Raw genomic sequence first — 72,089 nt, forward strand, 5'->3', positions numbered from 1 at the left:
CTTTTTCCTTTATTTGTTCTCGAAGGTCTTCGTCTCCGCGTAAAAGCAAACTCTCCAAATTTATGACCAACCTTTCCTTCAGTGAAATTACAACGAACAGGAGTTTTTCCATTGTAAATGAGTACGGAGCAATCAACAAATTCTGATGAAATAGAAGATCTACGTGACCAAATTTTCCTGCTAAATAGACTTTCTCCGTTCTTCTTCATTCTATACAGGAAAGCATCAACAAAACTTCCCTTCCATATAGATCATCCTGGCATGAACTAAATTTTGCCTTTCCCTACCCCCACTACTGCCTGAAATCTTGCTTTGGTGGGCTTCCCTCAAGGTGACACCGAAGGTCTACCTCCTTTAGTGCGCCCCTTACCTCCTCTGTGAAGATGATCCACTGGATTCATTGCAACACCACGAAAAATGGGGTGTCTTCCTAACCACCGGCTTTGTCATGCTTTTCTAAGCTTACGTGCACCATGGTTGGGATTGGAAACTATACCAATAGTAGCTCGGCATCGGGAATCTATGAGTTTTTCAAGACCCGAAGGTAGCTGCAAAAGACATTGTTGGGTTGGCTCCTTAATTATTTTTGGATATGTTCCCATACATATATTTTCTAATGGTATGCAATTTCCTACTTGAGAATGTAGATCAGGTATCTCGTATCTATAAGCAGGGGGGCGTGGCCAAGAAGCAGCCAGCTGATTGCCCCCTTCAACCCGACAGCCTTACTTATATGTATTATGTATGAGGTTCAAGACAGAAATAGCTTCTCAGGCTTAGTAGAGTCAGACATTAATGAATCCTAGAGGAAAGGGGACAACATCATGATATACAGGGTATAGTCTCTCGTACCTCGTAATAGAGCTGGTGCTACCTGTGTTGAGATTCCAGAGAATTTTAGAAAGCAACTGTTATATATACAAAGGTATAATTATGCCCCCAAGATTAGCAATGGGCGGAGGGATGAACGGAGCCTAAGGCTAGAGACCTCATTCTGAACTGGAGAGGGTGAGACAGAGATCGGTTGTTGTGCTTTCGCTATAAACAATCTTTTGAACCCGAAAGCAGGTGAAATCTTCGATCCAACGGTGGCTACTTTCAAACTTATTCCTTAGACGAAGGGCACTTTCCGACCTTCTTGCTTTTGGCCATCACGATAAGTCATACGCCTTGGGTAACAGAGGTGTCGAATGTTGAAAAGGGAGATCCTCCTTCGCCCCTTCTTCCATATCATAACCCTAATTTATCTACATGATTACGGTTACGGATAAGCCCCGCGAGTTCTTCATAACCTTCCTCTTAAATAGGATATTCATCTTGCTTGATTGGAGCCCTCACGCCTTTTGTCGCCTTGAGTCTTAGATTGCGTCTCCATGGCATCTTGATCAAGATCCTTTTATGCAATGCCTTGATCTCTCTTTCTCATAACATTGAAACAGAAGGCCATACATTCAAACCACCATTGGTCATATTTCTTTTATCTAGAACCGTATAGGGGTTTTGTCGGGCCTACTCATACGCTATCTAAACTAATAAACTATATTAGGTGATATCCGTGCCGTGGGAATTCGGGTCTCTCGGTTTACTGGTATAAGAATTCATTTATTTCTACATGAATCAAGATTAAGTGAAGGAAGTTTTCGAATCATCGACTCGAGGGCCATAGACTAGATGTCTGGTATAAGACCTCCTTGATAGAGGCTCGAGCCCTAATTAAGATTTTTTTGATCTTGCCTTCGGATGTTCATTCTTTAGGTCTTTCCTTTCCTAAAATGGTTGAAAGGGAACCATATATATACATACTTCCCGCTAGAGGGGGAAATGAGATTCACTCTTTTTTGTAATTAGCCTTTTTATACTAGCTCTTTATCTAGTAAGAGTATGATATCTGAAAGGAGTCGAGTATCGGTAGGCACAGATCATTGGTATTGGATGTATTGTTAGGTTGTGCCGAGTCAAATCTGCTCCGCTTATATTTTTTCGTTGTAGAAAAGAGATCCCTTACCCCCGCTGAAAAAAATGATGAATATGAGGCTGCAGGTACTATGGATGCTCTAACTCCAAATCTTGTTGCCTTCCCAGGTCTCACCGGTCTTGCCTGTAGGTCGTGATGTGCCTCGAGATGGCCATCTCCTGTTACCCTGCTGGTGGGTAATCCGCTCCTGGGTCATCGCTCTGCTGCGTCTGGGCCGTCCTTTAGGAACCTTTGGAAGGCAGGGAGTGTGATAATGTACACGCTTCCCTGATGTTCTCATCAGTTTTAGGGTTTGGTAGCCCAAAATTGACTTCGCTTCGCCAAAAGGCCTCATCTCCAAAGCCCGGCTCGCGAGGTGTCCCTCTCGCTGTAGGGAATCTCCCCCTCGCCTCGGTCTTGTGAATACTATGTTTCCCTTCTCCATTCCCAAGTCAAGGGTGAGTCCCATGCGTCAGTTTGCTGTGGATATTGGTCTCACGCACTAATCCCTAGGCCCCATTGCTGGAAAGGCTCGGCTTAAAAACCGTACGTGGAGCTTCCGCCTCATACGGCTCCTCTAGTGATGGGGGTAGGCCCAGCCTAGGCTTGTGTGCTTAAGGTTGTTGTACACGACCTAAGTTGAGCATTCAGTTAGAGACGGTGATCACAGGTTCGCCAGAGAAGAGGGTCTTGTGAGCAAGATTGCATAAACAAAGCCCTCTTCTATAAATTAGAAATTTCAATTAAATTAAAAAATTAAATTAGGCTAGCCATCTTACTAATAACCGCAGAACTAGCAATGAATCCCCAACGACAAAGGGGTGGGCCATTTTCGGGGAGTAGCTCGCTTCTTCAGAAACTTCCTGACATATAGATTTAGGGAGCCATCAAAAGGTGACTAAAACACCAGAAACGGGGACTACCCGAGCTAATGATAGAGGCAAGAACACTTTCCGGCCAGGTTCCATTAATTGATTATAACGATATCGTGGAAATGCTGTACAGACCCATATATATAGGAATAGAAAAGGAATCACCTTGATACTAAACCTGATCGAGCTCGGGATCTTCTTGGAAATGGCAAGATCTAGGATAAGCGGCCAACCTCCTAGAGAGAGCGATGTGTATGGACCGGGTGAGTAGGGATGCAGCTCTGTGGACCACTCGTCGGGCTTCACAGGTGGTGGTGTCACACCGTTCTCAAAGGAACCGTACGTGAGATTCTCGCGTCATACGACTCTGTCCCGAAATCTGGACCCCCTTTCCTTTGACCAACGGGTCCTCGAACCTAAAAAGAATGAATGAATTCATTGATTCAAGGTAGCCTTAGCCATTAATTGAAGCGGTAGAAGCTAGTCGCCAGAAGCGAAGCGATCTTTCGGGCCAGGAAGAAGGCCTTTTTTCTGGCTTGGAAGCTACCGCAAAATGAATGAAGGAAGAAGGCCTCCGCATTAAAAATACTAAAGAGGCATGGAAGGCCGACTACAAGACTAGGACTACAATACAAGTAATGAGCGATAGCAAAGCCAAGCCTTCAGTTTTTGAAAGCCCTACAACTAGCTATCCTATAGCAAACAACTAACGCAAGCCTACTCAACTAATCTCATATAAATGCCTGTTCGCAACTAAACTAATAGAAAAAGACAACTACTTATTAAATTAAATGTAGTTGAGTGCTCCGTCCTTGTTCGGGTCTTGACCGGGTCAGAGCTTCCCATGCTCTATACTGTTTGGGAACTCCGCAAGGGTCTTACCACCTTCTTGATTTACTATATTTGAATTTGAGTCTTTGGGGTATTTTGGGATTATATTCAACGCCGAAGATTTATGCTTGTGGGATTGGGTGAATATAGCAGACCAGCGAATCTGGTGGTCGATAATCATTCGGACTTGGCAAAGATTGTCGTGGCACCTGTAGTAGGACAGAGGACTTATCGTGATGTCCGCCTCCTTCCCCCGTCACCTTCTGACCCGCGGGATTATACAATGAAACCTTGCTCATGCCTGACCGTGAGATTGCCTGTTGAACGTCCATTGGGACGTTGCTCCGACCTGAGCTATGCAAGAATGAGATCCCCTTTGATTCTTGCCAGATGTGCTTGACGGTCCCCCATAATACTCTAACTTTGGGATTTCTTACTCCAGATGTTCCAAGAGTCTCCGCTAGTTGAACAATGTCCAGTAGACGACCTCTTCCGCTCATCCCCTTTGTCAGCTCTTTTATCGGGATACTATAACCTGCGTCCCTAAACTTGGAATGGATGGCGGAGAGTAGTTGGCAAGCAGTTATATGGATATGGTGCTTTACCCGTAGATGCTTCTCCAGCTCTCGCAAGAATTGTATGGGGGTCGTCCCTAGAGGGGCTTCTCGAATGACCATACTGGGGTATTGTACCGTACTTCGTGCAGCTATGGTTCTTGATTCTACAGAGCCTACCCAAAGGTTCAGGCCGGATTGTTGGAAGTGGGTGATACATTTTTGTATTTCTATGAGAAGCTTTACGGCACACACCCCCACAAGCACCCCTCTCTGCCAAGGGGAAACCGGAAAAAGGCCTTTTGTTTTCCCCCTCAGTGCCCTGCCATTTTTTTCTTAATAAGCCCTCGAGCCTCCTTTCCGCCGCCTTGCTCATAGAAGCCGCCGGGTTGACCCCGAAGGCCGAATTCTATTGTAGAGAAGGCTTTAATAAGAATTTGGCCAGGAGAGACCTTATTAAATATTGTAAAAGAAGGGGCCCGCAGATAGAGCTGGGCGAGGAGGCGATACTAGTTATCAGGTCAGAGAGACGCGATCTAAGACTCAAGCCGGCAAAGGCGTAGAGGGCTCCAATGAAGCAAGATGAATATCTCGTTGAAGAGGAAGGTTATGAAGAACTGCCAGGGCTTATCCAGAACAAAAATCATGTACATGAATTACGTTATGATATGGAAGAAGGGGCAGAAGGAGGATCTCTCTTTCAATATTCAACACCTCTGTGACCCAAGGCGTATGACTTATCGTATACATCTTTATCAAGACCAACGAAGGTGATAGCCCTGTGAATTCGTTCCCATGGTTCAATCCTTCCCTGTAAAACACGGCGTGTTCGAATGATGATCGCTTTTACGTGAGAAAGGGGGACCACCCTCTAAGCCTAAGTATTCCTCAATGACCGATAGCGAAGTAGTATCGTGAGGGAAAGGTGAAAAGAACCCCCATCGGGGAGTAAAATAGAGATCATGAGATCCGATGTGAACAATCAGTCAAAGGAGCAAAGCGCGGGCGCACTCACTCTAATTGTGTACCTTTCGCATGATGGGTCAGCGAGGAAATGGGAACAACAGCTTAAGCCATTAGGTGTAGGCGCTTTCCAGAGGTCGAAGATTCTAGTTCTTCCTATTTGACACAAAACCGATTAATCTAGCCATGAGCAGGTTGAAGAGAGCTCTAACAGGCCTTGGAGGACCGAACCCATGTATGTGGCAAGATACGGGGATGACTTATGGCTCGGGGTGAAAGGGCAACCAAGCTCGGATATAGCTTATTTTCAACGAAATCTATTTCAGTAGAGCGTATGATGTTGATGGCCCGAGGTAGAGCACTCAATGGACTAGGGTGGCCCCTATTTCACTTGACCAACCCCAAGGATACTCCGAATATAGGTCGTCTTTGTTTGTACAGACAGACTGATTGGATGCTAAGATCCAAAGTCAAGAGGGAAACAGCCCAGATCGTACGCTAAGGTCCCTAAGCAAGAACTTAGTAGAAAAGAAAGTGATCGAGCGATGACAACCAGGAGGTGGGCTTGGAAGCAGCAATCCTTTGAAGAAAGCGTAATAGTTCACTGGTCTAGCTCCATGGCACCGAAATTGTCTTAGGGCTCAAGTGATTCACCGAAGCGACGAGACATTGTAAGCTGCTTTTTCAAGTGTCATTAGCGGGACTTTCTGTCAATCGGGGAAGCTTTTTGGCGACAACACCTGGAGATATCAGAAGTGAGAATGTTGCATAGTTGGTTAAACAAAGGATGATACAAATAGGTATCGTCCAGGGATAGGCAAGCTCAACATCCTATATCAATGTGTGTCGATTTCCGATAACGAAAAAAAGTGGCTTAGTTTGGAGCATCCAATGATTAGCTTAGCCCGGTAAGCCCACATATGAAGTAGCGGAATCATAGTACCGAATGACTCGCTCATTCACAATCAAACTTTTTGACACTAGCCGAGGCGTACTACTACAGAGAATGGGAAATTCCTCAAGTAGAAAATAGTATAGAACTGGAAAAGGAAGTTTAATCCTCAAAGAATTATAAAGAAAGAAATCTAAAGCAAAATACTCTACCTCTTTTGGGCTATCATGTTGACGATCGTATAGGTGCCATCTTAGATAGTATAGGTGAATTGTATGTGTAAGGCTTGTGCATCCATGGGGTTTAGTGATTGAGATCTGATGTCACTGGACATCGAATTGACTAAACCATGCTAGTGGGCCTATCATTTTCTTAAAGAAGATTCAGGGGAAAGAACCACATGATAAATGTCTAAAAGTATGTATTTTGCATGTATTTGTTCTGTATTATTCTTTATATTTATTTGTTGAATCGATGCCTTTTTGGTCTAAATTGTAGTATTTTTGCATTTAAGGCCCTTTAGAAGCCCTGGTAGCTCGGCGACACGATTGGGGATGAATTCAGCATCAAAATGGCGTTTCCAGGGGACCGGGATTACTGTAGCTCAGTGATGTAGTGGTGTTACTGTAGCAGTTTCTCTGTAGCAGCCACTGTAGCTCATCGCGGGCTTCTCGGCAGAAAACTGAAATTCCCGAGGGGTCGGTGATAAGTGCTTGAGTGAACATGTTTTTATGCATGTTTTACATACATTGAGCATCATATTTTATACGGTTTATGTCTCATTTCGTGTATTGGGTGTTCTTTTATGCATATAGGTTGTGAAGGCATTGTGAATTCAAAAGGGAGCGAAGATAGGCTATCATGGCATGATATTGGGAATTCTTGTACAAATCAAGTTGGAAGACACAAGAGGAGTTCGTGTATGAGGAGATGTGTGCCAACTTCCATAGTTTTGCAAGCCAAGTTATTAATGGAAGGGCACAAAGGCAGCCATGTCTCCATATTCCTCCTCTTTGTAAAGATTTCAAGACCTTTCAAGATGCATTGATGAAGGAAAAGCCGTATAGCCTACCATATGATCGTGTGCCCGATCGTATGGCCTTAAGAGGAGAATGTTTATCATCGCGTTGTGGAAATTCACGCGCCTGCGTGGAAATTCCTTTAGCCCACGCGGGTGCGTGGAAAATCCACACGGGCGCGTGGGGGCACGTGACAGACGCGATGTGAGGCTATAAATACACCTTTTGGCCGATTCTAAAGGGACTTTTTGCGGAGCTTTGAGCATAGACATTGAGAGAGAGGCGGCTAGGGTTTGAGGAGAAGGTCTTCGCCGATTGAGAGGGAGTTCTTCACTAACTTTGATAGGTTCCTTCTATGTCATAGCATTTTGGGGAGCCATTGGCAACCTAGCTTCGGAGAGGAAACCTTCAAGACGTAGAACTACCAATCAAGGACAATCCGTGCGAATTCGAGGGGGTTTTCTCTATGGGTTTTATTGCTTTTCATTGTATCAATTATTGTTTTGTAACTAGGCCCATGGAGGGCTAAACCCTAGTGGGTATTTGGGCATGTGAACCCTAAGATTTATATTTTGGACTGATTCTCTTAATGCTTCTAGTTAATCCGAGTTGTCTTGAGTTTTAATCTTGTGATTTAATTGCTTGCTAGTGTTGTTAATCCTTGTGGTTAGTTTACATTGCATGATTTAATACTTTGATGTGAGAGGTCTCCATTAGAGTTAGATTTCCAAGATTAAAGAGGGTTGAGAGGGTGAGCCTTGAGATGGAGGAGTGTCACCTTTCCCCTTCGATTGAGTGTTTCCTATCTCCGTATTCCATATTCTCTTTGCAACCATATTTGGTGTGAGGTGTGAGATTGCTCGATTTCTCCACTTTGGACCTTGTAGGGGGTTAGGATCCTTCGCGAGAATTAGGGGTTGGATCTACATTTAGGAATCGGTTTTACTCTTAGGTTTCCTTACAGCATATTGCGGTCATATAGGGTGTGAAGTGTTGAGATTGGCCGATTTCTCCACGGGACCTTGTAGGGGACTAGTGCCTTTTTGCTTGGAGACAAGGATTGGTTATCGTTGGACTACCTCGACTCATTAGACTCGATTCTAGAGCATTTAGTGAATCTTGAGCTTCAAGGAAGATCTTAGGGGGATCATTGCCCGAGTACCTCATCCTTAGTGATTGAGACTCTTCTACTTTATTTCTTGCATACTTGTTTACTTTTGCTTGCAATTAGTTCACTTCATCATATTCATTGATTCCGACTAGATAATTGAGAAGTGGTTATTACTAATACTACATTCCCTGTGGATTCGACTACCCGACTCACCGGGTAATTATTACTCGACACCCGTGCACTTGCGGTTTATACGCATATTCGGACGTGTCGATCGGTATACTGACGGTATATCTGACCCGTTCATCGGTCGGGATCCGGGCACTTATAAGGTCTTGAAGGGCATTTTTTGGGCATCTTCTTCTTGATTTTTCTTCTTCTTTGGGGATAAGGCCAGCTAAGGTTTGGAGAACACTTCTACATCACTTGAACCCAAGCTTTAGGAGGGCAAAAAGGGAGGAAATCCGAGCATTTTTCTCGGGAGGAGAGCAAGAACGAGGAGGATCTACTTTTAGGGCATCATTGCTTGGAGGTTGAAGACAATCGGAAGCCACCCCTTCGAGTGCCGTCTTCGGGAGGGCTTTCTCCCGGGATTCTTGCGTCATTCGACCTTCATCATTTGAGGGAGTGTTCCTCATGTTTAATTTAGTTGTTTGTATGGATTATTTGGTTTTCTTGTTGAACATGAACAACTAATCCCCTAGGTCACCGGATGTAGGTGAACCTAGGGGGCGAACTTGTTATGTTTTGGATTGTTTGAGTAGTTTATGCATGTTTGGCTTGTTGTGATCCTTGTTTGATGTTCTTGCTTGTTTTGGTATATTTGATTGAGTGATGTATCAAATTCTTGGTAGCACTTTGTAGCATGACCATTGCCTTAGTGCTAGACTCCACCAAACTAGGAAGGGTTCATTGTATAAATATGCCGTGGCCATCGGGTATTTGTACCCCTCCAATCCTAGGGTTGAAAACTACTTGTGTTTCCACCCTAACTTGTGAAAACCGACATTCTCCTTGTAACCGTGTGGGAAGTTGGGCGGAAGAGATTCCACGCTCAATACTTTCACCGGGTTAGGGGTCAATTGCCTTGACCATCTGGTTGACCTAGGTCTTGGTTTTCTTGGTCCAACTAGCCACGCGCTTTATTACTCAATTTCCTACTCACTATAGTAGCCCCCTTGGGAATCCACATCCATGACCGTTTTCCAACCTTGGGCATCTCTCGTATTTTACTTTTTTCGTACTTCTTAAGATTTCATTTCGTTTTTCGTTTTATTTTGTTTTCTTCTTTTCTCTTATCTTGGAATCGGTGAGCTAAACAACAGGTAAGAAGTGAGTAGGGTAGCTCCTCAGGCCCCTTGGGAATATGACCCATTCGCGCGTGCACGAGTGGTTTATTACTTGACGACCCCGTGCGCTTGCGGGTGTACACACATCGTGTCAATCAAGTTTTTGGCGCCGTTACCAAGGACCAATCACTGAGGAATATTTGGAAAGCTTTACATTTATTGATTTAGCCTTTTCTTTTTCATTTGTTTTTGCACTTTTGTTTTGTTTGTCTTTTGTGTTTTTGGTTGATGAACTTTTGTAATTACCCATCTTTGTGTTTTTACTATTAACTAACATCTTGACTCCTCAATTCGTGTAGGTGCACATCTTATGACACAAGCGAGTCAAGCAAACTTGACTGAACCCGATAACGAGATAGAAAGAACTTTGCATCAAAGATTGAGAGAAGCAGCAGAAAGTTCTACACAACAAGAGGTTCGGGTTGTGTCAAGTGAACCGTCTGTCATGGAGGAGCCTAGGAAGACCCTATCGGAATATGAAAGGCCACAGTTCACGGGAGAAGAATTTAGTGTCCAAGTACCAACCGTTCTGGCTAATAACTTTGAAATCAAGGTGAGTACCATAGGGATAATTCAGAATTCAATACAGTTTGATGGTCTAGCGGATGAGGATCCCCATCTCCATCTTGCTCGGTTCCTTCAAATCTGCTCCACTTTCAAGATCAATTCAGTGTCAGATGATGCCATCACACTGAGGTTGTTCCCATTCAGCTTGAGAGGTACAGCATACAGATGGCTCACATCCTTAGCTCTGGTGTCCATCACCACTTGGAAGGAAATGGTCGAGAAGTTCCTAGCCTGATATTTTCCTCCAAGCAAGGCTACAAGATTGAGACAGGAGATATCGTCTTTCAGGCAAGGTGATAGTGAGATACTATTTGAAGCCCATGAATGATTTAAGGAGCTTCTTCGTAACTGTCCTCATCACGGCTTCCCTGCATGGATGAGAGTACAGATGTTGTGTAACGGGTTGAACTATGCTACTAGGCAGCTTATTGATGCAGCGGCAGGTGGTTCTTTAAGCAACAAGCTTCCAGAAGAGGCGGAGGAATTAATTGAGAATATGTCCGACAGACGAGTGTCATTGGAGCACTAGGCGAAGCCTCCAAGGGCTGCGGGGGCTATATGAGGTGAGCGAATCCACGAGCATTGGCTCACGAAGATTAATGCCTTGACGAAGCATATCACCCGAGCGGAAATTCAAGTATGATGCCCTAGCATAAATAGTGACCAGCTCGAGGTTGGGGTCGATTCGGGTTCCAAGGCCGTTTTGTCATGTGACACTTGTGGGGCTGGGCATGGAACATCACAATGTCCTATTTTTGTTGCCCTATCACCTCTTGTAGAAACAGTTGATTATGTTGGGGGTGAACCATGAGGACCAGGGAACCAATTTGGTAATACTTACAATTATGGTTGGAGAGGCTCGTCAAATCCCTCTTGGAATCAAGGCCAATCTCAGTACAAGCCTCCACCATTTCAAGGAAACCAATACAATGCCCCTCCTCCACAATAGAAGAAACTCTCCACGGAGGATATATTGGCAAGATTCATGCTTGGCACGGAGGCACGTTTTTTGCAGAATGAAAAGAAACTTGATGAATTCGGTGCTGTACTGAAAAATGTTCAAGCGTCCATCCAATCTCAAGAGAACCAAGTGGGACAGCTTGCTCGTGGACAAGCTGAACAATCCTTGGGGAGTTTGCCGAGCAATACCGAATGCAACCCAAGGGAACAATTACAAGCTGTTACTTTGAGAAGTGGGAGACAGTTGGAAGCAAGGGAAAAAGAGATCCCAAGTGCTCCCAATGATGGGGTAACCGTCCGGGAAGACCCTAATTTGGATGAACATGCGAGCAAGGACAACGGGAGGAAACTTGTTGAAGACTCCCCCAATCCTAACATTTCAAGGGGGTACGAATACAAGCCAGTGATACCGTACTCCTCGAGACTCAAACAAGATAAGGATGAGGCCCAATTCAAGAAATTCCTCAATATCTTCAAACAACTTCACATAAATATTCCAATCATTGAGGCACTAGCTCAAATGCCAAAGTATGACAAGTTTTTGAAGGAGCTGCTCACTAATAAGAGAAAGTTAGAGGATCAGGGCACAGTTTGGAGGGGCACAAGGGCAGTCACACTCAAGCATTCCGACTTATGCACATAGAACAAGATCTCCACCAACTTGTCTGTCATTAAAGAAGCAAAGTGATCAACGACATGAACGTGTGCCTGTTTGTGTCACCGCGATGAAAGTATGGACTCAGGAAGTATTTTAGGGCAGGTACTGTAGCAGAACACTATAGCGAAAGTAGTGTAGCAGTACTGTTCACAGCCGGCCGAGAAAAAAGGAATTCAGAGAATCCACAGGGGCGTGTGGAAATTATACACGGCCATGTGGAAATTTCACATGGGCATGTGTAAAATCCACAGCCCCGTGTGGTTGCCCGATTCCAGCCCTATTTAAAGCCGATTCAACCCCGATTTCAGCATTCTTTTCTCCATCTTTTCCCCAACTTGAGAGAGGGTTTTGGCTAGGATTTTGAGAGGTATTGGCTATGGTTTTGGAGAGGTTCTATGGCTCCAACATCGTCATTCCTTAGGAAGAAGGTTGGTAGGGCAGCTTCCGTCGAGGCTTATCCTATACCGGACAAGGGAATCTTTGGACGAAAAATAGAGGACTTTCCACAAGACCATCAACACGACTATTGAGGGGGTTTCTCTACGGATTCATTGCTTTTACATTCTATTTCTTTGATTGTACTTAGGTCCATGGAGAGCTAAACCCCTAGTGGGTACTTGGGTATTTGTGAACCCTAGGATGTATTTGTTTCATTGAATCTCTTTATTATGCTTTCAATTAATTGATGTTTATTGTGAGTTCCAACCTTGAATGCTTGATTGTATGAACATTTCCCTTAGAGTGACACTAGGGTTGAGAGTTCCTGATGGTAACCTTGTGAGTGAGTGACACACCACGAGCGTTAGAGAAAGCTAGGTTGGAGATTGTTGAGAGGGTGAGTCGAGAGGTACAGGAGCATCCCCTTTTCCATCCGACGTGATAGATTCTACCTCCGTTCCTCGAGTTCTTTGGGGCTATAATAGAGTGAATGGTCTAAGAAATGACCCTCCGCTGGGGCTTAGTTGCGCGTGCAACGGAGTGAAGTGTTGAGATGATCTTAGTATCTAGGGCTTAATTGTGGTTAGGGACCTTCCACCTGGACCAAAGGGTTAGATCTATAATTAGGAGGAGATTTATCACTTGGAATCCCTAGAGCTCATTGCAACTCTATGCGAGTGCGAGATTGAGAGGTTATCTAATCTCTCCTCCTAATTATAGAGTTAGGCATAGTTGACCTTAGATTTGGGACTATGTATTTAAGGATTTCCACGACTCACCATTGCATTGATTAGGAAGCATAATAGAGGGTTCTTGCACTTGAAACAATTGTCCAAGGCGGAGCATTATCCGAGTACCCCATCTTTATCAATTGCCTTACCTCACTCTTTACTCGTACTCTCTTACTTGTTGTTTTTACTTTTGAGAATTGAATCATTGTCACACTTATCACTACTGATCTTTCACATAGCTAAGAAGCGGATTAAGTGTTTTTATTCCCTATTCCCTGTGGATTTGATACCCGCTCATCCGGGATTACTACTTCGACAAACCCGTGCACTTGCGGGATATACGCAAGGGGACCTTGTCAATGTTATTCAATAGACCAATAGAAAATTCCAAACCTCAAAAGGGTTCCATTATTGGCTTCGTAATAGAAAAAAAAAAGACTATGGTGAAGTGTGAATCAATGGGGAAAATAATTCATTATATATTATCTGCAAATAATTATTTTATTATAAATAACTATATAATGTTAAATAATAAAAGCCCTTTAATTTAGGGTTAAAAGTTTTTTGTTTGAATCCTTTTATTTCAATTCAAGTAATTGGTTGGTCATAATATAATATAATAATAAAGTCAAGTAGTTCAGAGTATTAAAAAAAGTAAAAAAATTTGAGTTTTTATATTTTTGAATCGACTTAGGTCTAATTCCTATTACTTTGGTAGGATTATTCAGAATAGCGCATATTTACAATACTGAGCACGGTGATCGAGTTGGACCTTTTATTTTATTGAGTAATCTTTCTTTTTTTTATTGAATTGACCTCGTATCGTAGGTAAAATTTTAATTGTAATTTAACTTTGTTAAGTTAAGTTTTTATTGTGATTCGACATAACATAAACGGAATCACGCTCATGTAGGATTTGAACCTACGACATCGGGGTTTGGAGACCCACATTCTACCGAACTGAACTAAGAGCACTTTCTTACAAGAGGAGATCAAACTGTAAAGAAAAGGATGATTTTAGTACGGCATGCATATTGTTGTATAAGAAAACAAGAAATTTTGTCCAATTTTAATCGATCTTAATTGATCCCTCGTTACTACCCATAGGATAAATAATGGGTAGGGATGACAGGATTTTAACCTTAGTTCTATTTTTGACCCCAATCAAAGGAGCTACCAAGCTGCGCTACATCCCTTTTTAAAAAAAAATTATTGTACAGTGTCATTGTACAAAATCCCTGTCTTGTTTTCCACATCGTTATTTTATCCTCCATCTATATTATTTATAATTTTCTTGCCATTTTTTCTTTATGGTATCAATATATATATTTTTCTTTATATTCGTATTCTATAATCAATGAACACTCATCATCCCGATCCCACCGCTCCTACCAAGGATGATAGAAGTTTCGAGGGTTTCCCGATAGAAAGATTTGCATGCGAGAGAGATCCCAATTCCATGTATCTGGTTAAGCAAGCCCTGCCGCCAGTTTCCACCCATTCAAGAATGTCCTGATCTGAGTGTTTAATAATTACTTCATTCGTTATATATACAGGGAGAGATAGGAGTAATCCGACCCAGCTATGTTTGCTCCCGCTCTGATGATTGGGCTAATCGATTGCTCTCCTATGCCTGCCTGATGTATCGATGGGATACAAAGAAGAACCAGATGTAGGGGATGGAACACTGATCCTGGAAATGACAAGGACTTGGGGAAAGATGCTATGCTTGAGTCACCGGAAATGGTTGGTGACGAAGAAAATCATAGGTAGCTTGCAAGCATAGGAATTGATAACCTAATTCATTTATTCCCCCAAGCTAATGTGCTAGATCATCTCCTGCTGATGTCCCAAACCCAATTCCTTTACGAATATATGGGTTAGGATCAAGGGTTGGTATCTTGGCGATAGTTATCATGGCATTATCTTATTTTGCGGAGCGCTAGGTCGCTGAATTACGTCGATCTTTTTCCCGACCGATGAGTCTTGGATTATTTACATCCTTACCATTCGTTTATTTCTTTTTTGAGCTTCCATTTCCATCTCCTGCACCTTCTATTTCTTATTTTAATGCCTAACCTCCTCTCCTGAGCCTTGCCTTCGAAAGCCAAGCCAACTCAAGAGCTCCTGCTCGCTCCTACAACTATACTAACGAGTGCCGATTGCTTTTGTGCCCCTTCGTGCTTCTTGCAATGGGCTTTTTGGCGGGTATGCCAGTGTAGATTCTGTGCAGTTTGATTAAAGTCGCAGATGAGTCTTTACTGAAACCACCAGTCGTACCCTTGTGTATAGCCGTTCTTGAAAGAAAATAATAATCTTTCGATACGGTGTGTTATGAAAGTTGTATGACTTTGTGCGAATGGTTAAGGGTCCATTGTCTTTCACAGTGGAGAGGACTTGGACTGATTCTCTCTGTGAAACCGGCAACCCTCATGTCATTAGATAGATGGTTGAATGAGAGTTAGGATAGATCTTTCTTTCATTAGACTAGGATCACATCAAAAAAGCAATAATATATGTATATTATTACTTCCATCTTGAGTACCCAAGCCTACGCTTGCTTACCTTATACCAAGGTACTAAGAAAGAAGTTTTAGTGAAAAGTCCGCTCGTTTAACCAAAAACTTGTTATATGTACTACTTGACTTCTGCTGACGAAGGTCCTTCGCTTGTGCTTTTGCAAGATTCATTGATATGGACACTATGCCGATGAAAAAGACTAAAGTGGGACCAGGAAGGAAGGCACCCCACCACTAAGAGCTTGTTTTGCTTTCGCTCCGCTCGCCTCCACGTGCCCTCTCCTACTTTGTTTAAGCATACCTATCATTTCACAAAAGTAGGAACCTCGCTCACCTTCTCAGTGAGTTACTCTAACCATCAGGGTCCCCTCCAGCTGACCTACCCTACCATTGATTTGATACAAAAAGCGTAAAGTCAATGGCTCAATCTTTCCAACAAAGGAACTTCCTTTCTTTTCCAAACAAATTAGTCCAACTTCATATCTTTCTGGCATAAACCGTATATCTCAGAGAGGTTGTCAATGGCCATCTCATAACTAAGCTAAAGACTGACCGTCCAGCTAGGTTAGCAAATGTCGGCCCTGGGTATATAGAGAAAGCTAACGAATGGTTACCAACCGCACAAGGAAGTTGGAAGGCAAGAGAGCGACCGACTTAGAACTCGACATCCCAATGAGCAGTTATTCATCTTATTTCGAAGATTGACTCCCCTTTTACGGAGCGTAGGCTTCTCGAGCTAAGGTGGTGGATGGCCTAAGATAGACCAAGCCAAAGGATTGGGATAGGACCAGACTAGCCCAATAGGACTACATTCATTCAGAGGTTACCAGAAAAGGCCATGTCCAGGAGATGAGCATAGGTGATTTCGGATATGACGATAAACGCTTTTCATTACCTCTGCTCTCATTCACTTAGGCAGTCTTTCTCATAGGCTAAACTCTCTTAGCGTAGAGAAGTGAGCAATCACACTTTGCCTTAACCTTTTGTGCGCCATCCAATACACAATGTCGAGTAAGAAACGAACTACTCAATCCAACCTAGCTAGCCCGCGCTATTTGGATGGATCAGAGTAAGTCCCGGCAATCTCACCTTCCTTTCTTAGTATACAAGAACAAGTCTCCATGAGCGACAGTAGCTCGTAGCGGAACGATCTGAAAGTAAGCTACTAAGCATTCAGGCTACTAGCTAACAAGTCAAGCTTGAAATTCCAGTTGTTGAAGTCCTACACTACACGATCGGCGAGCTAAGCTAATCCAATCGAGCAGTTAGTCTATCCAAGCTAACAAGCCAAATTATCCAAGCGTTGTGTTCAAGCCAGCCAAGCTACTTCAACAGGTGTACCATTAAACCAGGATCAAAAAGTGTAAAGTGGAGCTGTAAGTCAGAGTGACTTTCAATTGACTTACGGCTTTCGATATGAGTATGGTAGAAGAGCCTTATGAACTTGGGAGGACCTCTCTTTCTAAGCTTGCCTCTGTTCTTTGCATCCCCTTTCATGCTTCAGTTGATCAACCTAGCCCTTTCCCTTTGTAGATGATAAAAGAAAATTGTTCAGGAAGCGTTATGTTTCGAAACCACGTCAAGAAAGATTGGATAGTTAGTTTTTTTTTAGAGCCCTCATTCTGTTTTTGTGTTTTTTAGACCTGCACACAAAGGGCCCCTCTCTGATAAGGAAGGAAAAATTAATTTATGAAAAAAAGAAAGACTCCAGAGCAGCTAGACTAGAGTTCTTCTTCTCGAAAATCTGGCAATTCCATTCTTAGCATTCCCCTTCGCACCAACACCAACATTGTTGATGAAACCAAGTCTAAAAGACCAGAAAGAAAACTCCAGTGGCCCCCAGTTGGATGTTGGTCCGATGGCTCTTCTCTTAAAGGGGGAACCCAGGACCTGCGGGGAAGGAGGAAGATTGAGAAATCGCACAGGGGCTTTCCTTAGGTTAGGGGATTGAAAAGGTCCCCTTGCGTATATCCCGCAAGTGCAGGTTTGTCGAGTAATAATCCCGGATGAGCGGGTATCGAATCCACAGGGAGCAGGGAATAAAAACACTTAATCCGCTTCTTAGCTATGTGAAAGATCGGTAGTGATAAGTGTGACTATGATTTAATTCTCAAAAGTAAAAACAACAAGTAAGAAAGCACGAGTAAAGGAGGAGGTAAGGCAATCGATAAAGATGGGGTTCTCGGATAATGCTCTGCCTAGGACAATCGTTTCAAGTGTAAGAACATTCTATTATGCTTCCTAATCAATGCAATGGTGAGTCGTGGAAATCCTTAAATACATAGTCCTAAATCTAAGGTCAACTATGCCTAACTCTATACATGTCCCAGAGGAGATATTAGATAACCTCTCCACCTCGCACTGGAATAGAGTTGCAATGAGCTCTAGGTATTCCAAGTGATAAATCTCTTCCTAATTATAGACCTAACCCTTTGGTCCAGGTGGAAGGTTCCTAACCACGATTAAGCCCTAGATACTAAGACCACCTCATCACTTCACTCCGTTGCACGCGCAACTAAGCCCCAGCGGAGGGTCAACCCTTAGACCATTCACTCTATTATGGCCACAAAGAACTCAAGGAATGGAGGTAGAATCTATCACATCAGAGGGGAAAGGGGACGCTCTTGTACCTCTCGACTCACCCTCTCAACCCTCTCCAACATAGCTTTGTCTAACGGTCGTGGTGCGTCACTCACTCACGAGGTTAACAACAAGAGCTCTCAACCTTAGTGTCACTCTAGGGGAAATGTTCATACAATCAAGCATTCAAGGTTGGAACTCACAACAAACATCAATTAATTAAAAGCATAATAAAGAGATTCAATGAAACAAATACATCCTAGGGTTCAAAAATACACAAGTACCCATTAGGGGTTTAGCTCTCCATGGAGCTAAGTAAAATCAAAGAAATAGAATGTAAGAGCAATGAATCCGTAGAGAAACCCCCCCAATAGTCGTGTTGATGGTCTTGTGGAAAGTCCTCTACTCGTCGTCCAAAGATTACCTTGTCCAGTATAGGATACGCCTCGACGGAAGCTCCCCTACCAACCTTTTTCCTAAGGAATAACGATGTCGGAGCCGCAGAATCTCTCCAAAACCTTAGCCAATACCTCTCAAAACCCTAGCCAAAACCCTTTATCAAGTTGGGGAAAAGATGGAGAAAAGAATGCTGAAATCAGGGCTAAATCGGCATTAAATAGGGCTGGAATCAGGCGACCACACGAGAAAAGTAATGCTCAACATAAGGAAAGAATGTTTCGCATTCATATCACACAAGCACTTATCGAACTCCCCCACACTTAAGCGTTTGCTTGTCCTCAAGCAAAAATTAAACATTCTATGCATAGATGAAAGAAATATTGGAAGTTCTTGGCCTTAGGATCACCAAAGTGTACAGAGAGAGCATTCTACAAGTAAGGGAAATTTCAACATTAAATACAAAAAAAATCAAAGCTCTAGCTAAAAACTTGAACCAAAAAGGACAACAAACCCGAAATCGTGTATGTGTGTGAATTCACTCAAAACAACCCAAGGTATACTCCTCAAAGTTCTAAGTACAAGGGACTTATTTATCTACAATAGTGATAACAATTTCAAAGATGGTAGTAGCTTCACAAATCCTCTAAGGTAGCCCTTTCCAAAGCGGCCGCTAAGATGGCTTTCACACTTTTGAGGTGGTAGCTCTTTCTACCGGAGTGGTAGCTTTCACTCATCCTATGAGATAGCTCTTTCTCTCATTAGGGCATAGCTAGTATCCGACTTATGAGAATAGCTTCATACTACATAGGTGGTAGCTCTTTCCACCCAAAATGCAAAACAAACAAGAAAAACTATTTTTGTTCCTTCTTTCATCATAGAATTTAACACAAGAAACAACTATAACTAGTCACTTTAACATCGAACATGAGTTTCCAATAGAGTTTAAAGAGTGAGCGATTACATCGAGTGTAAAATCGGGTAAAAAATTCCTAGAAATTCAAGCAAGAACTAAAAGCATGAAAACATTCAATGTTAAAAATTCTCCTAAACTCAAGAATACAATCATTGCAACTAAGGTGAACCGCCATTGGCTATGTGAGCATGTATAACAATCAAAAGATATGTGCACTATGAAACTCCCCCCCACACTTAAGTTTTACATTGTCTCTAGTGTAGACATGCAAGCTCACTCATAATGTATATCAATGAAGAATACATGTGGGAGAAGCAATCAAAATAATACTCCCCTGATTCCTAGTGTCGCGTTTGATGGAGCTAAGTCCTTGTGAGTAACGTTCCGATTGGTTGTGAAGCTCAGAGGGGCAAGTGCCGAACCACCTTGGCTGTACCCATGACAGAGTCTCAATTCCCATGATGACAAGACCATATGCACGCATACATAAGGGGGTTCAGTGAAGCTCAATAAAACAAAAATAAGTCAAGTATATATAAAAGAAAGATAATGAATACAATTCGAGATGCAAAATGAAAATAAACTCAGAAGGAGAATCCTTTATGAGTGAACAAGTGTAAAATAAAATGCAAAAGAAAGAAAATGCAGAAAAATAAAGTCAAATGTCAGTGTCACGCTCTATCGGCTCCTCTGCTACTGCTGGTGGTGGGGAAATATAAGGTGGATCTACTGGTGCTGGTATAGGAGATGGGGGTTCAGGAGATGCCGAGGATGCTGAGGAGTCCTTGGTCGCAAGACAAATGAGGAGGCGACGTCTTGCTCTAAGATCTACTGTAATACGTCAAAACATGCCATAAATTCTGAGTACTGAGTAACTTGCGTAGCCCTAATCTCGGCAATCTCTGCTCGAGCCTCAGCCACCTCTGTTCGTATTACTCCCACCGCACTCTCGAGCCTCTCGAAGCCATCATGGGCTCGAGATGATGAAAACATACGTACGGGGGAAGCGTCCTCTGCCGCCGAAGGTCCATCAGTCTCAATCGGTGTTGAATGAGGCTGAGGGGCAGGCTGGGAAGCTTTGGTATGATCACCCTCACTCTCAGCTATCTTTGGAGCTGGTAGCACCAATGCATAAACCCTATCCGAACTCTATAGACCATGCCCATCAATCTCAGTGTCTCTAAACTCAGGAGGGTAGGTATACTCATCTTCTCAGCCCACGAATCGAAACCAAGAGACCCATGCCCAGCACTAATCTCATAATGTAGGGGCCCGAGAAGATCGCTCCCAGTCTAGCATAATGCCCCTGATGTCTGATGTACTCTGCCATGATGTGTCCTAAGTGAATCGGTACGCGGTGCACCATCGAGTACAAGTATAGAAACTCCTGCCGGCTCAGAATGCCAGTGCTATCACCATGACCATTCACCGATCTGCTCATGATGGCATGTAAGTATCGGTAAGCAGGTTGGGAAAGGCACGTGGCCTTGGACACCCCCGGCTCATACTAACCCTGACCACATAGCACCCTGTAAGCTCTCTGCGGGGTCAAAGCTCCGGGATAATCAATTGGTAACTGATTGTACTCCTCAGTGTCTGTGAATGCCTCCTCATAAAAGCCAAGCAGAACTAAAAACTGAGTGATGATCAAGCTATGGTGGTGTCCAAGTGCTCTAAACTGAATGGTGTCCAAACTAGTGAAGCTCGCATACGATCTATCAAACTCGAATGATGATAGCTCCTCCAGTGCAAACACTCGGATGGCTGGCTATCTAATCGTGAATAACTGTAGCTAACCACCTACTGAAACGAGATCCTCGACCTCATCAGCGAACTCATCTTCCTGCTGTAGATCTCTCAGTATACTCGTGTCCAGGAATCGAGTCTGTCTGAACCGGAGTCTCGACAAGCGCTCATAGCGAACTTGATGCTCTGGAATAGCGAAACTCATACCCTCAGGCTCAGGGGATGACTCACGGGATGACTCACGAGGCCTCTTATCAGTTGCTTCTTCGACTGAGGTGCCATAATCTGCAAAATTTGACACGAAATTGATCAAACAAGTTCATAAACTAACGCTATAGAAATCCGCAAGGTCATGTGGAATTTCCGCTCGCCCATGTGGATCCATGGGGTGTGAAAGCCGCATGGCCGTGCCACAAGAATCCATAAATATAACTTAAAAATACTTCTAACTTCATTTTATACATAAATCATCTTTCTAATTGAAGAAACGAAGCATTATTAACCAGATTCATCTATGAAAATCATGAATTGATGAAGGAAATCATAAGTAGGGCTTACCGACGAGTTAAAATAAAAGAACTATGAATCGGCCGGAAAACCTTGAAACAATCCTACCAAATCGGCGCTAGGAGGTCGGGGGTTGATGTAAAAGTGCTCCCAGATGAATGGAGGGTGTGAGGGAGAAGAGAAACAACTATTCTTAAAAAGAATTCGCACCTCTTAGGATTCTGTACATCCACACGGGTGTGCGGAAATTACCCATGCCCGTGGGCCCCACAGGAGAGACCCACAGGGGCAAGTGCACGCCCTTGGGCGCTCTCGGGAAAAATTCTCACTGACTCTGAATGCTCGCGCACGGGCGTACGAAAAATACCCACGCCATGCGCCCGACCCACAGGGGCAGTCGCCCGCCCCTGTGGCTTCTCTGGACATCCGAGAAAAATCGCTAAGTGTTCCACACGCCCGTGCAGAAATTCCACACGGGCATGGACATTCACATGCCCAACTCACAAGGGCACCCACACGCCCCTGTGTCTTCTCGGGATGAAGAGGGCTCCTCTGCATAGTTTCACACGGGTGTGCAGAACTTACCCATGCACGTGCACTTGTCACAAGGTCGCCCACAGGGGCCAGTTCACGCCCCTGTGTGCTCTCGGGATAATTGGCCAAACTCTGCACGAATTCACATGCCCGTATGGAAATTACCCACGGGCGTGCGATATTCAGATGGTCGTTCACAGGGGCAGGTGCACGCCCCTATGCCATTTCTTGATGAGCTCGCAATACAAATACATGGGTGTGTGGAAATTCCACACGCCCGTGCGTTTTCACTAGATGCCTTAGAAAAACCTGCTGGCTCACACACCCTGTGTGCTCTCAGGATAATTGGCCAAACTCTGCATGAATTCACACGCCCGTGCGGAAATTACCCACGGCCGTGCGATATTTGGATGATTGTTCACAGGGGAAGGTGCACGCCCCTATGCCTTCTCTGGATGAGCTCGCAAGACAAATACATGGGTGTGTTGATATTCCACACGCCCGTGCGTTTTCACTGGATGCCTTAGAAAAACCTGCAGGCTCTGCAGGAAGTTTCAGAACATGTTTACACACTCAGAGCCTGCCCTAGTATGCAAGTCTTACCAGCAAAAAACATGGAATAAATTTCAAACGACATAACTTCACCAATTCCACATGAAAACACATGATGAATATTCAAAGCTCACAAGAAAATCTCAGCACAAGCATCTAAAAATCAAGGCACCAACACTTACCAAATTATTCATGCAAACAAATTAAATTAGAAAATAAGAAAACAGTAAACACTTGGTTTGCCTCCCAAGAAGCACTTATTTAACGTCACTAAGATTGAAGTATCTTGTCTTACCTCACGGGGGTTCATGAATGAAAGTTGCCCTCTTACCCATGGCTCGAAAGCATATGATGTGCAAAGTCTCTTGAGTGTATAAGGTGACTTATTGGGCTTCGGACCACCTAACAATTGTTCATCCAACTCCTTCAGTTTACGAACGTCTTCGATAGCCTTGGAGTGTTTCCGGTGGCATCTCCTAGCCTTCTTCATTTTCCAGAGCATCTTCTTCAAGATCCCCGGGGTAGATGGTACTTCCTCCATCGAACCAAGCATCATTACTTCTTCATAATCCTCCTCTTGGTCGAACAAACCCTCGTATGTGTCCAGATTGAACATTTCCTGCATGTATTCATCAACAATCTCATCAGTAGTGTCTAGGAAGTATAAAGTATCATCGAAATCAAGGGAATGCTACATGGCTTCAGCAAGGCGGTATGTGAGCTTGTCATCTCCAACCCTCAAAGTTAGCTCTCCGCCGTACTTGTCAATCAATGCCTTGGAAGTCCACAAGAACGGTCTCCCAAGTATCAAAGGTACATCTGCATCCTCATTGACGTCTAGCACTATAAAGTCAATCAGAAAAATGTACTTGTCAACCTTGACAAGCACGTCTTCAATGATGCCTCTCGGATGTTGCACTGTTCGGTCCGCTAGTTGCAAAGTAATCCGGGTAGGCCTAGGCTCGCCCAAGCCTAGCTTTTAAAAGAAAGTGTATGGCATAACATTGATACTGGCGCCTCAGTCCGCCAATACCATTTCCTCAACTAGATTGCCAATATTACACAGAATGATGAAGCTTCCTGGGTCTTTCTTCTTGTTCAGCATGTTCTTTTGCAATACCGCCGAGCATGAAGCATCTAAAATTACTGAAGCACTTTCCTCCAACTTCATCTTGTTAGTCAACAAGTCTTTCAAGAACTTCGCATACTTAGGCATTTGGGCTAATGCCTCAACAAAAAGAATATTGATGTGGAGTTGTTTGAACAAACTCAGGAACTTCTTGTACTGTTTATCCCCTTGGTCATTTTTCAATCTAGAGGGATAAAGAATTCTTGGCTTGAAAAGTGGGGGTGCCACCTCTTTCTTTTTGCTTGTTCCCTCTTCTACCTCTATAACCTCGGGTGCGTGTTCTTTTGGCTTCTCACTCGAAAGCCTACCTTCAACCTCACAACCACTCCTCAAAGTGATCGCCTTCACGTGCTCTCTAGGGTTGGTCTCTGTATTGCTCGGCAAGCTTCCATGTGGCCTTTCAGAGAGAGACTTCGCAATTTGCCCACCTGATTTTCAAGGTTATACAAAGGGGCGGTGTGGTTGCGAAGTGTATTCTCGACTGATTCAAACCTTGTATTTGCAGATTGCACAAATCTAGTCAAGTGCTTCTCTAAGTCATTCATTCGGGTTTCCAAACCTGAGACTCTGTTGTCCACTTGAGGGGCTTGTTGTTGTTGTTGGAAACCCGGTGGCCCTATGGCCTTTTTGTGGACCCTGATTACTCCATGAGAAATTGGGATGATTCTTCCAACCCTGATTGTAGGTATTACTATATGGGTTTCCTTGAGGTCTCATGCCATTACCTACAAAATCAACGTTCTCCACCGAAGAAACATCACCGATAGAGATCGGGCAATCGGAGGGAGCATGTCCTCCACCACACCCGTGCAATTAGTCATGGTCGCCACTCTATTTGAAGTTAGAAGATCTAACTTCTTACTTAAATTTTTCCACTTGAGCCGCCAATGAAGTTACCGCATCTATTTCATGGAGACCGGCCACTTTTTTCTTCTCCCTAGCGTTCCATTAGTAGCTGTTTAACCCCATTTCTTCAATTAACTATCGGGCCTCATCGGGGGTCTTGCTACCTGAGGTACTTCCTGCTGCAGCATCTAAGAGTTGCCTTTTACTCATGTTCAAACCATTATAAAAGGTCTGAACAATCATCCACTCTGGAAATCCGTGTTTCGGGCGCTTTCTCAGGAGCTCCTTGAACCTTTCCCATGTCTTGAATAGAGACTCCAATTCCAACTGAACAAAGGATGAGATCTCATTCCTAAGCTTTGCAGATTTTCCGGAAGGGAAATAACGGGCAAGAAAAGCTTCTACCATCTCCTCCCATGTGGTAATCGATGCTCTAGGTAATGAGTGTAGCCACTGCTTCGCTCTCCCCTTTACGGAAAATGGGAAGGCTCTCAACTTTATGGCATCATCCATCACTCCGTTTATCTTTAGCATATCACAAACCTCGAGAAAACTCTCTATATGACTGTTTGGATCCTCATCGGTCAAACCGTTGAACTATGTTGATTGTTGCTACATGTGGATGAATGCCGGCTTCAGCTCAGAGTTCTGAACTGTAATCGGGGGACACACAATGCTTGATTGTGTCCCCAACACTGAAGGTCTGGCATAATCAGATAGTGTCCACTGTTGCTCATTCTGTTCTGCCATGTTTTCAAATCCTTCCACTTCCAAATCAGCTAAATTAGACTGTTCTTGCACAGGCTATTTCCCTTTTCTTCTAAGTGTACGTTCAAGCTCAGGATCTCCTTCAATCAATATTGAGGGATTCCCTCAGGTCATAACCTGGAGCTGCACCCAAAAAGAAAGAAAAAGAAATCAGAACGATGATAGAATAAGAAGATATGAAATAGAATGTATGGTGAAATAGCTAAGAAAACAAAGTGCAAAGTATCTCTAAATGCCTACTCCCCGACAATGGTGCCAAAAACTTGACAAGGTCCCCTTGCGTATATCCCGCAAGTGCACGGGTTTGTCGAAGTAATAATCCCGGATGAGTGGGTATCAAATCCACAGGGAGTAGGGAATAGAAACAATTAATCCGCTTCTTAGCTATGTGAAAGATCAGTAGTGATAAGTGTAACAATGATTCAATTCTCAAAAGTAAAAACAACAAGTAAGAAAGCACGAGTAAAGGAGGAGGTAAGGAAATGGATAAAGATGGGGTACTCAGATAATGCTCCGCCTAGGACAATTGTTTCAAGTGCAAGAACCCTCTATTATGCTTCCTAATTAATGCAATGGTGAGTCGTGGAAATCCTTAAATACATAGTTCCAAATCTAAGGTCAACTATGTCTAACTCTATACATGTCCCGGAGGAGAGATTAGATAACCTCTCAACCTCGCACTCGAATAGAGTTGCAATGAGATCTATGGATTCCAAGTGATAAATCTCTTCCTAATTATAGACCTAACCCTTTGGTCCAAGTGGAAGGTCCCTAACCATGATTAAGCCCTAGATACTAATATCACCTCAACGCTTCACTCCGTTAAACTCGCAACTAAGCCCCAGCGGAGGGTCATCCCTTAGACCATTCACTCTATTATGGCCACAAAGAACTCAAGGAATGGAGGTAGAATCTATCATGTCGGAGGGGAAAAGGGACGCTCTTGTACCTCTTGACTCACCCTCTCAACCCTCTCCAACCCTCTCCAACCTAGCTTTGTCTAATGCTCATGGTGTGTCACTCACTCAGAAGGTTATCAACAAGAACTCTCAACCCTAGTGTCACTCTAGGGGAAATGTTCATACAATCAAGCATTCAATGTTGGAACTCACAACAAACATCAATTAATTGAAAGCATAATAAAGAGATTCAATGAAACAAATACATCCTAGGGTTCACAAATACCCAAGTACCCACTAGGGGTTTAGCTCTCCATGGAGCTAAGTACAATCAAAGAAATAGAATGTAAAAGCAATGAATCCATAGAGAAACTCCCTCGATAGTCATGTTGATGGTCTTGTGGAAAGTCCTCTACTCGTCGTCCAAAGATTACCTTTTCCGATATACGATACACCTCGATGGAAGCTCCCCTAGCAACCTTCTTCCTAAGGAATGACGATGTCGGAGCTGTCACTGTATCACCTGGAGAGTATCAAGTCAGGATTTGGATCATGGCATACGGCCTCAATGCGGCCCGGTATAGAGCCCGGGATGATCACTGTAGCTATAATAGAAGATATTTACTTGATGGAGTTTGCCTACCCCAAATAGTATCAATGTTGAGCTCCATAACGAGTGGTATGGCACTCAGGATAGAGGCAATAGAGAGTGGTATAGCATTCAGGTATAACACTCAGGATGGGGCCTGTAGTGAGTGGTATAGCACTCGGGATGGAGGCCATCAAGGGGGTATGATGAGTGGTTTATAGAGGGATTTTTGGAGAAAGATTGGGGACTTTTTTGGCTGGACTTCTTGGAGACTCTAGGGTAGACTTTTGAAGGGTTTTTGGCAGCCATCACTTGGAGGAAGGAGAGAAACGAAGACACCATTATTTGGGAGAGTTTGGCTTGAAGCTTGGGAAGATCAAGGGCTTGAACTTAAAGGGGAAGCCTCATCATGAAAGGAGGAGAAGCATTCGGCATCTCTAGGGCTAGAAGAAGTATCATTCAGCCAGCATTCTCTCTCCTCTTCATCATTCAGTCTAGGGGATTGTCATTTATGCATTTACTTCCTGCTTTTGTTGTGTTTGAGATACTTATATGTATGATGGCACACTAGACCCCCAAGGCCGCCGGATGTAGGTGAACCTTGGGGGGTTCATCTTGTATTTTGGATGCTACATTTATATTTGATATGCATTGGTGTGATTTATGATTTGGCTCATTGTGTTTCATGCCTAGAACTATTATGTGGAGAAATCCTTAGTTCTTGTTTGAGTTGCACATGTAGACGTGACCTACTCGCGTGTACTAGATCGTTAATGAGCTAATAGGTGTATTTGTTGACCAACATGCCGAGAAATTAGGTGTAGGTAGCCCCTCCGAACCATGAGGATAAACTTAGGTTAAGTGTGTCCTCATTGCGTGATCTCCATTCACTTAATGCAATCATAGGAATATGACTAAGGAGAGATCACTGTCATCATTTGTATGGGATTAGGGTTTAGCCGCCGAGAAATTGGGGTTGAACTATTGTTGAGGTCCGTCGGTCTAAATCACCCGTGCCATGTATTTTCATGCATCCTTATATCTTGATGACCCCTCTTGGGAATCCTCATCCCTAGGCCTATTCTTATCATCATTGCTCTTGTGATTTTCTTGCTTGACTTGGAGTTGTTACACTTGTGTTTTATTTACAATCCTGCTTGTATTAGATTCGTATACCATGCTTGAATTGTAAGTTTAGAAAATGAGTGATGGAGGAGTAATAGGAGCTCCTTAACCCCGTGGAATACGATCCTTGTGCTTCTGCTCAAGGTATTACTTGGCGACCCCGTATACTTGCAGGCAATCAATCAATAACGTCTTACGAACTAAACTCCATTGCATCCCTTATCATAGTTGGCCAGTCCAGTAAGTAGTAACCCATTCGACTTCAAGGAGACATCTTCGGTGATCCCTCGTGCAGGGAGAAGAAATGGCAGTCTCCTGACTGAAATTTTGGACTGGATTGCCTGCCCAACATTGTGCTTATCAAACAAAGAAAGTGGTGGGAGGGACAGATTAATGTAAGCTCAGCCACCGGGCTTTGTTGATTCACAAGATCCAAAGTCTTCCACTTTTAGAGGGCTCTCTATGGACTCAAATAGGCCTCGCAAGATGTTATTTGTAACAAGTAGTTTTGTTGGTTAGTTAATTGGTCACTTTTTATTGATGGAATGACTTGGATTGGTATTTATTATTTTGGATCAGTATAAAATTGATGAAACGGAAGAGATCTGAGCAAATGGAAAGGAAAAAACAAAGGATGAATTCGACTTTTACTTTATAGAGACATGCTAGAAAGATAGCCCTGGTTACGATCTTATCTCCCTAATTGGCAATTAGGAAGACTTATAGAAGATAAAAAAGAAAAGACTTAAGCATTTCGTCTTTTTGCTCAACAAACTTGATTGAACTGGATTACTTTCTTTCACTCCATCCACAACTACATTTTCATTTTTGCTAAAGCTTTTAACTCCATATTCACTTGGTTTATTTTGCACTCGATTTTCTCATTTCTGTTGTCGAAGAGCATTTTATCACCTTTCCCGAGCCTCTAACCTTACAACAACTACACTACCGAACTAGCCCAGCTGATAAAAGGTCAAATTCTGTAGGGATGCAGGCACAAAATGCCGATCAAAGATGCTAAATGAAGCCTAATTAAAGCGGGCAAACAAGAACATCTGACTGAGTTGATGATGGACCGGATCTCGAAAGGCGAGAGGCTTTCATAAAGATGTATGTGAAAGGGAGGGTCGAGAGGGGCTTATTGCACGATCCACCCGCTAAGTTAATAAATGCTGCATAAGAGAGTAGGAGGCCGGCTCCTACCTAGGAAAAAGGTGCAAACCCATGATGGAACATATGATAAGGCCTTTGGTGGGTAAAGAGAGAAGTCAATGGAGAACTTCAAAATCCATTGATTTATTCGTACTATACGCTAATACCCTAATCACTTACTTCTTAAAGTAAGGATAAGACAAATAAAAGAAAGACTTTTTTATATTTTTATAAGAATATGTATATAGCACTTGTACGTCCCAGCAGCATGGCAATGCGGAGGTGCCCTAGATGGAGTTCTAAGATACCCAGGGAAATTGTCGATTTCCCACCTTCCTTTTTCTCAGGCATATCGAGAAGTTGGTGTAGTACAAGAATGAGAAAGCCGTAGCACGCCCCTACCTATAAACCTATAAGAAGTACGCTACACTCATCACATTTTTTGTTTTCAATGAAATTCTTCCTATCTTTCTTGCATCATAGGTAAGGCAAAGCGCTTTCTTTTAAAGAAGCATCTAGTTCCATCTTTCTTTCATTAGTTAACCCACCTTTTTTTCTAAGAAGGATTTTTAGTAATTCGGGATCTATACTACTTGGAATGGCTCTCTCATATTGAGAAATTCGTCTAGTGGCATTCGATCACGTAATCCCTTGACATGTGCATAAATCACTATAATTTGTTTTTCAATTGGAAGTGGTGAATATTGTAGTTGTTTGGGCACTTCATGCGCCTTGCGACTCTATTGAGTAATGCCTAAGTCACGACATCAAGGTCTGACCAGAATTCAAATGGCGGCAACTTCGCAATATTGTGCCAATTCTAGTTTTGAACTATCACGGACTTGTTTCATACCTCTCAACTGAGTGCCATACCCAACGCGACTGACAGATAAGCCAACGTTAATAGCTGGTCTAATTCCGTGATAAAAGAGCTCTGTTTCTGAACAGATTTGTCCATCTGTAATGGGGATCACATTGGTGGGGATATAGGCCGATACGTCTACAGCTTGTGTTTCAATGATGGGTAACGCAGTCTAGCTACCTGCACCTGTCTGGTCTGATCGTTTAGCGGCTCTTTCTAAGAGATGGGAATGTAAATAGAAAACATCCCCTGGGAAAGCCTCACGGTCTGGTGGTCGGTGTAACAATAATGATATTTGTCGATATGCTACCACCGGTTTACTAAGATCATCATATATTATTAATGCGTGCATTCCATTATCACGGAAATATTCCCCCATGGCACACCCAGAATATGGGGCCAGAAATCGCAGAGAAGCAGGATACAAAGCGTTGGCTCCTACAAGAATGGAATATTCCAAAGCATTCGCTTCTGGAAGAATTTGAACTAATTGTGCCACAGTCGAGCGTTTCTGTCCAATCGCTACATAGACACAATACAATGGCTCACTCTCAGAGGTGCCACTTGAGTTCATTTGCTTTTGGTTTAATATAGTATCGATAACTATAGCTGTTTTTCCAGTTTGTCTGTCCCCAATTATAAGTTCTCGTTGATCACGGCCTATAGGAACCAGGCTATCCACTACTTTTAAGCCTGTTTGCATAGGTTCATGCACAGATTTATGTTCAATAATCCCTGGGGCTTTTACTTCGACACGTCTTCATTCGTGATCACTTAGAGCCCCTCTTCCATCAATAGGTACTCCCAATGCGTCGACCACACGGCCTAACATGGCCTTTCCAGCAGGAACATCCATAATAGATCTAGTGCGTTTGACAAGATCTCGTTCTTTAATAGCGGTATCACTACCAAAGACAACAATACCTACCGCTGGCAAATTCCACCATTTCTCAAGCTTGAATCTCGTTCAATCCATAAACACGTGCAATCCCATCTTTAACTGAGACCACTCGACCGATCTCATCCACTTGAAAATTCATGTAATAGTTGGTCATTCTACTTTCTAATAGAGTCATAAGTTCCACAGCTCTGGGAGATAATTCCATACTTGAAGAAAGAAGATGATGATAGAGTCAAGGGAGAAATCCGCTTTACTACTTTACTAAATATAATAATAATTAATTTCAGAGGCGAGTAAGTGGCCTCTTTGCATATATTAAGCATATAGCTAAGGCTCTTTAAAAATTCGAAGAATAGCACTTTCTTTCTATCTATTTATGATAAAACAAGACCACCAACGCCACCTTGGCAACTCTAAAAAGTGAATTAAGGCTAGTGGAACGAAAGGGCCCTTAGACAAAGGACCCAAGACTTCATTGCTCGATTCAGACTCTGCCTTTGGGGAAGTGCTCACATCAACTAGAATTTGGATGGAGCTTCCTGATGGGTTAGAGTGTTTGTGAACCAGAAAGGGGGAAAACCCATTCTCCAAAGTAGTGAAGTGAGCCAGGACAATAAGATAATAGGTCTCATGGGCGAAGCTAGCTATCAGCCAGTGAGTCGGAATCAATACAGAAAGAGAGAAGAAAGATGCATAAGTTCTTACCAGCCTCAAGCGGAAGGAGTAGAGTTCTTTCTGCTAAAATATTGGGTTTCGACCTTCATCGGTTGACCACATTTCAGAAGCAAACATATCCACACATATGCTGCATATGGGCATTTATAGAACAAGTGTTTGGAATTCTCGCTAGCGGACTAGCAGAGGACGCATCTAGAGAATAATAGAATCCCTCTCTTGAGTTGCTAATCTCGAGTCAGTAACCTGTCCATGCAAGCCATCCATGTACAATAGGTAAATTTGGGCAGTGCCAAACAAACGTTGGACCAAGGAACCAAAGGTCTTTCCTTCGAATTCAAAGCGTAGGCATTGTGGAACTCACCATTTGGTGTCAGCATCCAAATGATCCGGTCATTCATTGGAGTAGGTGGCAATGAAATGAATGAAAGAATGCTTGGTAGGGGGAACGTTTGTCCTGCATCGAAGTCTGCTATCGAGAGTGAGCGGAATGTAGCTACCGAGGCTCCGGGTGGCCTTGCTTCCTCCTATGTTAGTGGAGCTCTTGTTCTTATATGCATAAGACGGAATGCTCGAGTGTGACTGTCATTGTGCCCCTCCAAATGGATGTGCTCACTCGAATGCAAGGAGGTTGGCACACACTCTAACATCTCACACCTGTCCTATGTTTTCGCGTTTGAACCTTAGCAAGATCTCCTCCAAAATAGGTGCATTATGATCCACATTGGCCTATTTCCTTAATACTCAGCCTCACAACCATACCTGCATAAAAGTAACATAAAAACACACATATTAATGTAAAAACCTGAGAAAAGTAATGCTCAACATAAGGAATGAAGACTTCGCATTCATATCGTACAAGCACTTATCAGCCGGTCACTCTTGATTTTCATCTTCTTTCTTGTTATAGAGTTCTTAGAAAATGAGTAAAATAGTCGATCCAGCTGCGTCTTTTTTTAACTTTTTTCTTTCTTTTTCTTTGTGTTTTCTTCAAACAAGAAAGAGATGTCACTTTTTAGATAAGAACTTAACTTGAGGAATTCTTTTCATTCTCTTGTCTTGCATTTTCGCAAGTGCAATAGGTATGTCTTCTCCTACTAGCAAGGGCTAATCGTAGGGTCAATGGTGCCTATCTATTCCATCCCTTCATGGAGTTAGGATGTGTGATGGGTCCTTTCCGATGGAATGCCCTCAGCCGCATTTCATAATCAAAGAGTCATGGTGCTTTAGTTGTAGGTTAGAAGGGAGAAGTTGGACTGCATCAGATGGTAAGATTAAAAAGGTCTAACCCCCGGAACACCATCTGAAAGAGTGAAGTCAAGTTCTCTCTTGCCCTCTTTAACGATTTTCATCCTTACGTTACGACAAATGGATCGGTTATATCGATCGATGGAAGAGTGGAGGACCTCCTTGAGATGGGGAGGTGGTTTTACCAATTAATTATTGGAATTCGCTCCTTATAGGCCATAGCAAGAGATATAGCGTTGGCTTCCGACTTAGTGAGCAGAAAGTCGTCCGTATCAAGTGATAACAACAGGATCCCTTGGTTGTTGAAGAACCCGAGCGTCTCAATGGAATGATTGAGCGTTACGGAGTTATGGACAGACAAAATCTCCTATAAAAAACCTGTCCTTAACGGGATGGTACTGACTTTCATCATTTTGGGAGCACAAGGACGCGAGAACCAATGACCGAACCCACAAAGACGGTCTGTAAATAACATGTGCTTCCACAGAACACCCTTTAACTGGTTTTGACTTGTTGTCTACTTTCAGGAAATAAGGAGCGGAGAGCGCGCGTTCTTTTTTATTTGCCATGCTTTTTGCCAGTACAGTAAGTCTTGCTTCCTTCTCTTCGAAGGGTATCAGGAGAGTGGGTAAGCATCAATACCGAAATTATGCTTCTCCAGTGGAAGCTGTGGATTCGATCGCAGGCGTCTATGCTAGCTCCGGCTGAAAGGAAGATGTATGCATCTGCCCTGCCCGGGCACCCAAGCTTCGGGACAACCAGTCAATGATACCGCTGGCAAGCTGTAAGCGACAAGTGGTTCCCGACTACAAAGGGTATCGCTACTAAACAGTACTCGAAGTCATCCAACCGTCCCTGCTATTCCTTAAAGGAATATAGTCAAGGGGCGCCACGAGGGGAGCCCTCCAGCCATTATCGCTCCCTCCCTCCTTGGTTTGCTTTGTTGTTGACAGAAGAAAAAGGCGTGGAAATCTTTTTTTGTCGGAACGTACCCGGCAGAGGTTCCTATCGGTGAATCCGGCTGAAAAGAGGGATCGTTTTTCCTTGCTGCCGAAAGGTCGCCCATACCATCAATTTTTGCAACCAAAAGAAGATCTAGCTTCTATCTGTTCTTCGCCTGAACATACATCTAGAAGAAGCCACCTTCTATGTGGCATCTGTACCAGTAGTGGAGTGGCTTGCAACTTTTAATCATAAAAGGAAGATTGAGCAAGACAAGGGAGAAAGAAGTTGTCCCCTCTTCTCTTCTCTAGTAACCCGCCATCGGTCATATAGTGCACGGAGCCCACCACTGCATATCTAGAAAAGGAGGGAGTGGGGAAGGAAGAACAACTGTTTTACTTTGGCACATGAGGTGGCGGGTTTGGCTAGGTAACATAATGGAAATGTATCGGACTGCAAATCCTGGAATGACGGTTCGACCCCGTCCTTGGCCTCGGGGAGTGGCTCGCTGCACGAAACTCTTAAGTCTTTTCATTTTTATCTTTGTTAAGTCTTCCCAATTGCCATTTAGGGAGATAAGATCGTAACCAGGGCTATCATTCTAGTATGTCTTTATAAAGTGAAAGTCGAATTCATCCTTTGTTTTTTCCTTTCCATTTGCTCGGATCTCTTCCGATTCATCTATTTTGTCCGGATCCAGAATAATAAATACCAATCCAAGCCATTTCATGAATAAAAAGTGACCAATTAACCAACCAACAAAACTACTTGTTACAAATAAGATCTTGTTGTTGCATCGAAACATATAAATGTTGACTAATCTGATTAACGTTGAACTTGGTAAAAATAAAAATGGTTCAATAATTGAAAGATTAGATTATTCAAGAATACACATTGAATGTTGAGATTGCGGAGATTACGCATTGAGTTTCTGGTACTGGTATTTCTAATACTGTTAAAAGCTTTTTTTGATTTTTTTCCAGAAGAAATGAAACAAAAGATATGGTAGAACTAAGACAGTCATTGTATGAGGTCTACCCAATGCTAGATGCAGAGGCGCATAATAGATCGATATGAACATCATGAGCTGTCCCGTAATAAAACCAGTTATTGCTAATACCTCATTCTCGGTTCCTTCTTCCATAACCCGAGCTCAAAGAAGGAAGAGATAAGAGGGCCCTATTGAGAATGTTGTCAGAAATCCATAATAGAGTCCGACCACAAGGAACGAATTTCTTATCTTTATGCATAAGGATAATAGATTACCAATGTTTGTGATGAAGTCAGAAAGAATAGCTTAATAGAAATCGAATTCGGTACAGATATAAAGGAAAGGTTCACAGCAAGAGCATCTGGCAGGTGGGGTGTCAGCAGTTGGGCCAAGCGAAACAACAACATCACATCAATCTCTTTATGGATCACTTTTCCTAGTCGCATAACCAAAGAAGAGGCATTGTCTCAATGAGCATGCAATAAAGTGTAGACAAGGCTCTTATTCACACATCCGATATCGGTTTGCTTCCTTCACTGTATACACACGTCTAGTCAAAATGTGTAATGACAATAAGAAGACTGAAATTGAGATCGCAGGGCAGTTGGTTAACGCGGATCACAATTCATCATAGTAAATCCACCTTATGATCGGTTCACAGAGAAGAGCTTGAATGCCTTATTTCTATCGCTTGAATTCATCTATTTGCTCATAGATCTTGTTTGTGGTCCATGAAGGGAATGTTCAGCGAGTATGCATGCAATTATCAACAAAGTAGACGAACTGGTCAGTTGATGATGAGTGAACCTGCCCCGGGCCCCCTCTGGGGAATGCACCACACGAGCTTCTTTCTTATATGATTTGCTGGCACACGCGGAGGGAAGAACCAAAGAACGGAATGGGATGATCGATGGTACCATTTTCTTCCGAGAAAGAAGGGTGGTGGGTTGGGGATAGGATATAACTTCTGATCCAGATATCTTAGATCTAGATATGCTTGCTTGCTTACCTGTGTCTCGCCTGGATACGTAGGCCGCTTATTTTGATGTATCCATTCCCTTTGGTATATCCTGTAAAGGTTAGCACAAACATAGTCGTAATCTGTTCGACCACGTCTTGCAGCTCTTCTGGCGTCAGGATTGTGGGAACCTGTGCTTTTTTTGTTTGGTTGAAATTGAAGAACAACTCCTTATGTTATGTTTTGGAGAAGTGTTCAACAACTAAAAAATAGAGATTTGAGCTGGTAGCTTGCTGAGATGACCAAGGAGGTCATATTCAGACTGTGGAACTACCTTATTGCTTTGATCTAGAGTAGCTTCTTCTTAGCTCTCAAGTTGAGAAGCCCTTGCATAGTCTTTTCCTGTTCGAGTAGCTAGAACCTTGGTCGGCCTAGTCTTCTCTGTAGGTGCGTCGGTGACCTCAATCACCCTTTTTCTGGAAGATGAGGGGTCTTTTGTAACTTCTTCTGCTGATGGCTCGCTTCGGGTGACTCGCGAAGCGACGGTCGATGTAGTCAACTTCTCGAATATGCTCTTTAGATGGCTTGATGTCGATGCATAATGGCTTGCTTTGACCAATCATCTGAGGCGTCGATCGGGTTAGAATCGTCACATGCCTCACAGACATGCAACTTTTCCTTCCCCCTCGAGGAAGTGCGCTTGGATGGGCACAATCAGATCTCAATCGACTTGTGATGGCGACTCCCCTGAGGAATATCCTCATTCATAGTAAGGATTCGAGTCATAATATTCTTCAACCGTCATTACTTGCGGTGAGATCGATCGGAGCGATTTCTATTTTTTCGGTGGCGGAGAGACTTCTTTTGAGAACTAGAGGAGGTTTGGTCACCTTCCCCCCGGCTACGTTGTTCCTCCCGAGGAACGTACATGAAAGTCAAAAAAAGAGAAAGGAGGCCTTACAGAGAGACCGGTTCATATAGGACTCACAGTAAATCTTTCCTAGTCCCAAAGAGAGAGTATTCTCAATCAAAAAACCTAAAATCCAACAAGTAATATAGTTTCGCTACTCACACGCTCATTTGAAATTTCGTCTGTCTAATAGAATAGAGAAAGAAGACAGACTGCCTAAGACAGCTCTAACTGCAAAGGCGAAAGAAGAATGAGGGTAGGATCAAGCAAAAAAGAAGGGAGGAAAGTGTCGAAGAATGGAAATTAAGTACACTAATGAAAAAGTGAGCTCAGTCAAATAAAACCAGAAAAAAATTCATGAAGTTAGGTTGTGCTGAAATAAAAGTACTTTCTTCAGGAAGTCCGAACACTGGGTGGGGCACTCGTATACTTAGTTGCTTTGGCGCGCTACTCTACCTTGCATTTTTTTTTCCAAGCGGCCTCGAAGAGGGCGGCTTTGCTCATGCAGGAAGGGCGGGAGAGGGGAAGATCAGAGCTCCAACCTCCGCGCCTAGCTGTAACCTAAACGCTGGTTCTATCCCAGCCAAGCAAAGCCCGGGAACCCCAGTGGGAACAGGGAAAAAAAGATCAAGGGAAGAAGCGGGGTAGAAGAATTGGTGGACTCATCAGCCTCATGACCTGAAGACTACAGGTTCGAATCCTGTCCCCTCCTAATCAAGTTTGATACTTGATAGAATCCTGCTCTTGAATAGGTGTTCTAAATAGAGGAGAGCCAAACGATAGATGGAAAGAGCTGCCATTGGATAACTAGAACTGGAATTGAACGAGCAAACTACGGCATCAAAGCAAGAATTATCTTGAGCAAAGGGTGCTCAAGCCATTGCTATTATGCATCCGTTTTGAAGCTTGCCAGACCTCAAGTAGTGGTGGTCAATATCTAGGCCCTCTCTTCTGCAGAGTCATATACTTAATATTTCAGAATAACTTACCCATCTTGGAGAGAGTCTGTCTCTACTCTAGGCTCGCTCCACACCCTCCCTGTCTTATTTCAATGCTTTAAAACAATGAGCTGTGAATGGGAAAGGAAGAGAGCTACTGTTGTCTATTTTGTTCTCGTGCCTAAGAATGCTAAGCCCAGTTACAAGCAAGTCGAGGGAAGGTAGTGATGAGTGTTACCAGTCAATTCGATAAGAGATACCCCTATTCTACTCTCTTATCTACGATAAGCCAGCATCAATCATCAGTTACCACAACTGTTATTCGACATTATTGACCATTCGAAGAGCCCAACCCAAGCGTGAAGAAGCAGCAGTTCTTTGATCCCAATTTTCCCTTGGGGCCGAAGAGATTCCCAAGTGAATGATTAGATGAAATTCAACTAATTCTTTGTCTTGTGAATGCTAGAATGCCTCAACTAGAACTCATTGCACTGCTAATCTACACTCCTATGGTGTGACAAAAAAGAAAATACCTCGTTGTTTGCATGGGAGGGATCTCCACTTCTAGATATTAGCTAAGGAGCAGGAGCTAGCACTATAAGACTAACCCACGCAAGGTGGTGAAGCAACAGCTGCTCCTTTTTCATCACCCTTGGGACCAAGAACAAGCTCGCTCAAAAGAAGCATCCTTTTCGAGGGTAGGCTGAAGGTCTTCTTGATTTTTCTTTTTCAACATTTACCAATTGCGGTAAGATAGATAACTATATCTCGCTTGGGATTCAAAGCTATTTTACCCTTTGAAGATAAAGAGATGCTGCTCGGATTGAGGGACCAGAAGCTGCTTTGAATCCGGAGTTTACACGCACTCTCATCCAATCAAAGAATTGGCTCGAGATGATCACTACTATCATAGACTACTATTTCAGCTGACCCTGAAATGAATCCAACACCCTGGTAGAAAGGCATGCTATCAGGAAGATTCCAACCCAATAAGTAAGAATTGAATCCAGAAGACTTGCCCATCTACAGACATGCAGCAGCCAAAATCAATCGAATAGTATAATAGAAAAATAAGTCAGGCTTTGTTACAGATAATCCTATAAATAAATAGAGCAAAAAATTATCCTACTCTAAGAGCATGCCATGAAAGAGAGACCCGAAAAGAGACTGGGTCTATGTATACTTGCTGCGCATCGAAGAACATCATTTATTATGTAAAAAAAAAAAGATTCAGTTACAGTAGATCCTGCCTACGAATGAATGAATCCATTTATCATTAACATCTTTCTTTTCCCTCTTCCGATGATCTATCTCCTTCTCTTGTTGACCTTGGAACCCTATATGAGAAGTAGGTTAGCGGGCAGGTCCGTGCTGGACATGCCTGGGTCCATGATGATCTTTGATCACCGTCAAAGATAATAGGCTATTGCTGACCGTGAACCTATGGAAGAAGTCCAACGGTAGAATCCATATGGAAAGGGTGGTCCTTCCTCAGTAGTTCATGTAAAGAGCTCATCGTAGACCAATGGCTAGTTGTAGAAAGCGGTAAAGCCACCACTCTCTTCTCTTTATCACACCATATTTTGATGTGGTATGCGGCTAAATAAGTAGATCCTGGTGAGAACTGAAATCCTGATGCAAACTGAGATCTTGGAGCTAAGGCATAAAGACGATGGGGACATAGTTTTTTATTAAAATCTAAAGTTCTGAAGTCTCCGCTTTTGTTCAAAATCCTGAATGTTATTAAACTTAAAAGAAGAAAGGGGCATTTGCCCTGGTAAGCAGATATTTCGATGGATGTATGGAATAAGGCTAGCGTTATAGTGCACATCATTTCTCAAAGAGAGTGAGGCTCATCAGGCGGCCAACCGTTGCGTCCTCGTCGCTGCCTTAGGTGGTTCAGCGAAAGACCTGCGGGCCCGGCTGGGTACGATGAAGATTTTCATACCAAAAAATGTCTATGTCTGAACTTCTACTATATCTCTGCCATTGCTCTCTACTAAACTAAGGATGATTCGAAGCTCTCCGGCTCGGAAGATGAGGATTTCACTTTAGATTGATTCAGTTAGTTGTATATAAGGTTCCACTCTGAGCATTAAACTAAGGTTGACCACTACTCTTCCAAGTTTCGCATCTTGACCCAATACCAAGGGATAGGCTAACCATTTCTCCTACACTATGGTCGACGTCATTCATAGGTTGATCGGTTCGTTCGTAAGGATGAACAAAAGCGTAATTAATAAGAGCTTGCATACTCCACGAAGATAACCCCCTTCTCAAATGCGGGGAAGGACTGTTGATTCGATTCCAAAGCAAGGGAAAGAGGGCCATTTAAAGTAGCCGAATCTTAAGCTCAAGCCAAAACAGGTTCCTAGGGAAGAAGCAACGGACTGAGCGATGAAGCGACGGGATTGAGCGCATCTCCTAGCGCAGTTCAGGAGTTTTCATCACTGGATTAAGATGACTTAGCTATTTGTCTGAAAGGTAGAAGCCGAAGGCCAATGACACTAGCTAACCAACTGAGAGAGCTGCCCAAGATGAATTACTTGCTTCGGGAAAGGTGGAAAAAGCATCCTACCAATTCTCTTAAAGTAAGAAAGATGTCTTTAGTCTCCCTGTAGTCCAGGCAAGTTGTTCATTGGTAAGGCACCTACTGATAATGATCCGAATGCCTTCTTCTGAAATCCTTCTTTCTATAGAGAGAGCAATTTTGAGTGCTATAATTCATCTTTTGGTACGCCTATTGGTGATTTCCCTATGATTTTTATCATAAGAATTCTATTTTTCTTATTGTAATTTGTCTATCTGTACACGATGATAGCTCTTCTTTTGGGTCATCTACATTTACCAATAACAAACAGTAGGCAGCTGCTTTGCCAATACCATCCGAAAGGTCCTTAGCTAGGCAACGTCTTTGGCTAGGCTTGGTCGAACAGGCAGCATTGGTCGTCTATTCAACCAAGGCTGGTAATGGCAAGAAAGGTATATCGGATACACTTGGCAATGAGATGGACTTCCAAGCATGCCATTCATTATATAAGGTATGTCTTGTCTTTTTTTGAAATTGCTATTAGCTGTACTATATCAAGGAAGGAGAAGCCAAATGAAGAAGCCTCTCTTTCGGATGAATCTGGCGAATGACTGGCTTACCATGTTCCGTTGGTTTTGCTCTTCTTTTTATTGGCTAGAATGTTTGTAAGAACCATTTTTAAGACCCCTCAATGACGTAGAGCAGGTGATACTCTCCCAAAGTCTTAAGACGGATTCCAACTAGGTGATTCTAGGGGATATCGCTTACGTAACAGAACAGGGCTCCCGCTTGGCCAGGTGAACCAGCACTATTGATCGTAGGTCCATTCCATTCTGTGGCCTTAATCGGATTTGAACGAATCTGCTCCACTAAAGAACTAAAAAGTCTCACAGAAGGCGATGAAGAACAAGAGGGACAGGAAATGACCGCTCCTCCGGACATGGATTGGAAGGAAGGACCATCCCTTTTAGTGGATTGTGACTTTTTGTTCCAGCAAAGGTGACCCTGGACCTATTTATTCAGCACCTTTTTACAGCTCCTTGCGATCTTGAATAGAGCACCTCTTTCAATTGCTCGATTGACAGGCTTAGGCAGAATAGGAGGAAGGCTTTCAATTCAATATCTATAAGACAGAAGTTCTTCATAGCATTGCACATGGAAGGCCAACAAGCTAGTCATTCTCATGTTGGAATCCGTCAACGAGATTACAGAGCCAAAGCAGCTTATCAATTGTTCCAATGCTCAAGCTTATAAATTAAGGTAATCAATGGCATATTTGAGCACCTTCCACCATTGGATCTTCAATGAGTTAGATGGGGGGACGTTATCGATCATTTTGAATTAGAAAGATTGGCCCAAAGGACTTTGAATTCATTAGCGTGGGCGGTTCATTCAAAAGTCTATAAAAAAAGATTGAGTTAGGAACTTTAGGCATGCCGCCTATGCTTAGGGCCCTTCTGTACCAGATTCCAGGTCTCGCGATCACTTCATCGCTATCAAGAGGTCCACGTCCACATCAAAGTGGCTATTATCTTCCCAAACTTAGACAAAGAGGAAAAGAATATCTATAATCATCAATATCTCGATGTCGACATACATAAAGCTGGAAAAATCTGCCCCTTAGTTGAAATGTGCTGAAAAGATCGCGATTTGCCACAAGTCTCAAACTTCGGCAATGGGATGATTCGTATCGACCCTAGAAATCCATAGTGGACGCTCGGTGAGCTATCGGTCAATTCCTCCCTAGAATCGCCTAGTGGACAATCAATCCCATAGTGGGCTAGATAATCCCCTCTTCTCTTGATATGCGAAAAAGAAAAGACTCAAGAAGCAAAATGGCATAGAGGTTCTACCCAACCCCTGGACCGGGCTAGGAAAGGGCGCTAAGCTTCTCATCGGCGAAGTTCGGTCATTAAGAAAGAGCCCGTGAAGGCGATTGGTAGTTCGGATCATCAGGCATTCATTACTCTCTTTAAGCTAGGTCCTCGACATGCGATCACTAGTATAAGGTTCACAGAAGCCATCGTAGAGCCCGTCAAATACATGTTTTGAAACTTTTTAAGACCCTTTTTCTTTATTGTCTTTCTCATTAGGGAGACCAGCCTTGGACGGACTGATCCTCATGTGTGTGAGTGAGCAAGAAGCATAAAAAATGTTGTTTCAAGTCCATGCTGAAGTATGTGGATAAAATCAAGCAGTGCATAAAATGCATTGGCTGATCAGAAGGCATGGCCATTACTTGCTAATCATTTTGTCAAATTGTATAAAATATGCCAAGGGATGCTCGGCCTGTCAGGAATATGGACCAGTCCAGCATGTACTAGATTCAGAATTACATCCGATCCATCAGACTTCATGCATCAAGCTTTGATCCCTTGTTTCACTCCGGACCGATCAAATGTAGGAAAATACGCCTAGGCATTGTTGTGCCTGACAGGAAGAAGTTCCGCTGCTCACCTGATACAGAACCAATCGGAAAAAGGAAGAGAAGAGCTAAACAACTTGAGAGATGGTACTTACTGCACCCGATTTCCCTGTACAGCCGTCTTAAGCAAATGAACCTGTGGAGTGGATAAGAAGGCCTTTCTTACAGACCGATCTTCTGCCTAGTTCCCCCCCTCAGCTCACGCGATAATCGAGATAGAGAGAATGGACTTGATTCATCTTTTCCCTAACGCCGTCCAGCAAGAACGAAAGCAAGAATTTCCACGTCCAGTAGGAAGTCCCCTCACTCTTGTCAGCTGTACATACATTACCTTCCATTGTCTAAGCGAAGATTTCAAGGTACTCTTGCATGAAGGGAAGTTCCTTCCTTAGCCTAGAAAGCCAGTCTTCTTCGAAACCCGCTAATCCATCTTTAAGCGAGAGTCGGAAGATCTAGCCCCCGTAGGTTTCAATACGCAAGTGAACAACAGGATCGCACAGCACATATATCAAAAGCAATTAGCGCATGAATGTATACGATCATCAAATGTGGAGGAGCTTCCGTCCATTTCCTTTAATAATCGCTCACGCAGAATAGAAGACCAAGCATAGGCACGCGAAGCCAATTAAAGGTGATTCAGTGCTGCGACCAGGTCCCCCCAGTTCCTTGAACTGATCAACTTTGGGACAATCTACCAACTGATCAATTCATTCGGTTTTGTTTTGAGGCAATAGATGGGTATGGGGTTAGCCTCACGAACAAGAGGAAGTTGGAGGAAGAGGGCACGGTTGCACTTACGGGGAATTGCTCCGCTATTCTAGAAAAGAAACTCCCACAAAAGTTGAAAGATCTGGGAAGTTTCATTATCCCGTGCATTCTTGAGGGAGGAGTCCGAGAAAATGCTCTAGCAGATTCGGGGGCTAGCATAAATGTCATGCCCTACACCATGTACTTGAAACTTGGCTTGGATGAGTTGAGGCCCACGAGGATGACCTTACAATTGGTGGATCGATCAACAAGAAAACCTCGTGGGATTGTTGAAGATGTAATTGTCCGAGTGGACAAATTTGTTTTTCCCATGGATTTTGTCATCATGGACATAGTTTAAGATGTGGAGATACCACTAATTCTTGGCTGACCATTCCTCAGCACCTCAGGTGCCTTTATTAACTTGAAAGAAGGAAAGTTAACGTTAAGAGTCGGTGAAGAGGAAGTGGTGTACACTTTGCCGGCCGCCATGAAACATTCTTTAGATCATGATGACACACTTTACTTTGTTGATGAAACTGACAGATTGAGTTCTGATTGTGTGCAGGAGGTGCTCTCTATAAATCCCTTGGATGAATACTTGGGAGAGTTGGAGAATGAAGAACAAGGAGAACCTCACCAACATCCTCAAATTCATAACTTGAAGCAACCAAAAGAGAGGGTGTCTTGCACTAATGCTAAGGAAAAAGAGAAAAAGAGTCATTTGTGAAGAAGATGTGGAGGGAGATTCATGGGAGAAAAAAGAAAGGTACCAAGCTTCATCACCCCACATCTCATGGAGGAAAGGTAAAATTTTCACCCCTCTCGACTCATGAACAATTCGAGATCTTTTCAATGTTGTCACTAAATTTACCGGGAAGAAACAACACTTCAAGGGAAATCGGGGGTGGTTTCAAGCTCTTTGAACCCCCATGAGGTAAGGAACGAGGTACGTCAGGCTCGTGACGTTAAACAAGCGCTTCTTAGGAGGCAACCCAAGTGTTCGGTGGTGTTTGCTTGCATTTTTTGTATTTTAGTTCCTAGTTCATTTCAAATTTTTGTATTTCTCAGTCTTGTTTGTTTTTGAATAAGTTCATGCTCACACACTTGGCGTAGTGCTCTCATCATTTTAATTGTGGTATGTTTGTACAACTTCTTGAGAAACTCATATTTAGGTGTTAATTCATGCACTAGATCGTCGTTTTATTCAATTCACTCATTTTTGGAGCAGTCTTCAAGCTTGCTATATCATTTTTTCATCATTTGGGGGCAAGTTTTTGAAGTTTTAATTGATTCTAATGGGTATACGACCTTACTGGGCCGTATGGTGGCCGTCTGAGGACGAGCACGAGAGGCTCCGTGCCGTCGTGAGCGGCCCGCCCCATCTGACCCCGATATGGGGCCGTCTGCGACGGGGGACCCCCTCGGCCGAGAGGGCCTTTTGGCACATACGACCCCCATACGGGGCCGTATGGAGGCCGTATAGCTTGGGCCCCCCCATATAATCTCTCTCTCTCTCTCTTTCTTCCATTCTCTTCTTTTCTCTCTTTCTCCACCGATTTTCTCTCTTCTTTCTCACTCATTTCTTGGCCAAATCTCCTCATTTTTTTCCTCCTAAATCTTCTCCTCATCCATTTTGAGACGTCGATCTAGTAGTTTTCCTTAAGTTTAAAGCTTGTTTTCTCAAGATTTCTTCGGTATGCTTTTTCTATGCCCTAGTTTTATCTCATTCATTTCTTGGGCATTCTTGGAGCTTTTGTGTGAAATTTCTTTAGCATTTTGCTTGGTTTGGATGGTGTGATTGTTATGGATGAAGTCTCCCTTTGAATTTATGTACAAAAAGTTTTTTTCATTTTTCATGTTTTTTTGGGGAGGTTACGTCGAAAATGAGACAGTACTCATACGGTCCCCATACGGCCGTATGGACACTATCCATCATAGTTTTCATTGTTTCTTCATCTCTTACACTAATTTTTGAATCATATTGGATTCCTCTATCCTTGAATGGATTTTTCATGGTTTGTAGGAATTTTGGGAATGAAGAAATTGACAATCAACCATGGTTTGATATTTGCACCACAAGGGGTGACCAAATGGAACAAGATGTCATTTTGTGTTGATAGACTTAATTCTAAGGACAAGGATGTGAGTTACTTGTCTCTATGCTTTATTGAATCCTATTTTATCCCTAGTATTGTCATGTGCACTGAATTTTTTGTCGATGCCCTGGGAATAGCCAATGTGACTACTCTCTAACTCTCTTGTATGCGTAACACACTACTTTGAGTACTTGGCCTTAGAACACTAAGTTCTTTCCTTCAATGGACTCTTAAGAACTTCTATGTCTTGTTGAGCTAATTCTAGTTTTGTGTCATGTAGACTACTCTGAAGATGTGATCTAGGGTGAATGTAAAAAAAAAAATTGAAAAAAATGAAATGAATGAAAAAGAAAAGAGAGAGATGAGTCTATGTCGGTATTCTTCGCTTACGAAGCATGAATGCGTCTATGTAGGCTATGAATCGAGTAGTTGGGTGGCTCTTGTGCCTAACCAGCATGTGCACCCTCCAGAAAGATTTCAAAATGATGTTGGTGCAGTCTACGTTAGTCGGACTCGAAAAAAAAAAGAAAAAAAGAAATGAATGATGAAATGAAAATAAAACCTAGTGATTTTTTGAGTACCTACCAAAGGTTTTGAGTAGAAAGTGGACTTAGTTTCAAGGTATAGAATTAGAAGGATCTTATTTGGCCATTGAAGTAGCACTTAATAGTTTAAGACTTAGTATTCTTTGTAAGTGGAGTGATTAGCATCTAGAGCTGTACTGATTGAAGTCCTTAGGCTAAACCAGATCAGGGCATATGAGATATAAGATTCACTTACATGGCACAGACATATAAGGGGTGAGATAGGATATTTTTATTATGCTTATTGACTATGACTCAACATCTATGTATCATTGTCCATTGCTTTTGGAGTCTTATATTTACTTGATGCCAGAGGTAGTGCATTTAGCCACTTCTCAGTCTCTTTGTTTTTCATGAGTTGTTTGCTTGGGGACAAGCAACGCTTAAGTCTGGGGATATTTGATAAGTGTCTAAATGTAGATGTTTTCATGCATATATCGTATTCACTTTGAATGTATTTTGTGAGGTTTGATGCCCATTTTGCGCTTAATCGTCTATTATTTGCTTTGTAGGGCATAAGGAAGCCATAGAGAACAAGAAGATATCATTTGGGTGAAAAGATAAGAAAACATGAATTTCATACTACCCCCATACTACCCAGTATGGGGGCCGTATGCACTGTAGCAGCAGATTGATTTTATGGGTCCACCCAGATTTCCATACTACCCAATATGGGGGCCGTATGCACCCCGTATGGATCGTGAATCTAGGGTTTTTGGGTGCTATATGACCCCCATGCGACCCCCATATGACCCGTATGCCTCGGGTGGGGGGGGGTATAAATACCAACTTTTAGGGCAGAAAAGAGGACTTTTTGGCTGGCCCTTTTCTTGGCTGACTTTGGGAGAGCACTTGGGAGTTTTTGGGCGACCTTGCGGAGGAGAAGAAGGCAAGGAAGCTAGAAGATCATCCAAGCCCAAGGTCCAAGATTCTCAAGGCAAGAAGGCAACATCATTCAAGGGGAGATCTACCACGATTTGAAGGAAGGAGACCCGTCGCTAGAGGAAGCATCATTTGGCACTCCTTTGGCGGGGAAACCGTCATTCGGCACATTCTTCACCTCCTCCTTCACCATTTCATCTAGGGAGTGTCATTTATGCTTTTGTTTCATGTTTTGTTTGTTTGTATTGCTTGTTGTGGGATGATGACACACTAGACCCCAAGGCCACCGGGTGTTGGTGAACCTTGGGGGGTTTTATCATGTATGTTGGATGATAACTTGTTAATTCCATGCTTGGGTAATTTTGAGATTTAATCCATTGTTTTCATGCTAAGTGCTACACCAATGAGAAATCCGTAGCTCTTTTATGAGTGATGCATGTAGATGTGACTTGCTCGAATGTATTAGATCATGAATGGATTAGAAGGGGAAACTTGTATCATCACTCCGAGAAATCGGGTGTTTGGTAGCCCTCCATGTAGGTTTAATCCAAAGAAGAGTAGGTTTAATCCTAAGTGAGATTTCCTCATACTCAATGTAATCGTAGGAATGTAGATTTGGAAGAAATTCCTATCTATGTTCGTATGGGATTAGGGTTCAATCGCCGAGAAATTGGTGTTGTTCTAATCTTGAAATCTCATGGTCCATTTTACCCTTGCATATTTAGATCATCATCCATGTTGCATGATAACCGCTCAAGGGGATCCTCATCCATAGGCCTTTGCATCTCATTGATTTTCTTGCTTGCTTATTGCTTGTTCTCTCTAATTTGTTCGTAACCTTGTTTTAGTTTTAATTGCTTTTAGTAGAGTAAAAATCCATCATTTGAGATCTTAGGCTAGATAATAGCTCGAGAAGGAGTAATAGGAGATCCTTAGCCCCGTGGAATACGATCCTCGTGTCTTCACACGAGGTATGACTTGGCGATCCCGTACACTTGCGGCGAAGCAATCAGACCTTGTCAAGTTTTTGGCGCCGTTGCCGGGGAGTAGGCATTTAGAGATACTTTGCACTTTGTTTTCTTAGCTATTTACCCTTCATTCTATTTCACATCTCTTCTCTATCACCGTTCGATTTTTTTCTATTATTTCACACTTTCTTATTCTTCCATCATTCTCATTTGTTTTCTTTTGTCATGTCTTACTTTTTCTTGCAAGTATTTTAAATGATGATTGACCCAGTCGTTTCTCTATATTTGCAGGTCGAAGCTCTCAGTAAAAACATTCCTTGTTATAACGCATATCATTGATAAACGTCTAAAAGTACGTATTTTGCATGTATTTGTTTTGTATGATTCTTTATATTTATTTCTTGAATCGATGCCCTTTTGGTTTAAATTGTGTTATTTTTACATTTCAGGCCTACTAGAAGCCTTGGGGCCTCGGCGACGCGATTGGGGATGAATTCAGCAACAAAGCGGCGTTTCTTGTCCGGGATCACTGTAGCAGTGGTACTATAGTAGTTTCACTGTAGCTCATCGCGGGCTTCTCAGCAGAAAACTGAAATTCCCGAGGGGTTGGCATACGGCCGGTATACTGACCCATTTACCGATCGGGATCTGGGCATATATAAGGCTTTCTAGGGCATCAATTAAGGGACTTTTGGCCACCACTCTCCATCATCATTTTCTAGAGATTCAAGACTGCTGGAGAAGGTAGATCTGAGGGGCAAATCGAAGGGACAAGAAGGTTACACTCAAGGAAAACGATCTAGGAGCTCGCCGGCACGGATCTGACGAGTTCTCATTACCACCTTCTAGTCTTCATCTTATGGGAGTTTGTTATGTGCTTTTCTTTGTATCTCTTATCTTCTACAGTTGCTCCTTTGTTGATGATGAACTAGACTCCCAATGTCACTGGGCATCCGGTGAACCTTGGGATGAACTTGCTTGTATAGATGCTTTGATTTACATTTATGGTATTTGTGTGGTTTGTGATCCTTGTTTGGTGCTTTTCAATGCTTGGGTATGCATGAGAACTCTATATATCCATACTTAGACAATACTAGGATGCATGACCATTGCCCTAGTGTTAGACTCACCAAGCTTGGAAGGGATATATGTATGAATACGCCATGACCATTGGGTATTTCATACCCCTCCAACAATTAGGGTTGTACTTTGGTTGAGTTTCGGCCCTAATTTGTGATCTCCCTTATTGTAATGCAATCGTAGGAAGATTTGGTCGGAAGAGATTCCGGGCCAATACTCTTATTGGATTAGGGATTACCACCGTGACCATCGGGGTGGTCTATTTTTGGATGTCTCTTGGTCCAACCACCGTTGCCTTTGTTATTCTAGCATCCATCTAGCTTTAGTAGTCCCAAGGGGATCCTCGCCCGGGGACCTCGCACTTTCATTGTTACTTGCTTCCTTAGTATGTTTATGTGGTGACCCTTACTCAATGTGTTTATAGTTTCTTTTCTTTTGTTATTTTCCTCATCTTGTTTTAGTCCTATATTTGGTAGACTAGACAGTGTCATCTAGGGGGGAGTAATAGCAGCTCTTGGGACATAGGGAATACGACCCCTGTGTCACGCATAGGGTATTACTTGACGACCCGTGCGCTTGCGGACTCAATCAAGTTTTTGGCGCCATTGCCGGGGAATCCAAGAATGCTAGGAAAACCTTTAGCTCACTACTCTAGTTATTTATCTTTGTTGTTGTGAATATTTGTCTTTGTATGTGTCATTTACCATTTTGTGCATATTTACTTATTTTGTTTCTTTCTTGTTTTCTTTGATAGCTTATTGTTGTTAGTTTTATTTATTTACACAGGGCCATGGACTTTGAAAGAAAACTGCTTGGCGCTAAAATGTATGCACTTTAAAGAGAAATGGAAGAATTAGATGCCAAGAGAGCATGCCAAAGTGATCCAGCCATGGATTTTCAAGAAAAATTATTGGGTGCTAAAATGTATGCACTTGAGAGAGAAATGGAAGAATTAGATGCCAAGAGGGCATACCAAAATAACACGGCCCTGGATTTACAAGAAAAACTCTTGGCCGCGAAACTCTATGCACTTAAGCAATGAATACGCACGTACACCGTGAATACCTATGCACTTGAAGAAAGGTTGGAAGGAAGCTAAGATCATCATTGAACCCACCAATGCCGGGCTTGGACAATTCCCAACCAAAGATTTTTCCTTGGTGGCCCAAGTAAATGTTATGGGCACTTGATGTTCATCACACCATGGTTGAGAAGAATATTGTGGATAGGATGTTGAAGCCACCAGTTGATCCACCTATATAAGGCTTGACAAGTTCTCAACCAAACTTGTTCCCTTGGAGACCCAAACAACATTTATGGGTAGTTCAAAGTATTTTAAAATGGGTTGAGGAAGCAAATGTGGGTAGGAGATTGAAACCTTCCAAGGACCCACCAATGCCTAGCTTAAACAACTCCCGGCCCAAGCTTTTTCCTTTGAGGCCAAAAGGTGACTCATGCTTGACCTCCAAATTTGCATCATCCCTAGAGGGTAAGTTTCATATTTCTTGGAAGTTCTTATGCAACCTCAAGCCGGGATGAACACACTATTTTCAAGCCTCCTTAGGTAAGAAAGAGGTACGTCAGGCTAATGACGTTAAACAAGTGCTTCTTGGGAGGCAACCCAAGTCCCTTTCATTTCTTATGTTTTTAGTGTGGTTTGTCTTTAGTTGTGTTTTCATCATTTTTCTTAGTTTATTAGCCTTTGTATTATTTTGTTTGACATGTGATCTTTGAGTAATTCTTGTTACTGATGCATTCTTGTTGATGTTTTAAGTGTTTATTCGATGTTTCCGGCTTTGATTTTCAAGGTTTGATCCATAAGCGAAGTGTGCGAAATGTGCAAAGTGTGGAGAAAAGTTGTTGTGTGTCAGGAAAATCCCGAGGACCATCCTTGCGGCCGCAAGGATGCCCCTCGGGAATCATCCAGAGAGTCTTGAGGACCATCCTTGCGGCCGCAAGGATGCCCCTCAAGACTACCCGAGTGAGGGCATTATATGTGGGGTTTTGAGACTGCTACTATTCATTCTTCTTCCCCATTCTTCTAACCGTTTCTCCCTCATTTCTCCACCGTTTTTCATCATTTTTTTTGCTCTAGTTTGCTCTTCTCCTCCTCTTTTCCATTTTAGTAACACAAATTTAGAGTTTGAGCAAGTTTTTGACCGGATCCAACCATTTAATCCACCCATCTTACTCTAGGGCAAGGGTTTGACCTCTCACTCAACCCTTGAGTTCTTCTTGTTCTTGTGGGTGAAATCTCTTGGATTTTTGTTGGTTTGTGAATGCTTAATGATTATCAAAGTGTTTTTCTTCATTTGTAAAATTTTTGGCTACTTTTACAAGCAAAGTTCTTGCAAAATTTTTCTGAAATCACTGTAGCACTGGGCATTTTCTTGATTTTCTTCATTCTTTTGATGCCCACATTGCTTGTAACTTGGTTAGATGGGTTTGATGATCTCCACTTGCATCACATGGACATTCTATTTTTTTGTTTTGTTTTCTTTTACTTCTATGTTTTGATTGCTTTTTGTGTTGTTAGTTGTTTATCGTGTTTGTTTTGATGGGTGTGTGATTTGATGCCTCGAGGTGATCTTCTTTTCTACCTTGCAGGGTGGAATTAGGGCATCAAGCACACTTTCTTCCTCTATCATCTACCAGGATCTTTGGTGGTCACCTCGATCTCATGGACTTCAAGACTCACGCTTTGAGACTCGGGGAAATTCACGAAACCCTCTTACTATGTTTTTATTGTCTATCTTGTTGCATTCTACTGATTAGGCACATTGAGGGCAATGTGCATCTTTAAGTGGGGGATGGAGTTCTGTGAACTTTGAAAATGTTTGCATTTGCATGCTTGATTACCTATGATAGCTATGATTTTATTGTTAAGGACTTCCTAGCTTGGTAGAATGATAGTTGTGAGTTGTACTTTATTTGTCCTTCAATGTAGTTCTGTATCATCACTAGTTCACCTATATACATGTTCATGAGCACTTCTACCTTATACACTCCAACCTACCCATCATGATGACTTTGGCATTTATTTGTTAAATTCTATCTTCAATGCACTTTTAAGAGCTTTTGTGTTCCTTTATTGTTTCTCTACCTTAAAGTGTACTATTGTAGCAAGTCTTTACAAGGGACATGAGATACAGTTTGTACATGTGATAAAAAAAAAAAATAAAAATTTGAGTCTATGGCAGTATTCCTCTGCTAGTATAGCATGAATGCGCCTATGTAGACTGTTTTCGAGTATGTTGGGTGGCTCTTGTGCCTAATCAGCATGTGCATCCTTCAGAAAGATTGTAAAAAAAATAAAAAAAAATTGTGCAGTCTACGTTAGTCGGACTCAGAAAAAAAAAAAGTGTGTATGCTTGTATATATGTGTGAAAGAAATAAAGTATCTCTTTTGTTCCCTTGAAGCTTGCTGCATAGTCATTTGAAAGTTAGAGTTTTATCTAGGAACCAGAGGACTCTTAATTGAGTATTGAGGGTGCCTTTAGCATCTTAATGCCATTATCATTATGTGTGGGGTGAATAGGCATCCTGGGGTAATCCAGGGTGTAGAGGACAAGGTGGGGGTTATCACACACTCACAGGAGCACTTTAGATGAGATAGAACTATTAATACTTCACTATTTATTGAACAACTCACTGCTTGATTTCTGTCCAGTCGTGGTTGTGGAGTCCTTTACTTTGAGCTTGAGGTCGCAGTTTTAGCCGTTTATCTTCTTTCCCTTTGTTCTTCATGTTTATTTGCTTGGGGACAAGCAAACGCTTAGGTGTGAGGATGTATGATAAACGTCTAAAAGTACATATTCTGCATGTATTTGTTTTGTATGATTCTTTATATTTATTTGTTAAATCGATGCCCTTTTGGTTTAAATTGTGTTATTTTTACATTTCAGGCCCATTAGAAGCCTTGGGGCCTCGGCGTTTCCGGTCTGGTATCACGGTAGCAGTAGTACTGTAGCAGTTTCACTATAGCAGTCACTATAGCTCATCACGGGCTTCTCAGCAGAAAACTGAAATTCCCGAGGGGTTGGCATACGGCCGGTATACTGACCCATTTACCGATCGGGATCTGGGCATATATAAGGCTTTCTAGCACATCAATTAAGGGACTTTTGTCCACCACTCTCCACCATTATTTTCTAGAGCTTCAAGGCTGCTGGAGAAGGCAGATTTTAGGGGCAAATTGAAGGGAGAAGAAGGTTACACTCAAGGAAAACAATCTAGGAGCTCGCCGGCGAGGATCCGACGAGTTCTCATCACCATCTTCTAGTCTTCATCTTAGGGGAGTTTGTTATGCGCTTTTCTTTGTATCTCTTATGTTCTACACTTGCTCCTTTGTTGATGACGAACTAGACTCCCAAGGTCACCGGGCATCCGGTGAACCTTGGGATGAACTTGCTTATATAGATGCTTTGATTTACATTTATGGTATTTGTGTGTTTTGTGATCCTTGTTTGGTGCTTTTGAATTCTTGGGTATGCATGAGAACTCTGTATATCCATACATAGACAATACTAGGTTGCATGACCATTGCCCTAGTGTTAGACTCACCAAGCTTGGAAGGGATATATGTATGAATACACCATGACCATTGGGTATTTCATACCCCTCCAACTATTAGGGTTGTACTTTAGTTGAGTTTCGGCCCTAATTTGTGATCTCCCTTATTGTAATGCAATCGTAGGAAGATTTGGTCGGAAGAGATTCCGGGCCAATACTCTTATTGGATTAGGGATTACCACCGTGACCATCGGGGTGGTCTATTTTTGGATGTCTCTTGGTCCAACCACCATTGCCTTTGTAATTCTAGCATCCATCTAGCTTTAGTAGTCCCAAGGGGATCCTCGCCCGGGGACCTCGTACTTTCATTGTTACTTGCTTCCTTAGTATGTTTATGTGGTGACCCTTAGTCCATGTGTTTATAGTTTCTTTTCTTTTGTTATTTTCCTTATCTTGTTTTAGTCCTATATTTGGTAGACTAGACAGTGTCATCTAGGGGGAGTAATAGCAGCTCTTGGGACCTAGGGAATACGACCCCTGTGTCACGTATAGGGTATTACTTGACAACCCGTGCGCTTGCGGACTCAATCAATCATCCAATTGAAGTGGGCTACCCAAACATATTATGGGATAATGGTGAACAACATTGGGAGGCACCTCAAGAGGAAAGTCAAAAGGGTGAGATACTCGGAGATGATGCACTTCAGTTGCAAAGAGTATTAGCTAACTTCATTGAAACATCCGATGTCTGCGTCCAAAATATGGAGACCACACTAAGTTGTCATGAAGCCTCCTATAAAAACCTTGAGCATCAATTAGGATGGATACTTGACACACTCTCCAAGGAACAACAAGCATTTGAGCAAGCAATTCAAGTTCCTTGTAGAGATGATGTGGTAGTGAACGACAATGAAGAAGTTGGGCAAATTGAGTACATTGGTGTAGAAAATGGAAAGGGTGAAGCTGAATACCATTTTGATATTTTGGACGTGTGAATGAAGATTGTGCTTGTGAGCGAGAAAATTTTCAAGGGGATTTGCTAGTGTCATGTTCCTTTCAAGCTGAAAATACACAAGAAGAAGTAAATACTAGGTAATGGAACAAGCACCACTCTTTGGGATTGATCAATTCATAAATTGCAGAAAAAGATTTTGGGTTTGGGAGAAGATGTGGGTAGGAGATTGAAACCATATAATGACCCACCTATGCTAAGCTTGGACAATTCCCACCCCAAATTGTTTCCTTGGAGGCCAAAGGTAAGATGGTTGGACTCTCCAACAAATATTCCACCCCGGCAAGCAAATTTTTGGTTTACAGGAAGTAGCTATGCATTGTCTAGTCGGGAGGAACATACTATTTTCAAGCCTCCATAAGGTAAAGAAGAGGTATGTCAAGCTTAGTGACGTTAAACAAACGCTTCTTGGGAGGCAACCCAAGTTTTTACTGTTTTCTTATCTTTTAGTTTAGATCGTTTGCATAAATAAATCGTTAAGTGTTGATGTCTGAATTTTTAGATGCTTGTGCTGCAATTTTATTGTGGGTTTTTTAAAGTCATCGTGTGCTTTTTGAGGAATTGGCGAAAGTTTGGTCGTTTGGGTTCTATTTCGTGTTTTTCACTGGTAAAATTTGCATAATAGGGCAGGCTCTGAGTGTGCAAACATGTTCAGAAATATTCTGCAGAGCCTGCAGATTTTTCTAAGTCATCCAGAGAAAACACACGGGCGTGTGGAATTTCCGCACGCCCGTGGGTATTTACTGCGAGCTCATCCAGAGAAGGCACAGGGGGGTGTGGCCGCCCCTGTGAATGACCATGCGACTGTCACACGCCCGTGGATAATTTCTGCATGGGCGTGTGAATTGCTGCAGAGTTGGGAAGAATTTCCTGAGAGCACACAGGGGTGTGGACTCGCCCGTATGAGCGACCTTGTGAACTATGCAAGGCGTGGTTAATTTCCACACGCCCGTGCGAAACCCTACACAGGAGTTCTCTCCATCCCAAGAAGACATAGGGACGTGTGGCTGCCACTGTGAGTTTGGCATGTGAATGTCCACGCCCATGGGGAATTTCCGCACGGTCGTGTGTAACACTTAGTATTTTTCTCGGACGTCCAGAGAAGCCACAGGGGCATGCGGCTGTCCCTGTGATTTGGGAACACGGGCGTGGATTTTTTCCGCACGCCCGTGCGAGAGTAGTTAGAGTCAAAGGAGCATTTTTTTCTGAAAGAGCACAGGGGCGTGTGTGCGCCCCTGTAGTGTTTTTGAAGTGAGGCGCACGGGCGTGGGGAATTTCCACACGCCCATGTGGGTTTACAGAATGCTAAAAGTCATGAGTTCTGTTTAAAAGAGGATAATTGCTCTCCCTCTTCATGACTTCTATTCACCTGAAAACACTCTCACAGTATTCTCCGAGTTCAGAGTGCAAATTTGCTGTGATTTTAGTGAAATGTTTTGGCCTATTCTTCATTTTCTCACTCCATCTCGTAGGTAAGTTTTGTTTTTATCATCTTCCTTGCAAATTCATGGTTTCTAGCAATTAATCTGGTTAATAATGCTTCGTTCCTTCAATAGGAAAGATGATTTATGTTTAGAACGAAGTTAGAATGATGATTAAGTTGTATTTTTGGATTGTTGAAGCGTGGCCGTGCATTTCTCATGCCCCGTGGATCCGCACAGGCATGCGGAAATTCCACACGACCTTGTGGATTTCTGCAGCATTGGTTTATCAACTTGTTTAATCCATTTCATTTAAATCTTGTAGATTATGGCACCTAGGTCAAAGAAGCAAGCTGATAAGAGACCAAGTGAGTCATCTCCTGAGCCCGAGGGCATGCGGTTTGCAATTCCAGAGCATCAGGTTCGCTATGAGCGCCTGTCAAGGCTCCGTTTTTGGCAGACTCGATTTTTAGACACGACTATATTACGAGATCTGCAGCAGGGAGATGAGTTTGCTAATGAGATCGAGGATCTCATTTCAGAAGGTGGTTGGCAGCAGTTGCTCATGATTAGAGAGCCAGCCATCCGAGAGTTTGCACTGGAGGTGCTTTCATCATTCGAGTTCAATAGATCGTGTGCGAGCTTCGATAGTGTGGACACCATTCAATTCAGAGTATTTGGACACCACCATAGCTTGAGCATCACGCAGTTTTCAGTACTACTTCGCTTGTACGAGGAGGCATTCACAGATACAGTTGAGTATGCGCAGTTACCGACTGATTACCCTGGAACCATGGCCCCGCAGAGAGCTTACAGAGTGTTATGTGGTCAAGATCAGTACGAGCCAGGGGTGTCCAAGGCCACGTGCCTTTCTCAACCTGCATACAGATACTTGTATGCCATTATAAGTAGGTTGGTAAATGGCCGTGGTGATAGCACTGGTGTCCTGGGCTGTCAGGAGCTACTGTACTTGTACTCGATGGTACAGTGCGTACCGATTCATTTAGGGCACATTCTGGCAGAGTACATCAGGCATCAAGGATACTATGCTAGACTAGGAGCGATCTTCTCGGGCCCCTATATTATGAGATTAGTGTTAGGCATGGTTCTCTTGGATTCGATTCGCAGGGCCGAGAAGACGAGTGTACCTGCTCCCCTAAGTCTAGAGACGATGCGGATGATGGGCATGGTCTACAGGGTTCGGACAAGGATTTTTGCTTTAGTACAACCAGCTCCAGAGATAGTCGAGGATGAGGGTGATGAAGCCATAGCATCTCAACCCGCTCCCGAGCCTCAGCTAGCAACGATGGAGACCGAGGCACCTCCAGTGGCAGAGGAGCCACCCCTAGTGCGTATGTTTTCACCATCTCAAGCCAATGATTGCTTTGAGAGGCTCGAGAATGCTATAGGAGTGGTCCGAGCGGAGGTTACCGAGATTAGGGCTACGCAGGCCACTTAGTACACAGAGTTCATGGCGCGTTTCGACATGTTACAGCAAATTTTAGAGCGAGACGTCACCTCATTATTTGTATTGCGGCCGAGTACTCCTCCGGCCCCCTTAGTTCCTCTAGCACCTCCATCCTTGACCCCGGCACCGGTTGACCCACTATGTGCTTCACCAGCAGCTGCAGTAGCACCGGCGCCTGAGAGCGACACTGACACTTGATTTTCCCTTCCTTTACTTTCTTGCATTTTATTTTATTTTATTTTTCCTGTTTTTAGACTTTTTCACTCAGAAAGGATTCTCCTTCTGAGTTTATTTTCATTTTGCATCATCAAGTTGTATTCATTGCTTTATCTTTTATATACACTCGATTTATTTTGTCTTTATTGAGCTTCGCTGGACCCCCTCGTGTATGCGTGCAGACGGTCATGTCTTCTTGGGAATTGAGACTTAGTCATGGGCACGACCAAGGTACTTCGGTATTTGCCCGTGTGAGCTTCACAACCCATTTAAACACTACTCCCAACGAACTAGCTTCATCAAACGCCACACTAGGAGTCAGGGGAGTATTGTTTTGATTGCTTCTCCCACATTTGCTTTTGAATGATTTATATTTTGAGTGAGCTTGCATGTGTACATTGGGGACAATGTACAACTTAAGTGTGGGGGGAGTTTCATAGTGCACACATCTTTTCTATTGCTCTTGATTGTTATATGCTCACATAGCCAATGGCGGTTCACCTTAGTTACAATGATTGTATTCTTGAGCTTATTTGAATTTCTAACATTGATTGTTTTCATGCTCTAGTTCTTGCTTGAATTTCTAGGAATTTTTGCCCGATTTATAGTTAGTGCACTACTCACTCTTTGAACTCTATTGGAAACTCATGTTCGATGTTAAAGGGACTAGTTAGGTTTATTTTCTTGTGCTAAATTCTCAAAAAAAAAAAAGTTTTATTGTTTATTTGTGCTTGTTGGGTGGAAAGAGCTACCACCTATGTAGTATGAAGCTACTCTCATACGTCGGATACTAGCTATGCCCTAATGAGAGAAAGAGCTATCTCATAGGATGAGTGAAAGCTACCACTCTAGTATAAAGAGCTACCACCTCGAAAGTGTGAAAGCAACCTTAGCGGCAGCTTTGGAAAGGCTATCTTAGAGGATGTGTGAAGCTACTACCATCTTTGAAATTGTTGTCACTTTTGTAGATAAATAAGTCCCTTGTACTTAGAACTTTGAGGAGTATACCTTGGGTTATTTTTGAGTGAGTTCACACACGTACACGATTTCGGGTTTTGTTTCCTTTTTGATTCAAGTTTTTAGGTAGAGCATTGATTTTTCGTATTTAGTGTTGAAATTTCCCTTACTTGTAGAATGCTCTCTTAGTATACTTCGGTAAACCTAAGGCCAAGCACTTCCAATATTTTCTTCATTGATGCACATAACGTTTTTAATTTTTGCTTGAGGACATGCAAAAGCTTAAGTGTGGGGGAGTTTGATAAGTGCTTGTGCGATAGGAAGGCGAAGCGTTCATTCCTTATGTTGAGCATTACTTTTCTCGGGCTTTTACAGTAATATGTGTGTTTTTTATGTTACTTTTATACAGGTAGGGTTGTGAGGCCGAGTATGAAGGAAATAGGCCAATGTGGATCACAATGCACCGATTTTGGAGGAAATCTTGCTAAGGTTCAAATGTGAAGACATAGGTCGATGTGAGATGCTAGAGTGTGTGCCAACCTCCTCGTATTCGAGTTGGCACATCCATTTGGAGGGGCACAAAGGCAGTCACACTCGAGCATTTCGACTTATACACATAGAACAACAGTTTCACCAACGTGTACACCATTGAAGAAGCAAGTGATCCACGACGTGAACGTGTGCCCGTTTGCGTTACCCCGATGAAAGTATGGAATTGGGAAGCTATTCAGGCCGAATACTGCAGCAGAGTACTGTAGCAATATTGTAGTATGTACTGTAGCAGTACTGTTCACAGCCGACCGAGAAACCAGAGAAACAGAGAATCCACACGGGCGTGTGAATATTATTCACGCCCATGTGGAAATTCCGCACGGGCGTGTGGAGCATCCACACCCGTGTAATCGCCCTATTCCAGCCCTATTTAAAGCCGATTCAGCCCCGATTTAGTTATTCTTTTCTCCATCTTTTCCCCAACTTGAGAGAGGGCTTCAGCTAGGGTTTTGAGGGGTATTGGCCAAGGTTTTGGAGAGGTTCTATGGCTCCGACATCGTCATTCCTTAGGAAGAAGGTTGGTAGGGGAGCTTCCGTCGAAGCGTATCCTATACCGGACGAGGGAATCTTTGGATGACGAGTAGAGGACTTTCCACAAGACCATCGACACGACTATCAAGGGGGTTTCCTTATGGATTTATTACTTTTACATTCTATTTCTTTGATTGTACTTAGCTCCATGGAGAGCTAAACCCCTAGTGGGTACTCGGGTATTGTGAACCCTAGGATGTATTTGTTTCTTTGAACCTCTTTATTATGCTTTCAATAAATTAATGTTTATTGTGAGTTCCAACCATGAATGCTGGATTGTATTAATATTTCCCCTAGAGTGACACTAGGGTTGAGAGTTCTTGTTGGTAACCTTGTTAGTGAGTGACACACCACGAGCGTTAGACAAAGCTAGGTTGGAGAGGGTTGAGAGGGTGAGTCGAAAGGTACAGGAGCGTCCCCTTTCCCCTCCGGTGTGATAGATTCTACCTCCGTTCCTCGAGTTCTTTGCAGCTATAATAGAGTGAATGGTCTAAGGGATGAACTTTCGCTAGGGCTTAGTTGCGCGTGCAACAGAGTGAAGCGTTGAGGTGATCTTAGTATCTAGGGCTTAATTGTGGTTAGACACCTTCCACCTGGACCAAAGGGTTAGGTCTATAATTAGGAAGAGATTTATCACTTGGAATCCCTAGAGCTCATTGCAACTCTATGCGAGTACGAGGTGTTGAGATTATTCGATTTCTCCTCCGGGACATGTATAAAGTTAGGCATAGTTGACCTTAGCTTTGGGACTATGTAATTAAGGATTTCCACGACTCACCATTGCATTGATTAGGAAGCATAATAGAGGGTTCTTGCACTTGAAACAATTATCCTAGGTGGAGCATTATCCGGGTACCTCATCTTTATCGATTGCCTTACCCCCTTCTTTACTTTTGCTCCCTTTCTTGTTGCTTTTATTGTTGAGAATTGAATCATTATCACACTCATTATCATTGATCTTTCACATAGCTAAGAATTGAATTAAAAATTTTTATTCCCTACTTCCTGTGGATTCGATACCCACTCACCCGGGATTATTACTTCATCAAACCCATGCACTTGCGGGATATACGCAAGGGGACCTTGTCAGTGAGCTCCAAGAAGAAGGCCTCACCCCCTTCAAAAGAAACCCTAACAATGCTTATAATGAGATGAACTCGGGCTTCCCTGCGGTTGGCTGATGCGAGATCCGCAAGTGCACGGAGTCGTCAAGTAATACCTCTCGTGCGAGCACAAGAGGGTCGTATTCCCAGGGCCCAAGGATCTACCCTTACTTCCTCTTTGTGTATTGTCTAGCCGAAAGATTCAAAGGGTTTCTCTAATCTATTAATTAAAATGAAAGAACTACAAGTGGAGTCTAAAATAAGGCCAGGGTATAAAATTAGGGGAAAGAAATGGTCACGGATGCGGATTCCCTAGGGGCTACCTAAGTGTAAAGGATGCTAAGAGTGTCATGCAATTGAGGGTTTGGACCTAGAGATTTCCTAAATTAGATCAACCCGATGGTCATGGCAATTGACCCCTAATCCAGTATAAGTATTGATATGGAATTTCTTCCGATCAAATCCTAATATGATTGCATTAACAAAGGGGGAAATCCCTAATTAGAGCCGAAACATGACTTGGTCTAGCCCTAATGTTGGAGGGGTACAAAATACCCAATGGTCACGGCGTATTCATACATGAATCCCTTCCAAACTTGGTGTGTCTAGTACAAGGGCGATTGTCACGCTACCAAGTACAACCTAGGAGTTGGTTTACCGAGTTCTCATGTAAGCAACACATCAAATGCACCAAGAATGAATCACAAACACACAACAATTGCAATAAACAAAACTAGATCATCCAAATACACAAGTTCACCCCAAGGTTCACCGGCATCCGGTAACCTTGGGGTCTACTCGTCCATGCAAACTTATACAAATAATACATCCATGAAAACAACTACAAATGGCATAAGAAAACTCCCTCAAACAATAGAAGTGAGATGACAAGCCAAGTGAGGTGGAAAGCTTCCACGGACGCCGCGATCGGGGCGGCTTCCCTTGTCGTCTACAAGCTTCCAAAGAAGAGATCGATGAAGATCTAGCCAAACCAAGCTTCTCCCTTTGATTCCCCTTCTCCAAAATGTGTAATGTTGCCCCCACTGAACTGGTGGAAGTCGGCTCCAAGAACTCCTCCAAAAGCTTTCTCCAAAAACCTCCTCCCTTTGCCCTAGCAAGTTCAGTCCAATATATACCCAGTCAGGTCCATACGGGCTCCATGCGGGCGCATGGAGCCCGTGAAGCTCACTGCCGTTTCGCCCAGAAAATATGTCGTGCTACAGTACTTCTACTACAGTACTGAGGGCACCCATGCGGGCGCATGGAGCCCGTGAAGCTCACAGCCGAATGCCCGCAGCATGAATAGTGACCCACTACAGTATTTACTACAGTGCTGGAACCCCAAAAATGTCGTTTTTGGTGTCGAATTCATCCAATTTGCATTTTTGAGCTTTGTTCGGCTCTTTTAAGATCTGCAACACCGAAATAACCAATTTATACTTAAACAGGCATCAATTTATTAAAATATACACAAGTAATACAATATTAATACGTACAAAATATGTGCATTTAGCCGTTTATTAGTGGCCTCACCCTCACAATACTGCCCACAAGGATGGTCATAATACTGCCTGTAAGGAAATCCAGACTTAGACTTTTTCTAAAATTTTCATGTTCCGGGCTGCTACAGTTCGTGTACAGTGCCCCCGGGTCCAAAAATGACGTTTTTGATGTCGATTTCTTCTTACATTCCATCGTTGAGCCCACCTAGGCTTCTTTTGTGCCTGAAACATGAAATAAAATGATTAAACCATAAAAAGGCATCAAGTTCTCAATAAAATACAATAAACACGTACATCGGTATGTACAAAATACGTACATTTAGATGTTTATCAAACATCCCCACACCTAAGCGTTTGCTTGTCCCCAAGCAAACAAACATGATGAACAGGGGCAAGAAGATAAATGGCTAAATGCACGACCTCAAGCTCAAGGGTAAAGGACTCCACAAGCATGAATGGATAGAAATCAAGAAGTGAGTTGTTCAATGAATAGTGAAGTGATAATAGTTCTGCCTCATCTAGAGTGCTCCTGTGAGTGTGTGTGCTAACTCCCCCTTGACCCCCACACCCTGGATTACCCCAGGTTGCCCATTCACACCACACAAAATGAAATTGACATTAAGACGCTAAAGACATCCTCAATACTCAATTAAAAATCCTCTGGTTCCTAGGTAAAACTCTAACTTTCAAGTGGCTACGTAGCAAGCATCAGGGGAACAAGAGAGATACTTTATTTCTTTCACACAAATATACAATATACACACTTTTTTTTTCTGAGTCCGACTAACGTAGACTACACAAAAATTTTTACAATCTTTTTGAAGGATGCACATGCTGATTAGGCATAAGAGACACCTAACATACTCGAATACAATCTACATAGACGCATTCATGCTATACTAGCAGAGGAATACTGTCATAGACTCAATTTTTTTTTTTTGTTTTTCTCATTTTTTTTTCTTATATTTTTTTCTTTTCTTATCACATGCACAACTCTATCTCATGTCCCCAAGTATAAAACTTGCTACAATAGTTCACTTTAAGGTAGAGAAATCAATAAAGGAACTCAAAAGCACTTAAAACTGCATTGAAGATAGAATTTAACAAATTAATGCCAAAATCATAATGATGGGTTGGTTGGAGTGTACAAGGTGAAAGTGCTTATAAACATGTATAAAGGTGCACAAAATGTGAAATAGATCTACATTCAAGCACAGATAGAGTACAACTCACAACTATCATTCTACCAAGCTAGGAAGTCCTTAACAATGAAATCATAGCTATCATTGGTGATTCAAGCCTGCAATTGTAAAAATACTCCATCCCCACACCGAAAGTTGTACATTGTCCCAAATGTAACTAAATCAGAAGAACAAGGTGGGAAAGATAGGCAATAAATACAAGGAAATGGAGTAAGAAACTTCCCTAGTCATGTGATGAAGAGATTGACACTTGGGTTTGGACTTAGGGAAAAATACTGTGATGAGGGTCTGGAGTGTGCCGTGACTTGAACAATGGAAGCCCAATACTTCTCACTTGTTGAGACGTCTTCCGTGTCTTCCAACAAGTTGCCATGGAAGCCCAATACTTCTCACTTGTTACCAGGTACGGAAAATCCTGTGATAAGTATTTGAATCTAGGTGTGAGTGTATATGCTTCAGTGTAAAGTCCCAAGAGTACACCCAAGTGATCTTGCGTAACTCGATGCTTCTTCCCGAATGCACGAAAGGAGATAGAACTTGGTTGGTGAGTGAATGGACAATGCTTCGCAACCTCGACGGTGCTCAAAACTTCTAGTGTTAACTCCTTGTAGGTGGCCTCTTCAATGGAGAATAATTTGTCCACCCCACTATGGGAGATGAGCTCCAAGATGATACCATCTAACCCCAACAGCTTCAAGACATCCCAATCTATTCTCCGAATGGTTCCAAACCCCTTCTGCAATAAAAGTGCATAACGGGTCTTTTGCTCTTCATTCTTAAACATTGGTTTGTTGGGAGGGGGAGAAGGGTCCCTCCTAGCCTTCTTGTAGGCCACTTTCTTCACCCTCATACCTACAAGAGCAAGGAAAGAATAATTAACCAAGTTTTAAACAAATACAAGCTCAATGGAATGAAAACTAGTGAAAAATGCCAGTGCTACAGTAAACGGGAAAATTTTTTGCAAGGCCCTTGTTTGTAAATGGAGCACAACAAATTTACGATCACAAAGTTTCATTCCACACATGTTCCACCATCAAAATAGAGCAAAAACCCCATAGAATCAGCCCAAAAAGGACATCAAAAGCTCAAGGTTTGAGAGATGATAGATATACCTTAACCCTAGAGTAAATGGGGTGATTCAAAAGCTTAAAATGGCCAAGAGAGTGTTTAAACCTTGAAATTCCTTCACAAAAAAAAGATTATAGGAGGAGGAGAGTGATCTAGAGCAAAAGAAATGAGTGGATTTGGTGGAGAAAGGAGAAAGTTATGAGAGAAAGAAGATGAGTGTGTGAGTGAGAAGAAAGAAGATGAGTGAGGGGCTAATTTAAACCCTCACTCGGGTGTCCTTGCGGGTGCCCTTGTGGCCACAAGGGAAACCCTAAGGGCTCTCGGGATGGCTCACGGGTGACTTTGCGGGCGCAAGGGCACCCGTGAGAGCTCTCTGGATGCCTCACGGGTGTCCTTGCCGGCACAAGAGCACCCGTGAGAGCTCTCTTGATGGCTCACGGCTTCTCTCACGGTCATGAAACGGGTGATTTCCAGATTTTCATCAACTTAGCCTCCTCTAAACTTAAAAAACAATGAAAACAAAGCCAAATTAAGCATATAAACACTCAAGAATTTAATTTCATGGAGTCTAAACATCAAATCACTCAAGGCATTCTCAACTACATGGATAAAAAACATAAGAAAGACGATGACGAAGGCTACCAAACATGCACACAAACTAAAGAACACAAACCACAACCACTCGAATAATACGAAAAGAGAAGGTAAAGAGTTCAAAAGCTTGTGTTGGCTCCCAAGAAGCGCTTGTTTAATGTCGTTAGCTTGACGTGTTTTACCTCATGATCATGGTGGGACATATGGTGGAGAGTTACCTCCATTCTTTGGCAAAGTGTTGTTACCTGGAAAGTAATGTTTCAATCGTTGACCATTGACCTTGAACGTTCCATTTTGTGGATGAGACATCTCGACGGCCCCATGAGGGAACACATGTGTGACTGAATATGGTCCATGCCACCGTGATTCAATTTGCTGGGAAAGAGCCTTAGTCGAGAGTTGAAGAGTAGTACTTGATCTCCCTCTTGAAAGCACTTAGCCTATTTGATGTGTCGGTCATGGCTTTCCTTCACTCTCTCCTTATAGCGCAATGAGTTTTCATATGCCATCATTCGCCATTCATCTAGCTCATTAAGTTGGAGCTTCCTCTTGCAGCCTATCAAGTGGGGGTCAAAATTTAACTGTTTTATGGCCCAATATGCTCTGTGCTCCAATTCGACTGGTAAGTGGCATGCCTTCCCATAGATTAGTTTGTATGGTGTTGTTCCAATGGGCGTTTTGTAAGCCGTTCTATAGGCCTAGAGTGCATCGCCAAGTCTAATCACCCCAATCATTTCAATGATGACTCACCGTTTTCTAACATTCGCTTTCAACTCCCGATTTGAAACTTCAACCCTGACCGCTCGCTTTAGTGTGATATGGAGTCGAAGTATGATGAGACACCCCGTACCGTTTCAGAACCTTGTCGAATTGAGAGTTACAAAAATGAGTGCCCCGGTCGCTAATGATCACTCTAGGGCCGCCAAAAATGGGAGAATAGTTTCTTCAGAAATTTCACTACCACTCTGGCATCACATGATGGAAATGCCTGAGCTTCCACCCACTTTGAAACATAGTCAACTGCTACTAGAATAAACTTATTACCATGAGAGCTAGGGAACGGGCCCATGAAATCAATCACCCATACGTCAAACACTTCGCAAACATGAGCTTCCCTTTTTGAAATATTCCCCGTTCTATGACATTTATCGCAGTGCTACATAAATGTCTGCGCATATTGGAATATACCAGGCCAGTAGAATCCCGCATCCAAGATTTTTTTTGGCTGTTCTGTTTCCACTGTAGTGACCCCCAGTTAAACCTGAATGACAATGCCTCAAAACATCATGCCCCTTCTCTCGTGAAACACATCTCCTAACAACTTGGTCCGCACAAACCCGAAAAAGATACGGGTTTTCCCAGATATAATGCTTGAGGTCGGTGAAGAATTTCTTTCTTTGTTGATATGTGAGCCACTTCAGAAAAATTCTCGCCGCTAAATAATTTGCGATGTCAGCGAACAACAGGGTCTCATCCTCTGCTAACACTAGAATACTGCATAGTTGTTACTCGGGGAAAGCATCATTTATCTCTCTCCCATCCATCACATTATTAGTGGGCCCCTTAATGCGTAATTGGTGATCCGCGGCCAAGTTTTTTGCCCCCTTTTAGTCTTTAATCTCCAAGTCAAACTCTTGTAGAAAAATTACCCAACAAATCAATCGAGGTTTGGCGTCTGATTTATTCAGCAAGTATTTGAGTGCAGAGTGATCAGTGTACACAATTACTCTAGACAACACCAAGTATGACCGGAATTTATCGAAAGCAAGCACTACTGCAAGGAGTTCTTTCTCAGTGGTGGTGTAGTTCTCCTGGGTTGAATTTAAAGTTTTACTTGCATAATAGATAGGATGGAAATGACTGTCCCTGTGCTGCCCAAGCACTGCAACAACTGCATAATCACTCGCATCACTCATCAATTTGAATGGCAAATTCCAATCTGGAGAAACTACAATTGGTGCCTCCACGAGTTTCTTTTTTAGACTGATAAAAGCATTCATACACTCATCGTTAAACTCAAACGGAGCATCTTTTTCGAGTAGCTTTGTCAAGGGTTGAGCGATCAAGGAGAAATTCTTGACAAACCTCCTATAAAACCCCGCATGTCCCAAGAAGCTTCTGATAGACTTCACTGACATAAGAAGTGGTAGTTTCTCAATGGTCTACACTTTTGCCCTGTCCACTTCAATCCCTTTCTGTGATATCTTGTGCCTGAGAACTATACCTTCCTTTACCATGAAATGGCACTTTTCCCAACTGAGGACCAAGTTAGTCTCCTCGCACCTGTTCAAGACTCGTTCCAGATTTTTGAGACATAATTCGAATGAATCACCAAAAACAGAGAAATCATCCATAAATACCTCCTTGATGTCTTCCACCATATCTTCAAAAATTGCTAACATACACCTTTGGAAAGTAGCTGGAGTATTGCATAGTCCAAAAGGCATGCGACGGTAAGCAAATGTGTCATATGGGCAGGTGAAGGTGGTCTTTTCCTGATCTTTCGGGCCAATAGGTATCTAATAATACCCAGAGAGCCCATCTAGAAAACAGTAATAAGAGTGTCCTGGAAGTCGTTTGAGCATCTAATGGATGAAAGGCAAAGGAAAATGATCCTTCCTCGTGGCATCATTGAGTTTCTTGTAGTCTATGCAGACTCTCCAACCTGTTACAGCTCTGGTAGGAACAAGCTCATTCTTCTCATTGGTGACAACTGTCATTCCTCCCTTCTTTGGTACCACCTGTACTGGGCTTACCCATGCACTATCGGAGATGGGATAAATTATACCTGCATCAAGTAGCCTGATAACCTCCTTTCTTACTACCTCCTTCATGTTAAGGTTAAGCCTTCATTGGGGTATCGCTGTGGGTTTGTGATTGTACTCCATGAGAATCTTGTGTGTACAAAAAGATGGACTTATTCCCTTGAAATTAGCTCTTTTGCACGCAATCGCCCTTTTGTGCTTTTTCAGTACAGCTAGAAGCTTATCCCTCTGCTCAGCTGTCAAGTCAGATGCTATGATGACTGGGAGCTTGGAACCATCACCTAGAAAGGCATATTCTAAATGCTCGGGAAAGGGTTTCAGCTCTAGTTCAGGTAGATCTTCAATTGATGATTTCAATCTCCCATATTTCCCGAGATCACATTTCTTAACTCTGTCATCCTCTGCTTCAGATGAATCGTCACTGCTCAAACTATTTTCTGTTACCAGAACCTCGGCCCCAGTCGAATATAAGTCACTCACTTGAGAATAATCCATTTCCTTTGAACCTCCCTCGACTCGTTGGGATCTCGCTCTCTTCAACCGCACTTGTTGACTCGTGAGGGTCCATCGGAACTGCCTCTTGATTCTACACCGACAAGGTCGAATTGGCAATTAAGTGAACAAAAAAATTCCCTACCGGCCCTCGCCCCCATCCTGCTCCATGTATTCCTCAAGAAATAACTGGACCTTTTACCTCTCTAGAGTTGGATTGATCGACTCCTCACAATAATGTTTCTTCCACTGATCATTATCAAAATAAAAACTACCCCATCCAGTTGGCTCGTATGAGTGACGAGGGTACGAATCCTGTGACCAATGGTAAATAACCCGATCATTAGTCAAAGCCATAGTTCAAGAAGGAAAAAGAGACATTTACAGAAATAGAGGTCAACACACAAAGATTTACAAGAGAGAAAGATAAGGGATATGGCGGGATGAAATAAAATAGTAAATGCAAGAATGGTAGTACAAAACCAAACAATGGTCAAATCAACACGCTTAAAGTTTTCTGAGTATTCCTCATGGTGTCCCCGGCAACGGCGCTAAAAACTTGATTGCTTTCCCCCAAGTGTATGGGATCGCAAAGTAATACCCCTCGTGCGAACACGAGGGGGTCATATTCCCAAGGGCCCGAGAAGCTACTCTTACTTCCTCTTCGCTATGTTGTTTAACCTCCAAGTTTGAATGTGATAGTGATAAAACAAATAAACAAGTAAAATGCAAATAAAATGCTAACAATGAAGGCAAGATACGGGGGATAATCAAGGGAAGAAAGCAATCGCGGATGAGGATCCTCTTAGGGGCTATTAAAGTGTGCAGGATGCTAGAACTAACATGCAAATGGCTAGTTGGACTGAGAAAACCCTAGATTAGGTCAACCCGATGGTCATGGCAATCGACCCCTAATCTGGTATGAGTATTGGATACGGAATCTCTTCCGCCCAAATCCAAATCCTCCAATGATTGCAATGGGAAAAGTGGTTTTCTCAAGTTAGGGTTAGAATACAAGCTAATACTTAACCCTAGAATCGGAGGGGTATAAATGCCCGATGGTCATGACGTATTTATACGTGTTTCCCTTCATAGCTTGGTGAGTCTAACACTAGGGCAATGGTCATGCAACCTAGCATTACCTAAGAATTGATACACCGAGTTCTCATGCATACCAAAGCATTCAATTACACCAAGCAAGGATCACAAACAAGCCAAAATACAATAGAAAGAACCAAGCATCCATACAAGCATCTAGTTCACTCCCCAAGGTTCACCTACATCCGGTGACCTTGGGGTTTAGTTGTTCATTATCATCAAATACAACAAGAAATCCATGCAAACAACCAAACCAAACAACCTTGGGGTTTCCCTTGTCTTCAACCTCCTCTACACAAGCCCTAGGAGTATATCTCACCTAAAATCGCGCTCTCCTCATCGAATCCTCCGTGGAAATGACCTCAAAACCCTACTTCTAGCTCCGATTTGGTGTGGTGGTGTTGAGCTCCAAGAAGAAGGCCTCCCTCCTTCAAAAGAAACCCTAACAATTCTTATAAAGGGATGAACTCGGGCTTCCCTGCGGGTGGCCTCATCCTCACAATACTTCCCGCAATGATGGTCATAATACTACCTTTAAGGAATTCCAAACTTAGACTTTTTCTGAAATTTTTATGTTCCGGGCTGCTACAGTACATGTACAATGCCCGGGGTCCAAAAAATGACATTTTTGATGTCGATTTCTTCTTACATTCCGTCGTTGAGCTCACCTAAGCTTCTTTTGTGCTTGAAACATGAAATAAAATGATTAAACCATAAAAAAGGCATCAAGTTCTCAATAAAATACAATAAACATGCGCATCGGTACGTACAAAATATGTACATTTAGACGTTTATCAGTGTCCCCCCCAATCTGAAGCTCTAGACTAAAAGGAAACTGAATCTGGGTCATCTTTTTTGGAGAATGACGTCTCCAGGCTATGCATGATGATCAATGATGAAATAAAATTGATTCAAGACCTTTTCCTGAGTACTCCATCTTGACCGGAAATCGGGATGATATTTTTTTTTTTGCTAAGCCCTGAAAACAAGCTTCTTCTTGATGACTTGCCCTCTTTTTTGACTTCTTGCTTGTTACGCCCAGTGCGAATCTCGTTCCTTCCTTTCTTTCTTTTTCTGGTCAGGAAGAATCATTTGGTTGGGTTCTTTGGTCGCTTACTCTACTTCTTTTAGTGGGTGGACTTTCATCAGCAGCAGCAGGTGGGCTTAGGCTCAGTTCATCGATTACTGTGAATTCATTTTTAGTATAGAAGATTCTATTCATGAGGAGTGAGGAGTAGAGATTTGCCTTCTTTCAATAGTAGTTCTCTCTCCCCTGAATCTGATCCGATTTCTTGCTTGGTCTGGTCCTTCTATGAAGGAAAGGCTCGCAATGAGCTTGATTCTTTTAGTGAAAACGTGAGCCAAAGCTCTGCTCTCTCCTGCTGGGTCAAGGTATGTGATGGTGATGTGATAAAAGTGTTCCAAACGGCATTCTTATTTAGTATAGTCACATTTGCCCTTCCTCTAAGTCTTTCTTATCCAGTCTCCTCAAGGAATTCAAGGTTTGGCGGAAGAAGCACTGTACTAGTAAATCGATAAGTCTTTTACAGTATTATTGAAGTGAACTTTTAGCAATAGCTGAGTTCATCAAAGGAACACCAAAAGGGAGAGGAGGAATAGAAGAGGACAAGGCGTATAGCCTATCTATATAAGAGAAAATGGCAAGACATTAGAAGATTGACATGAGAAACAGAAGCAGAAAGCCCACATACATGTACCAGGGATGAAGTGTCTGGTTTGATAGAACCAGGCTTTGGCAAAGCTAGTGCCTTAAGCAAGTACAGAGCTAGATTCTATATATCCAATATAATATAAGAAAAAAATATATATTTAGCCAAGCTTTAAGATTAGCAGTCGATTCCATAAGCATAAGAGCCGATTTGGCTTAAGAGAAAGAAGAAGACATGGGATTGGGAGTCTGTAACTATGTAATCGAGGGGCGAAGCTGTCTAGTTGCGTCGAATCGAGACCCAGGTTCTCTCCCCTAGTCCATACGTCCTACATCTCTTCAATCGATTCCATTCGTGGCATTGCCAACTTTCTAAGCCATTAGAAGTCAGTTTTCCTCCGTTTTGCTTGCTGCTTTTTAACTGCTCTCCTGTCTCAAGGAATCATTTCTCTTTCTTGGTTGCGCGAGTGACCGCTTTTGTACTTGTGTAAGGATTTTCCTAGTCAAAGGCTAAGTCCCGTAATATCGTTTAGCCGGAGAAGGAGCCATTGGCTTCATTGACATTGAAATCTCCATGCTATCATTTTTACTATTTGTTGGAAATTCATTCTCATGGTCCAACAAGTCTATCACCACGATCACCTCCCATAAGAATAAGAAATATTTTCTTTGTTTTTTCCTCTTTCTTCACAAGAGAGTCCGTCCTGTCATTAGCCCCATGAAGAGCTAAAATGGCTATGGATTTTTTTCCCAGACTTTTATTAGCCGAACAAAAGAGGAAGACAGATAAGTTAGAGAAAGAGCTCCTATGGTAAATTAGACTTCGATCTCATTGACTCAATGAATAAAATGTCTAATCCTCTTGTTTCAAGCCCTCAGGAAGAAAAAAAAAGTAGGTGTTGTGAAGGGGGAGTTCGGCTTGCTCCTCAGTCAAGGTAAGACTTTGGGTTAAAGTACCAAGGGGCCTTTGACCGTAGATCGACTTCCTCAATCTTCATCAAAAATTCCACCTCTTTTCATTCCCCCTATC

General features: G+C 42.7%; 1 non-coding gene and 3 pseudogenes across 1 annotated transcript; 1 reads left to right on the forward strand and 3 right to left on the reverse strand.

Annotated features, from left to right (window-relative positions):
• Nucleotides 1–3,579: 3,579 nt before the first annotated feature.
• LOC120268436 lies at nucleotides 3,580–5,248 on the reverse strand (annotated as a pseudogene).
• Nucleotides 5,249–24,877: 19,629 nt separating this feature from the next.
• Nucleotides 24,878–24,984, forward strand: LOC120269851. Its single transcript, XR_005539482.1, has one exon. It is a non-coding gene; the product is annotated as a small nucleolar RNA R71 (small nucleolar RNA).
• A 4,627-nt stretch (nucleotides 24,985–29,611) lies between these two features.
• On the reverse strand, nucleotides 29,612–31,125 carry LOC120269420 (annotated as a pseudogene).
• A 3,261-nt stretch (nucleotides 31,126–34,386) lies between these two features.
• On the reverse strand, nucleotides 34,387–38,269 carry LOC120268438 (annotated as a pseudogene).
• Between the last annotated feature and the right edge of the window lie 33,820 nt (nucleotides 38,270–72,089).

This window comes from Dioscorea cayenensis, chromosome 9, assembly GCF_009730915.1.
Source record: "Dioscorea cayenensis subsp. rotundata cultivar TDr96_F1 chromosome 9, TDr96_F1_v2_PseudoChromosome.rev07_lg8_w22 25.fasta, whole genome shotgun sequence".
In the NCBI taxonomy this organism is placed as follows: Eukaryota; Viridiplantae; Streptophyta; class Magnoliopsida; order Dioscoreales; family Dioscoreaceae; genus Dioscorea; species Dioscorea cayenensis.